The 72,089-nt window shown below is 44.8% G+C and overlaps 2 protein-coding genes and 1 non-coding gene across 3 annotated transcripts; 2 read left to right on the plus strand and 1 right to left on the minus strand.

The window, feature by feature from the left end:
• The first annotated feature begins 30,394 nt into the window (after nucleotides 1-30,394).
• Nucleotides 30,395-31,997, plus strand: LOC109750175 (uncharacterized). The gene is made up of 3 exons (XR_012188997.1): nucleotides 30,395-30,550; nucleotides 30,789-31,056; nucleotides 31,230-31,997. It is a non-coding gene; the product is annotated as an uncharacterized protein (transcript).
• Nucleotides 31,998-33,435: 1,438 nt separating this feature from the next.
• LOC120969396 (disease resistance protein RGA2-like) lies at nucleotides 33,436-37,688 on the plus strand. Its single transcript, XM_040396582.3, has 2 exons — nucleotides 33,436-33,811; nucleotides 34,321-37,688. Exons 1-2 carry the CDS (start codon nucleotides 33,515-33,517, stop codon nucleotides 36,847-36,849), a joined length of 2,826 nt encoding a protein of 941 aa, XP_040252516.1. The 5' UTR covers nucleotides 33,436-33,514; the 3' UTR covers nucleotides 36,850-37,688.
• A 12,502-nt stretch (nucleotides 37,689-50,190) lies between these two features.
• LOC141026363 (uncharacterized) lies at nucleotides 50,191-51,132 on the minus strand. The gene has a single exon (XM_073502782.1). It carries the CDS (start codon nucleotides 51,130-51,132, stop codon nucleotides 50,191-50,193), a length of 942 nt encoding a protein of 313 aa, XP_073358883.1.
• Nucleotides 51,133-72,089: the final 20,957 nt, after the last annotated feature.

Below are 72,089 nucleotides of genomic sequence, written 5' to 3' on the forward strand. Positions count from 1 at the left end.
AGCCCTGCCGGATAGCTGACACCGTATGTGTGCAACTCTGTAGAGAGGTCGTAGTTTCGATCTTAGTGCCCTGAGGGGCTGTTCGAGAGTGCCTCCCGAAGGGCTGTCCAAGTGACGGTCCGAGTTCTGTGGGTCCTCCCGGAGGGCTGTCCGAGTGACCGTTCGAGTTTCGAAGGTCCTCCCGAAGGGCTGTCCGCGACACCGTCCGGGGGACTGTTCGACCGCCTCCCGGAGGGCTGTCCGTATGGCGGATGAGGGTATTCATCCTCGCGGTTGGGAGGTTGTAAATCCTAGCTGCGGGGATCTGCACCGCCGATCGTCATCGACTCTACTTCCCGCTGCGCTACGAGTCGGTAACGAAAAAGATCAAACCTTGTATGCAGTCTCCATAGTGGTCCTGGGCTGGTGCGTAGGTCAGAAATTTTTTGTTTTCTGCTACGTTACCCTACAATCAAGCCCCCAGACTGCAAACGGCCAAGTGATTGGAATCATCCTCAACTCTTGAGCCGGCACGTGAGCCCGTCTTGAGAACTTCTGACAACCGTCACATTTACTGACCAAGTCCTCTGCATCAGCATGAGCCGTCAGCCAATAAAAACCATGACGAAAAGCTTTTGCCACAAGGGATTTTGAGCCGGCATGATGGCCACAATCCCCCTCGTGAATCTCACGTAAAATTTCTTGACCTTCCTCAGAGGAAACACAACGCTGAAAAGCTCCAGTGACACTGCGATGATGCAGCTCGCCATTGACAATTATCATTGACTTAGACCGCCGGGTTATTTGTCTGGCCAACGTTTCATCCTCAGGCAATTCTCCCCGGGTCATGTAAGCCAAATATGGCACTTTCCAATCTGGGATAACGTGAAGAGCCGCCACCAACTGTGCTTCTGGGTCAAGAACAGCCAAGTCTTCCTCTGTAGGCAACTTGACAGAAGGGTTATGCAGAATATCCAAGAAAGTATTAGGCGGCACCGTCTTACGCTGAAAGCCCAACCGGCTTAAGGCATCAGCTGCCTCGTTCTTTCTGCGGTCAATGTGCTCCACTTGACAACCCTGAAAATGCCCGGCGATGGCATCAACTTCACGGCGATAAGCCGCCATGAGGGGATCCTTAGAGTCCCACTTGCCGGATACCTGTTGAGCCACCAAATCTGAGTCGCCAAAGCACCTTACCCGGCTTAAACTCATCTCCTTAGCCATCCGAAGACCATGGAGCAAGGCCTCGTACTCAGCTGCATTGTTAGTACAGGGAAACATCAACCGTAGTACATAACGAAATTTGTCGCCTCGAGGGGAAGCTAACACAACTCCAGCCCCCGAGCCCTCCAACTGTCTGGACCCGTCGAAGTGAATAGTCCAGTATGTGTTATCCGGCCTCTCTTCAGGCATCTGCAGTTCTGTCCAATCGTTGATGAAATCTACCAATGCCTGAGATTTGATAGCAGTGCGTGGCACATACTTTAGACCATGAGGCCCAAGTTCTATGGCCCACATAGCAACTCTTCCTGTGGCTTCTCTGTTTTGGATGATATCTCCTAGGGGAGCAGAACTAACCACAGTGATAGGGTGGCCCTGGAAATAATGCTTAAGCTTCCGGCTTGCCATGAACACCCCATAAACAAGCTTCTCCCAATGTGGATACCGTTGTTTGGACTCAGTGAGTACTTCGCTGACGTAGTAAACCGGCCGCTGAACCGGATGTTCCTTACCCGCCTCCTTGCGCTCCACCACGACGGCCACACTGACGGCTCGTGTGTTAGCGGCTACATACAACAATAAGGGCTCTTTATCGACAGGAGTAGCAAGAACTGGCGGCTCAGCTAACTGTCTTTTCAAATCCTCAAAAGCAGCATTAGCGGCATCACTCCAGACAAAGTCATTTGTTTTCTTCATCATCTGATATAATGGTATGGCCTTTTCGCCCAACCGGCTTATAAACCGACTCAAAGCAGCGATGCGACCCGTGAGACGCTGCACGTCATTTACGCACGCCGTCTTAGCCAGAGAGGTGATTGCCTTGATCTTCTCTGGGTTAGCTTCAATGCCTCTATGAGAAACCAGAAAACCCAAGAGCTTGCCTGCAGGAACACCAAAAACACACTTGCCTGGATTAATTATCATCTTGTAGACCCGGAGATTATCAAAGGTCTCCTTCAGATCGTCTACCAAGGTTTCATTCTCTCTGGATTTTACCCCAATATCATCCACATAAGCATGAACGTTGCGCCCAATCTGATTATGAAGACAATTCTGCACACACCGCTGGTAAGTCGCCTGTGCACTCTTGAGCCCAAAAGGCATAGACACATAACAGAAGGCTCCAAAGGGAGTAATGAACACCGTCTTCTCTTGGTCCTTAACAGCCATTTTGATCTGATGATAACCAGAGTACGCATCCAAAAAACTCAAACGCTCACAACCCGCCGTAGCATCAATATTTTGATCAATACGAGGGAGAGCAAAAGGATCAGCCGGACAAGCCTTCTTTAAATCTGTATAATCCACACACATACGCCAGGTGCCGTTCTTCTTGAGCACGAGCACCGGGTTAGCTAGCCATTCTGGATGAAAGACTTCAACGATGAACCCGGCCGCGAAGAGCCGGGTCACTTCCTCACCAATGGCTTTCCGCCTCTCCTCATTAAACCGCCGGAGAAATTGCTTGATTGGCTTAAATTTTGGATCAATATTAAGAGTGTGCTCAGCGAGTTCTCTCGGTACACCCAGCATGTCAGAAGGTTTCCATGCAAAGATGTCCCGGTTCTCACGGATGAACTCGATGAGCGCGCTTTCCTATTTAGGATCCAGATTGGCACTGATGCTGAACTGCTTAGATGAGTCGCCTGGCACAAAGTCAATAAGCTTAGTCTCATCGGCCAACTTAAATTTCATTACCGGCTCATGCTCTGTGGTCGGCTTTTTCAAAGACGTCATATCTGCCGGGTCAACATTATCCTTGTAAAACTTTAATTCCTCTGTCACACAAACAGATTCGGCGTAAGCAGCGTCACCTTCCTCGCACTCCAAGGCTATCTTTTGGCTGCCATGAACCGTAATGGTCCCATTGTGACCCGGCATCTTGAGTTGCAAATATACGTAACACGGCCGTGCCATGAACTTGGCGTAAGCCGGCCGCCCAAATAAAGCATGGTACGAGCTTCTTATTTTAACCACCTCAAAAGTCAGTTTTTCCGCCCTGTAGTTGTACTCATCTCCAAAGGCTACTTCCAGCTCGATCTTACCAACTGGATACGCCGACTTACCGGGCACCACACCATGGAAAACAGTGTTGGACTGGTTGAGGTTTTTATCAGTTAATCCCATACGACGGAAGGTCTCATAATAGAGGATGTTGATGCTACTGCCTCCGTCCTTGAGTACCTTAGTGAATTTATACCCACCAACTTGAGGAGCCACCACCAAGGCCAGGTGACCTGGATTATCAACCCGGGGAGGGTGATCTTCCCTACTCCATACAATCGGCTGCTCAGACCATCGCAAGTAACGTGGAACTGCCGGCTCAACAGCGTTCACAACCCTCTTATGAAGCTTCTGGTCTCGCTTGCACAAACTGGTAGTAAACACATGATACTGTCCACTGTTGAGCTGCTTTGGATGGGCCTGGTAACCCCCCTGCTGCTGCTGCTGATTACCCTGGCCAGATTGCTGGTTAAAACCACCGTGATTACCTTGAGAATTCTGAAAATTGGAATTTGAGCCGCCGCTCGGGCCATGAAAGCCGCCGCCGCCTGAACCACCGCCCTGCCCATTGTTGCCATTGAAAGTGTTGAAATTTTTTAAGGCTTTCATGATTGCGCAGTCTTTCCATAGATGAGTGGTTGGCTTCTCCCTAGAGCCATGCCTTGGACAGGGCTCATTCAACAATTGCTCAAGCGTCGGGCCTGACCCGCCAGATCGGGGAGGTGGTCTCCCCTTACGTCAGTGGTTGTTACCCTACACATTGGTGTTGGCCACAAACTCCATACTGCCATCAGCCTTACGTTTGTTACCTCCCTGGTTCGCCGGGTTATGCTGAGGGCCCTTGCCGTTGCCATTCTTCTTTCCCTTCCCTGTCCTTTCATCATCAGACGCGGGATCCTTGGTACTATCAGAGTCAGCGTACTTGACCAGAGCCGCCATCAGCATACCCATATCATTGCAATCGCGCATGAGCCGCCCGAGCTTCATCTTCAGGGGCGCAAAACGACAATTTTGCTCCAACATTAAGACTGCAGAGCCGGCATCCATCTTATCAGACGAATGTATTATCTCTTTGACCCGGCGTACCCAATGGGTTGTAGACTCGCCCTCTTGCTGCTTGCAGTTAGTCAAATCCACAATTGACATAGATTGCCTACATGTATCTTTGAAGTTTTGGATGAACCGGGCCTTTAGCTCTGCCCATGACCCGATAGAATTATGTGGCAGTCCTTTCAACCAAGTGCGGGAAGTCCCATCCAACATCATGGTGAAGTATTTGGCCATAGCCGCTTCGCTGACCTCCAGCAACTCCATAGCCATCTCGTAGCTCTCAATCCATGCTCCGGGCTGTAAATCAGCCGTGTAATTAGGTACCTTCCTAGGTCCTTTGAAATCCTTGGGCCGACGTTCGTTACTGAGAGCCGGCACCAGACAAGGGACACCTCCGGTCCTCGTAGCTATGCCCGCCTCGATAGAAGCCATCGGATAAACCGGGAGGGGCTGGTAAGCTGTCAGCTGAGCCGCCTGCTCCGGCTCTTGACGTGCTCTGTCTTGGTCTACCGCGTTAAAGGCTTCATTATGTGCCGGGCCATGGCCAGCTGGCAAGTCACGGCGCCGGACGTTGCATGAGCTGGTCGCTGAAACCATGTGTCTGCTATAACTTGGGCTCCGGCTTGGACGAGGGGTTGAATGAATCCTGTCCTGGCTATATGAATATGCCTCCTGTTGTGCCAGAGCCGTCTGAAGAAGTTCTCTGATCCTGCGGGTTTGGACCGTCGTTGGAGAGTCACCCTCGACAGGGAGAGCCGCCAGTCGCGCCGCTGCAGTGATCATGTTTTCCAACGGATTAGAATAATGGCCCGGTGGTATTGGCACGTATTGAGGTAGGGCAGTATTCATACGGGGAGGCCCCATCACTTGCGGCTGAACCGGCGTTCCAGCCCCGGGTGCTGTGATTTCTGACAGGTTACTGGGCCCTGCACCAAGCGTGTTGAAGAGGTTTCGAGGATCATAAACCAGAGGGAGCCGACATTGAGCCTTCTGATGCCTCCTTCTCATGATCTCGTTGGATGCGTTCTGATCCATCATGAGCCGGAAAGACTGCGCCTGAATCAGTTGAGTCTGGGCATCCAGAGCCGCCCGTTCTGCAGCCATCCTGATTCCTTCCGCTGCCAGATCTTCATTGGCTCGTGCTATATCTAGCTTTAACTGTGCCACCTCCGCATCATGTTGAGCTTGATCCGCTAGGACGACCGTGGCGGTTAGCAGGGCAGTCATCTTATCCGTAAGATCCATCAGCACCTGAGCCGGCGAGTGCGCAGGGCCTCCTGCCCCAGCGGCGGAGTTTTGCACAGGTTGCGTGCTGGCCATGAAGATTCCAACCCGGCTTGGCGGCTCAAAAGGGTCCGGAATACTGTTGCCATCGGAACAACCCCCGAGCCTACCGTCTTGAAGTTGATACAACGAGTCCGTCTCACCTGTGGATGATTTCTCATCAGAGCAGATGGCCGTCTCATTGCTAGATCTAGATCCTTCAGAGAGTCCTCCGTGGATGCATCCCACAAAAGCACGTTTCAAGGTGGGCAGAGTCCGGGCGGGTCTCGCACGCTGAGCCGTCTCGATGAGGTCGGTGCCGATGTCCGGCTCAGGGCCCGGCTCATCGATCTTGCCAATGAACACGTGGATTCCGCCGAAGGGGACCCGGTACCCGTACTCGATTGAGCCGGCGTCGGGGCCCCAGCCTGCGTCGTTGATGTAGAGCTTGCCGCGACGACTCTTGGTCATCCGGCCCACAGCGTATCCCTTGAGCCCTTCGAAGCTGCCCTTCAAGAACTCAAATCCACCATGCGCTGGCCCCATGGTGGGCCCAACTGTCGTGGAATTGCCACGGCAGATGTCCTCGTGCAAGGACTTACTCGTGGAGCCATCGCAACTAGGAAGCTTAAAGGGGTTAAACGGGACAAAGGACACGAGGGTTATACTGGTTCGGCCCCTTACGGTGAAGGTAAAAGCCTACTCCAGTTGAGGTGGAATTACTTAGGGTTTCGATGACCAGGGAGCGAATCCGCTATGCCTGGCTACCGATTTGATGTTACTTGTCCTGAACCGCCGCCGGGTCGTCCCTTTATATAGAGAGGTTAACGCCCAGCGGCTCTCAGAGTCCCGGCCGGCTCATAAACAGTGTCCGGCTCGGACTCTTAAATATTCTTGCCTTATAATACAAGTCATGCCATAACGACGGTTTATCACTACGGGCCTCAAGTCACCTATGGGCCTTAGGCCCTTACTGAACCGCCATCTTCAACCCGTCCTTGGGCTTCTGGATGATGAATCGTCGCAACGTAACCCGGCCCATCCTGGGCGGGTTACACCAGTAGCTATATCCTCAACAGGTTTCGTTGGATTTGGACAAATGAGCGAAAAGTTGTGACCGATTAAAGTACAGGGACTAACCTGTGAAGAAAATATTCACAAACGGGTCCCTGGCGGAAAACTAAAATAAAAAGAAAAATCCTATCGAACGAACGTTCGCTACAAAGACTAAAGAATAAAAACGTTCACTAATAAAACGAATTGGGTGAACGCTCACTCTTTTAGCTAAACCTAAACATTAAACCGATCTAAACGAAACAGAAACCGAACTTTAAATAAATAAAAAAAACTGGGCGGTTTTTTCTCGAGTTATACCGGTTCGGGTGAGGGAAACCGGCGGCGGCGGCGTTCTCCGGCGAGGTGGGGCAGCGGCGACGGCGAACTCCAGCGTGGCGCGGCTTCGCGACGAGGGGCGAGGCGGTGAGGTGGCGGCGGCGGTGCGCGAGGTGGAGGCGCGGGCGGAGTGCGGCGGCGGTGGCGCAGAGCAGCGGCGGCGGCGGCGGCTACGGGCTCCGGCGGCTCGGCGAGATGCGGGGGAGAGAGAGGAGAGGAGGCGGGGCCGGGCGCGCTATTTAAGGGCGGCGGAGGCGAGGTGGTGGCGTGGGCGAGGGGCAGAGGAGGAAGCCGGAGGCGGCATGGCCTCCCATGGCGGCGCGGCGGCGTGCCCGAGCGGGACTCCCGCTCGGGAAGGAGAGGAGCGGCGCGCTGGGCTGGGCTTGGCCTGTTGGGCCGGCCCAGTTCGACGGCGGAGGAATTTTTTTTTAAATACAGACAACGAAAAAAATATATAAACCAAGTTAAATAAATAACTATAGGCATATAATATATCAAAAAATTAGAAAAAGATTTCCTACAAGCTGAACATTACTTTAGAGTCAAATAAAATCCACACAAATTGGAATAATTCAAACAGTGCTACTGCTCTAATAAAATCCAATAAAAATCATTTTAAAAATACCAAAATAATTTCAAATTTATTTCTCTCCAATTTTCTGATGTAGGGAATCATTTTACCCTATTTTCCATATATTTTATTTTTGGAGAAAAATAATTTGAATAAAACCCAAATAACTCCAAATTGAAAATAATTTCTAAAGGAGTTTAAATTTGATACTTTGAAACTCCCAACTCATATTTCGTATAATTTGAAGAAGTCATTTTATCTTCCCTCGTGAAAATCATTGAGTTGCTTAAAGTTTCTGAATTGGAAAATATTTCCAAATAAAATTCAAATCTTTTCAAAACCCTTTTCATTTAATTAAATGGAAGAAGTCATGTCATCTTCTCTCCAGGGTTTTGTGATGAAAAGAATTTGAATTCATGGAGATCATAAAAGCAAAACGAAAATTTGGGAAAGTCCTTTTATTCTCTCTCATTTAACTTTCATAAGTTTCGAATTTCACTCAATTGCACTCATCATAATCAAGCAAACAATCAAAACTATCTATTTAATATAACATTCCAAAATTTAGAATTTTAAGATGTTACAACGCCCATGTCATATTCCCCAATCGCCGCAGCCGCCAGTACAACTGGGCAGCGATGGAGGACGAGCACGCCGGTATGATTGTATACTCTTCCTTGTTACCCGCGGAAAAAAACTGTACTCACTATGAACAGTTTCTGCGCTTTGCATCTGAAAATTACCAGCCATGGTGTTGCAGTTTGATTACGAAAATTAGGAGCATGGGATGATCCGATGATGTCTACTAAAGTGTGATTAACCACTAAATTGTGACGAATTCTTCAACTCATTTTTTTGTCTGGATAATCCTTTTTTTGGTTTTCTACTGATGCTGCCAAAGCATTATCTCAAAGCCATTCATATGATTCTTCTCCATAGAAAAATCATCTTAGATCATGACGATAAAAGTGGACATGATGTTTTCCGATCTTCATATGATAACAACTGATATAGTATTGAATTTTCTATTCAATGATTTTCTCATACAGTTAATGAAATTTGACTCACGGTTCTCATTATAAATACGAGATGGTTCTAATGGTTCATCTCAAAAAGCCAAAGAACTTATCAAGAAGTACATGTATAAGGAGGCACAGGATGCGTTGATGATGGCGGAGGTATGTATTGTTGCCTTGATTATTTTTGTTATACCATAAAAAGCATATGCATCTTTAAGATATCTACATATTTGTGTAAACCGATGTGAGGCCTACAAATATATCAAGAGAAGTTTATATTAAGGGGTTCCGGGTTCTAGTTTCGCCCCGGGCCCTCGAAAACTACGGACCGTCCCTGGCCTTGTTGCTCTGTTTTCCCATTGTTCTTGTTCGCCTGCATGTCCATTTTGTCCAGCAACTGCGGCACTTACAAGGAGGTGCCCAAAAAATGGTTTTACTAAATCCGACCAAAAAGCGGCAGACTGGCAGTGCTAATAGTATTTCACCGAGGGAAGATAGCTTCATTGAAATGATAATATCATGCTCAAGATCATTTATGTTAGAATAAATCCGAGACATACCGTCGATCATCAAAGAACCAAGCAATCACACCAGCGCGACACCGAGATTTCTTAACGAGGTTCACTGATATGGCTACATCCACAGGGCTTGACTATGGGCGCTCCAACTCATGACACCGCTACAATACCGTATCCGGTCGCCTTGGACGCCGCTTGCTTCCTCTGCGTTCCTGTGCTATTATGTTGGCATAGGTTACATCGTGTCTACCCCCACTATATATGAGAGGCCTAGGATACAAGTGTCCTACTAGGACACGACTCCATATCCTATGTAGACACAATACTACTCATAGTCCAACTATAACCTGCCTTGTACACTACCTTCGACACAACTCAAAGAAACTCCACCTTGGTGAATATTCTCCACCACCTTGAATTCGTTAATGCGTCAAAATTCCATGTATTGGACTTGAGCTTATCCCATGAGCACTGCTGCTACTCCAAAGACTCCATATAACTCCACGTGCAACTTGTAGTCCCTTTTTTTAGAACACAGTCAATACTCGAGCAAAATTAAGTTCCTTTTTACTCTAGTTTGTGCTCCCAACTTTCAGAGTATCCGTTCATGGCCATCACACACTGATCATTGACCTGCGTGAAAGTGAACAATGCACATATTGGATGTCACATATAAGAGTTACCCGAACTCAACATCACCGCTCTTCCTTGACCATCTGTCTGAAACTTGAAAGAGTAGTCATGCCGAGTCAAATTCGCAGTTGTCTCACCACATGTTTGACCACCAAAGCCCTGGCCCGTCTCCATGTCCCTTGCATACCGCACGCCTCGACGCTATTACTGCGTCGAGGCTGTGCTGCCCTGGTCGAGTCTCAAGGGTCGCGAACCCACACCACTCAACCCCCACTGCAGAGTACCATCGGTCATTGCCGACAGATGACGAGTTTCACGCTTCCATCAGACCACTAGGCTCCAGTCCGAACTGCGTGCCTCTCGCTTTTTTCCCGCTGAATAAGCTTCGACTCTCTGTGCACTTACGCCGTAGCCCCTCAATCCAGCTCCACCTTCAACATGACTCCATGGTAGATGATCAATCCACCAACACGCCTCGTCAACTTCAAGCTCTCATCTGCGCACCGTCTTGAATCAACCATGCGTCATAGTCTTGTCGGAGTCACACAAGCACTCGGACCTGTGCCACGTGTTTCCATGCCCAGAAGTCGGTCACCATCAGCATCACGCTCCTATGTCGTCTTTACCGATGCCACCACTGTCTTCTGTTCCAACCGACTTGCGTCGATCCGTCAAACTATCTAGTCCGACCCGACCGAACTTGTCCGGCTGCAACCATGCTTCACCCTGCACCATGACTGCTCGTACATCCGTGCATATCTTGAACGCCATGTGTATGCATGATCCTGTATGGCGCACTTATCAGCGCGCCTCCACAGCCTGTCCACGTGTTCCAAGCCATCTCAGCAAACCGACCTAGAAAAAACTTTCATGAAAACTGCACAATTTATCTTTTTTCCTGTCACTATTTGTTGTTGCTTCTCCGTGCATCTTATAGCAGAAAATAGATCGTACTTGATCCAACCAAAACTGCTCTTGCACACACACGTGGCCCTGGCAATGATTTTTTTCAAAACTAATCCTTACGATCTCTTTACACCGGTTAAACCTGTAGCTTTGCTTTCCCGATCGATTAGCTCACAGCCTCCTGCTGGATGGGCCCTGTACGTTTCTGCTGGCTCGGGCCTTGCCTAGGACGGCCGTCTGCGCTGCTGCTACCTAGGCCGCCTCGGCCTGCAATGTCCACACGCTAGGCGGGCATACGCGAGTTCCGTGTAACAACGATCGAAAAACCCTACACGCCGCTCCCTGCCTCAAAATGTCGACAGAACGCACAGGGAATACCCCACATCGCTAGCAATGGGCCAGTCCATTAAACCAGAGCTAGCCATCTGGTTTTGGGAACCCTCTAGAAGGTTCCCTGAACCGTTTTTTCCTTTTCGACCGTATTTCCTGTTTCTTCTTCGGGGTTTTTCGGTTTTTGTTTTTCCCTTTTTCTGTTTCCTTTTCTTCTTTCTTTTCTGCTGTACATTTGTTTTTTTCGTTTTTTTGTTTCTTTCGAAAATTGTTCAGAAAGTTCAAATTTTGCTCGTGCTTCTAAACGTTCCATATTTCAAAAAATGTTTGTGTTTAAAAAAGTGTTCAAAAAATTTCCGAATTTTTTAAAAATTGTTCGGCATTTAAAAAAATGTTCTTGTTTTTACAAAATTTGTTCGGAATGTTTTTGTTCAAATTGTTTCACAATTTTTATAAAAAGTTCCGATTTTAATTTTTTTTTATATTTTCATTTTTTCAGGGGTTTCAAAAAATGTTCCAGTTTTAAAAATTGTTCACAAGTTTTTAAAAAGTCGTGGTTGGAAAATCTGTTCAGGAATTTCCAAATATGTTCACGTTTCCAATTTTTGTTTGCAATTTGTAAAAACGTTCTGGTTTCAAAACAATTGCTCGGGATTTTCAAAAAATGTTCTTGTTTTTCGAAAAAATTATAGTTTTTTAAAATTTGTTCACTAATTTGGTAAGTGTTTCCGTTTCACAGAACATTCCCTTTTTTGAAAAAATATTGCTTCCGAAATTTCTAAACTAATTCGGATCTGCACAGCTTCTTTGTTCTTTAAGTTTGATGTTAGCTATTAGATGGCTAGCTCAAGTTGGCAGTAACACGTCGTCATATATATTTTTTAGCTATAGTGCGTGTTTGATTTCTGTTGCTGTCTTCGTGGACCGGCCCTATCGAAGTCCCCCCTGCGTCAAACGGCAACAACTTGACGCAGAGAGCGTCACATAGAAGGTCCCACAATGATCCGCTGCATGAATTGTGAACATTTTTTTTCAGAACCATGAACATTTTTTTCTAAATCATGAACATTTTTTTCTGAAAGTTTAAGCATTCATGAGCATTTTGTTTTTGAAATTTTGACATAATTTCCAAATCATGGACATTTTATTGAAATATTGAAATTTTTATAAATTTGTTAACATTCTCTTAAATCATGAACAACTTTAAAAAATCGATGATTTTTTTTGAATTTGGTGAAAAAAAATTAAATCGATGAACATTTTTTGAATTTGATGAACAAATTTTGAATTTTGATTAAAAAATTCAATCCGATGAGCACAAAAGGAATTTGATGAACATTTTTTGAATTGTTGAGCATTTTTACACATTGATGAGCATTTTTTAAATTTGATACAAAAAAATGTTCAAGAATTTGGAACGGAGAGTAAAAAAGAAAAAGGAAAAGGAAAACAGAAAAGAAAAAGAAAAGAAAAAAGAGAACTAAAGACAATACGAAAAGAAAAATAAATGGGATATGAGCCGGCCCATACGAACTCCCAGCGCGCCAGGGGGGTACGTGCCAGGTTGCCCAGCGGCGCCCTATGCGCCATATAGGAACCCGCCTGCACGAAGTAGTCCTGCATCCACGATATGACTCAGCAATCCTTTTCTTTTTGCGAGGTGCTCCCTTGATCAACTATCCACAACCTTCAAAGAACCTAGCTCATGATACCACATGTCAGAATAAATTCGAAGCATACCGTCGATCATCCGAGGACTAAGCAATCACATCAGCACGGCACCGATATTTGTTAACGAGGTTCACCGATAAGGCTACATCCCCGGAGCCTGACTATGGGCGCTCCTCCCTATGACACTGCTACAATACTGCATCCGGTTGCCCTGGACGCGGCACATGCCGTCGGCTTCCCCTGCGTTCCTGTACTATTATGTTGGCATATGTTACATCGTGTGTCTACCTTCACTATATATGAGAGGCCTAGGATACAAGTGTCCTACTAGGACACGACTCCATATCCTATCTAAACACAATACTATTCAGAGTCCAACTGTAACCTACCCTGTACACTATATTCAACACAACTCTAACAATTTCCCTTCTCAAATTCCTATATTTGTTACCCTGAATCGTCGATTGCCAGTACCCTCTGCCTGACGACCAGTTATGGGCCATCGGCCGCACAAGTGCAGGGCCATCAACTGGTTAGGCACCATCAGTGATGAGTGGTTCTATAGCAATGACATTTATGAGATGAATTTGAACGTGGTTGTGTTTCTCTCATGTGTTAATCTATGAGAGATAATAGTTAACTGTTGTTAACCTTCATTTGCAGGGTTGGCTACAAATAGAAATTATATTAGCCACGAAACTAAGTATTCCAGGCAGTTTTGTATGAGGAACCAACAAGAATACTTGTGTAATCCAGGAGGTATTATCAGAAGAACGGACCAGTGAATGTTTTTCTTGCCAATCTCGGAACCACCTCCAGCAATACGAGGACTAGCTCCATTTACCCGGAAAGGGAGACAAAACCATCTTAGGACTTGGTCCTGAAATGACTCTAAAACCATTTCCTTTCCTAGTGACCGCATCTTATTAATTGGATTCAGGAACAATAATCACAATTGAACCTATGAACCAACAAACTTTGACACGAGCCTATATTAGTCAAATACTCGTTATGCAGTCACATGCCGTAAAATGTGTACTCAAGAGCATTTGGCCATGCTACAATTTTTGTGTCGCATAAACTATGTATTACTACCTGTCTCTAATTATTGGTCAAATTTAACTTTGAGATACGTGTGTGCCTTACAGTAGTACATTTTAAAACGGAGAAAATAGTAGCGAGGAATACTTTTGCATGGCATGATGGTATTGGGTGATTAACAATAGAGGGAAAGCTGCACGGGCATGAGGACAAAGACAAAGATGTGTGTAACAGCGCTTTGTCGTCAAGGGTGTTAACATCGAACTTAGTGCATGTTAACCAACTAGATTAGGGGGTGTTCATTAAAATAATCTAGTCCTATCCGTTTGTGTACCATGGCTGCTGTTTTGGGCTGTTTTTCTCTGCCATGGCAGGTTTTCCGTTAGGTTCGCTAATTTTCAAGGTTTAGTTGGAATCAGCCGTGAGACGCGGTCTGTGCCATCCATGAAGAAGTTGTAGGGCGCCTTGGGCATGTGCTCAGTGATGGGATGGCACAATCCGGTAGGAGCACGAGCATCACGGCAGGTCTTTTCAGAAAAATGAAGGAGAAAAGCTGCAGAACCTACGTAGCATGAACCCTTGTCTCTGTGTTCGTTGTGATCACCATTAGAGGCTATATGCTACTACACTCCCTCCGCCATGGTGCTAGAGCTGCTCTCCGTCGACATATGCCGAGCAGCCCTCCGGCGATACGAACGCCGGACTGAAGGAGACAAACTTGACACGAACTCGAACACACGAGTTTTTTCTAGTGACGAACTCCTCGCCGTGCACATGGCGCACGTTTTCCTTCAGCTCAAACTGGAACACATACATGGAGACCGTCATACGGTAAGCGCACATAAGCTTCCAGGGGCTACATCTCTCTCCCTGGCTATCATGCTTCACCCACAACTCTGGACCCTATCCTTTTAAGTAGACCCACGCACACATAAGCCAACCACCTCTCTGGGTAACTAACTAAGGTATGCACCCGTAGCTAGTCCACTAAACTAATTCCTGGATCCACTCAGCTAACTAACTAAACGGCTTGGCTAATATCTAGACCACTAACAACACGCGCACACATGGCTCGTCCACCAAGCTGCCGGAGCAACTAACTCATGCATGCCGCTATCTAAACACTAATTTTTTTAGTTGGAATTTGGGGTTTTTTATTCAATGAAAGCACACCTAGCACAGTCAGCCCTAAGGCTACTGACTAGGAAAGGAGCTACATCATCAGTCCAAGCCTCGGTCACTTGTAGCGAACAAGCTCGCTTTGCGCAAAGGTGAGCCAGGAGATTGGAAGATCTAGGAACATGTTGAATAACAAAAGAACTACAACTAGAAGATAAATCCCCAATTTCCAGAAGGATAGGTGCCACAACAGAACGAGAACTATGGTGATTGTTCTACAGGTCTACTACCTCCAGACAGTCCATCTCCATGACGACGTTGGTCCATCCTCTTAGTTTGCAAGAATAACACCATCGCGCAAAGATAGTGCTTTGGCAATCAGATGGTCTGTGACAACGTCGTGACGCTTACAGCAGGCCCCTAGAAACCCTGTCGAAGAATGAGCCACACCACCTGCCCCCCCCCCCCCTCCCTTCCCAGAATGCTATCAATACCAGCATTCGTGTTGATTGGACGGCAAGTGTCTCACGTATGATCCGTAACGAGTTTGCAGGATCTGTACGTTCCTCATCATGAGTCCATCTATTCCTTGAATGCCAAATAGACCACATGACTGACACAATTTGTGCTCTCAACTGATCAGTAAACATTCGGTCACAAAGTATGCCTCTTGCCCAAGTATCTGGGTGTAGCCGGGGTAGTTTAAACTCAAACCGCCTTTGAGTTTCCTCCCAAAAGCGTTTAGCGTGCGAACAATGGATTGAGGCATCCATCAAATCCTCTTCCGCAGCCAAACAAAGCTGCACTTACTTGTCAAACGGATATGTCGATGGTGCAAAGTACTCTCATCTGGTAGAATTCCACGGATGACCCTCCACCAGAAAACACGAATTTAAGCACTACCTTTAGTTTCCACACGCGATTCCACATCTGTTCATCTGAGTTTGAAGTTCCCATAGCCGACCATTCTCCTTGAGCATAACGATCTTTTTGGATCGCAAGAGCTCGGTATGCTAATTTGATAGTGTAGATGCTTGATTTTTCGTAAGTCCAGGCCAAGAGATCCTCCCCTCCACCCATTCGCAGCGGGATGTTGAGTATAGCAGCGGCGTCCAGTGGGAGGAATGTGTCACGAACTAGGTCTACCTTCCAAGACCAAAATTTTAGTATCAATCAACCATCTGCACCATAGTATTTGCTGGTTTGAAAGTCGGTCTCATAGTTAGTGTGCCCGGGATCCACTTATCTTCCCAAATCGCAATACTGGAACCATCGCCAACTCTATTGATTAAGCCCACGTTCAAAGCATCTCTTCCAGCACCGATAGCACGCCAAGTAGCGGAGGAATTCGAGGGGATATTTGCATGCATGAAATCACAATCAGTAAAATACCTGCCTTTTAGAACTCTGGCACATAGAGAAGTTGGATCATTTAGCAGTCTCCAGCCATGCTTCCCTAACATTGCCAAGTTAAAAAAATCTGAAGTCCCGGAAGCCCATTCCGCTAAACACTAGTCTAATCAAGATTACTACTAACACATGATGGTGGTTCGGGTGGACCATGGTCCTGAACCTCTCGTCTCTTTTCACATGTCTTTGTGGAATCTCGAGGTATTTACCACATTATTTATCCATGACAGGCCAGGCTTTGGACTAATAAATTTATTCACCCGTACTCGCGAATGCTAGCCAATAACCACGAAGATCGGGGTTCCAAGGCCAAGAGCAAAACATGGATTTATTGTGAACTTTTTATCAGCTAGGATGGTGGGTCGAGCTAGCATCATTTGAAATAACTGGTGAGGGACAGGCATCCATTTGAGACTATATCAGCCGAGATACTCGTTATGCTGCCACATGCCGTTATATCTGTATTCAAGAGCATTTGGCTATGCTATGATTTTTTTTTGTCGGATAAGCTATGTATTACTACTTGTCTCTCATTATTTGTCAAACCTAATTTGAGAAGCGTGTGTGTGTGTCTTGTAGAAGTACAGACGGAATGTAGAAAATAGTAGTATTATTGACGAATTCTTTTACATGGCATGATGGCATTGGGTGATTAAAAATTGATTGAAACCTGCACGGGCACGAGGACAAAGGCAATGACGTGTGGAACAGGGCTTTGTAGTCAAGGGTCTAACATCGAACTTAGTGCTAACATCGCTCACAAGGGCAAAGCTTTGAGAACTCGTGATTTCTGCAGCACTCTGCACTTTCGGCGGCATGTCTCACATATACCTTATTACTGTCTGCACTTTCCGAGCGACTGCCTATTCACATGATGCGTACCAGGCATGTTCTGCTCACAAGAGCACGTTGTTCCTACTTAGCTGCATGGTTTGCTATCTGATCAGTCAATATTTTTGCGAGGATGTTTGATCATTCAATTAATCAATGTTCACAAATTGGTGATGTTTTCCCCAAAACTTATGTGTTCCCCACACTGTACAAAAATGGTTTTTCCGGGCCTTATTTAAAATTGTGCAACGTAGTCCTAAGTATGGTGTCTTAGTCTTACATGCTTAGTTTACATGGTATCATGCCGAATAATTTCTTGAAGAAGTGTCAGGTGAATGATTTCATGCAGAAGTTGAATCAGTAAATGCATACCAAATCGTGGTTACATGGATTAAATGGGTCCAACTGCGGGCATCATGAGAAGTTGCCTGTCATAGTTTCCAGTAATCCTCTGAATTGGGGCAATCGGCATGGGATTCAGAGTTGCAGGTTAAAGTAGCACTTTTCAAAAAGTTCAAGGTTGATTTTGGCACCGAGGAAAGATTCAGTTGTTAATACTTTTTCTTAATTTCTTTAAAGTGAGTGGATTTGAAAGTATAGCCATGTATAACAAGCATGGAATAATGCTGATCCATCGAGTATGCATGTGTGTATGTCATTGCTAATTGCAATGATTTGGTTGTGTGTGCACTTTGGTACAAACCATGCTTAGGACATTGTTTTGCTTGTCCCCAACCGGGGCAAACCGTTACCTCGAGCTGCAGCGACGACCACGCAAGCTCACAATTTATTTAGTCAGTGCCGATGAAGGTGGTGAGCCAGCGGATGTTGTAATAGTTGTAGCTCATGACATGAAGAGGAGGTACCCGGTTGGCCGCCACCTCTCCAACTGAGACTAGCATCCGTGAACTTCGGAATTCATCTATGTCTCTTTTCCCCTTCGGTTATTCCACTGGGTGTTCTAAATGCTTAGTTGATTCTTGCACACCATTAGGAGCTTTGTTTTGATGTAGTTTAGCTCGGTGCCTTAAAAAGCAATGGTAAAAGCTTTGCTGGAGAAGTAGACCAGAATTCACAGCGTCATGAAATGGGTCTATTATCTCATGATACTTTAGAGTAGCCAAATATACGACTATTCTGACCACTTAGAAGAGGTATATATGGAGTTATTTATATCTTGGTTTTAAACCACTATGTTTTGCCGACATGAACAAAAGCAATTATACTGCTTCTCTAACCTCCCATATGGGTTTATTTGATGTTAGGTTGTTGTTGGAAATTGGCACTAAGATAATTGGAGTTGTACTTTACTGTAATGTGCTAACAAATCAAGTTTGTTGCTTTAAAAGAGAAGGCTTTGATTTATAAGATGCACCACCTCTAACAGAAAGGGTGGCTCACCAGGTAAATTTGCAAATTCGTATTTTTTGGGTGTTTGAATTAGTGTCACTTTGAATTGGAGGTAATAGGTACAACAATGTCAATTCATGCAACTATCTTAGATCGAAAGGATCAAACTTGAAGACACATGAGGAAAGACGAACAAAGACCGGATCCTAGCAGATCCACCAAAGACTACCACTGACCAAATCCCGCGAGATCCGCCGGAGACACACCTCCACACGCCTCCGATGATGCTAGACACACCATCGGGAAGGGGCTAGACATGGAGAATCTTATTCCATCTTCAAGAATCCGCCGCTGTCTCATCTTCTTGAGCAGGACACAAACCCTAACAAAACTTGAAGAAGCACCTGAAAATGGAGCCCTCCCACTAGCAAGGGCCTGGATCCATCGTGCACCCATGTCCCTAAGGCCACATGAGACATGGAAGATCGGCGGCACCGCCGACGGGAGGCAGAAACCCTAGTCGCCTTTCCTTGGAGGAGATACTCCATCTGCTGAGACTACGTCATCCCCGACGAGCTCATCGTCGGTGTCAAAACCGGCGGATCTCGGGTAGGGGGTCCCGAACTGTGCGTCTAAGGTCGATGGTAACAGGATACAGGGGACACGATGTTTACCCAGGTTCGGGCCCTCTCTATGGAGGTAATACCCTACTTCCTGCTTGATTGATCTTGATGAATATGAGTATTACAAGAGTTGATTTACCACGAGATCATAATGGCTAAAACCCTAGAAGTCTAGCATGTATGATTATGATTGTCTCTAGGGACTAAACCCTCCGGTTTATATAGACACCGGAGGGGACTAGGGTTGTATAAAGTCGGTTATAGAGAAAGGAATCTTCATATCCGAAAGCCAAGTTTGCCATCCACGCCAAGGAGAGTCCCATCCGGACACGGGTGAGAGTCTTCGGTCTTATATCTTCATAGCCCATCAGTCCATTCCATGTCCAACAGGCCGGACGCCCAAGGACCCCTTAGTCTAGGACTCCCTCAGTAGCCCCTGAACCAGGCTTCAATGACGAGGTGTCCGGCGCGCAGATTGTCTTCGGCATTGCAAGGCGGGTTCCTCCTCCGAATACTCCAAAACAACCTCGAACACAAAGAACGTGTCCGGCTCTGCAAAAAAAGTACCACACACAACCGCAGAGAGTATAATATTTCACGAGTCCAATCTACTAACAACTTTTTGTAGCGTGATGCCCCATCACCACCCGGTCATTATTTCGAACCGTTTTTCGGCCTGCCGCTCCACGTTTTGAGATGCGGTTCCATTGGCACTTCTTGTCAAAGCAGATATCGTGTCCCCTTATTGCGAGATTCTCATCAATACGTGCATGGGTAATCCAACCGTGCCGTCTGCGCGGCCCTTGGGAAACAGCCGAGTTTTAAGGCGAGTGGGGAGGCGCTGATATTCGCTGCCTTTATAAGGGGATAAGGACTCACACCCTTTCACCCACGCCTCTCTCTCTCTGCCCACCCATTCTCGAGCTCCAGCGCCCAAGTCCTCATCTCTTCCGCCTCAAGAAAGCACTCCGATCATGTCCGGATCCGGAGCGCAGGGCAAGTGGATGGTCTCCTCTGTCAAGGAGAAGGACATCACCAATCTCCGGGAGGCAGGATATTTGGCCAAGGAGGTCGCCCACCGGCTTCCGACCGAGGGACAGATCGTCCCCACCCCGGAGCCCCATGAGAGGATAGTGTTCATTCCCCACTTCGTCCGCGGGCTGGGATTTCCACTCCACCCATTCGTCCGCAGATTTATGTCCTACGATGGGGTGGATTTCCACGATCTGGCCCCAACTCCTTCCTCAACATCTCGGCATTTATTGTCATGTGCGAGGCCTTCCTCCGCATCTCTCCCCACTTCAGATTGTGGCTGAAGATCTTCAATGTGAAGCCGAAGGTGGTGGACGACCAACACGCAGAGTGTTGAGGCGCCATGGTGAGCAAGATGCCCAACGTCATATGGCCCAAAGGTACTTTCGTGGAGACCGTCAAAGGGTGGCAAAAGCAGTGGTTCTATGTCAAAGTCCCGCGACACCACCTGGGCCGAGTCTCCCGAGTTCAGGTCCGGGGCCCCGATGCGGCTCACCTCCTAGCTAGAGAAGGGCCTAGACTGGGCCTCGTCGGACGAGCTGACAGCGCTGCAGACGCGCATGAGGAGCATGGTCGACAGGAACATTAAGCTTGTAAATGTGATCCAGGTGATGCTCTTTCGCTGGATCCTTCCATGCCAAAGCCGGACCTGCAATTTGTGGGAGTTCGATCCGGCCAAGCACCAGACCCTGCAACACTTCTTCGGCATTACGCACGAAGGTATTTGGAAGGTGCTCTTCAAGGCCAACGAGACGTGGCTGAAGGAGACCGAAGACCGTGGGTACAACCTGACCCACCCCGCCAGTACAGTAAGTTTTTTTAGTGTTTTCAAGGTGTATCCTTTGCTTACATACTCAAGGAAAATGTCTGAGCCTCTCCATCTTACTTTTTTCAGGGCTGGACAAAGAAGGCGGAGCTGGTCAAGAGTCCGGCTCCGCTACCCGAAGACCCAGCAATTCCACTTCTAACGAAGATGCTGGTTCCAGCGCCTTACCAGGCGTCGGAGAAGAAGGCCAAAAAGAAGGGCAAGGGGACCCGAGGTGGTCTCCGCCACAAGGGCACTTCGGACGTGATGTCCGAAGACGCCGAGACCCAGTCCTCACCCGCCACCGACGACGAGGAGGAGGAGGAAGAAAGCAACTCCCCCCCTGAGGGGGGAAGGAAGAAAAGGGCGGCCTCCACGCGTCTGGGGGCCGAAGCGTCCAAGAGGGGGAGAGCCTCCCTTGCGGACGACACCGCACCGGATACTGACAGCAGCTCGGAGTGGCGCCCCAGGGATAAGCCCCGGCCGGATCGTAAGTATTCGAGGGCTCTAAAGCACTTATATGTACGACTCCTTTATCTCGTAATTCTAATGCGTTGAATCACGTGCTGCAGTCCGGCCCACGACAGCTCCCAGCGATCCTCATCGGGGGATTCGCTGCCAACAGCCACCTCTCCCAAGGCCACGGATGACGCCGAGGCGGTGTCCTGAAGGACCCTCACGGGCCAGGGAGAGACGCAGAGGGCCGTTAGGATGGCGCCGGAGGGCGAAACCTCAGCTGTCGGACACCGGGGGGGAGCAAATCCCCCTAGAAACTAGCGACGGGGGCCGTATTCAATGCGGGCCCCAGCCGAATACCATTCCGGAAGCCAGTGCGGCTCCGGATTCAGGCAAGCAGCCTCCTTCGAAAGAAGGAGGTGCGCCTGTTCCGCCGGTGACCTCTGTCCAACCAGAGGCACCGGATACTCTACTGGAAGCACTGCAAGGTGCTTCCATTGTTGAGGAACACCGTATCCTTATGGGTATGGTGGTTGAGAAGGTTCAGTCCGTTAAGAGCGGACTGACTGAAGCCTGCACCAGCCTGCTGACAGGCTTTGAGGTAAGCGGCATAATTGTGTAAGAAGAATGTCACAGTGTAGATAGTAGCCCTTGAGACTATGTCCGGTGTTCGGAATGCAAAGCCGGACAACGGATCAAATAACTTTCCCAGGAGACTAACTAGACATGTCTATGTGAATAAGCAGGCATCGTTGCTGGCTACGACTTCTCATGCTGCTGAGGTCTCCGGACTGAAGCAGAGTCTGGAGGGGACCGAGGAAGAGCTCGACCGTGTGAAAAAAAAGCTAGAAGACAATCAAGGTATGCAATGACCTTGTGTAAATTCAGAAAGGATAATGATTTGTGTTGACCAAAGTGCCATGACATTCGTTAGGAGCGGCGACCGAGGTAGAGATCCTCAAGAAGGCACCGGCCGAGGCCGAGGAGAGAGCGGCCAAGGAACAAGCAGCCTGCGAAAAGCAGGAGGCCAGGGTCGGTGAGGTCCAGCAGGAGCTCCAGGATGCCGTGAAGAAATGCGAATGCTTGGAGCGCAATATTGCGGATCAAGAGGCCGAACTCGCCAAGGCTCGCCAAAGTGCACAGGATGCCCGGGTTGAAGCCCAGGGTGCCCTCCAGGAAATCCAAGACGCCAGAAAATTTGCGGCGGGTAAGGCCTTCATTATGCAGAGCAAATATGTGAAGAAGAGGTATCTCTTACTAACCCGGATTTGGAGTTCTCCAAGAGCGTTTGCGGATTTACCGCGTAGTGTTGCCGATGCTGCGAAGTTCTTCCGAGCCGAAGAGGGGAGCTCGACGGAGAAGTTGTTCTGGTCGCAATACCTTGCGCCAGAACATCCGATGCCCTTTGGCGACTAGCTAAAACAGCTGGTCGAACTGCATAGGATGGCTGAACTAGCCATGAAGGATTTAATAATCCGGCTATGGCCTGCCGAAGCTATACCCAGCAGCTACTTCGGGCTCGTGAAGCGGCTAGTCAATGCATGCCCCCGGCTTGACGTCATCAAGCGGTGGGTCTGCATTGAGGGTGCGCGGAAGGCCTTCGCCCGCGTCAAGGTGCAGTGGGCGAAGATGAACGCCGTCAAGCTCGCGGCCGAGGGACCGCTCGCTGGCAAGGAGCACTGCACGCCCGAGCGGTATTTTGAAGATGTCCTGGAGGGGTCCCGCATTGTGGCGGCGCAATGTGCAAAAGACATTGTCTTCGAATGAATACATTCGTGTTATCTTTGCCTTGTATGATGAAACGAAGTAGTTATGTAATATAATGCTTGTTATTTTTAATATTTTACCTCCTGTGGGGCCGTTTTTATTAAATCTGAGAGTTGGCTAGTCGTCGGCTTCAGCCCCCACGTAGGTAGTATGGGGGTGTTCGGGATGGGATCTAAACACTCTTGATCCAAAAATTTGGTCCTTGAAGGAGGTGTTTAGCGCAACGAACCAGGCAATCGGACTATGTGGCTTTATTACCCTCACTTAGCCATAGGAGTTTGACAATAAAAATATAGGCGCAGCCCCTAGTTAGTATTTAATCCGGACTAGGGTGTTGTAAACACCTGATCGGACTGAGGCTGATCTGTCGCGTAATGCGGAAAAAATCGCAAAAGATTTGTAACCTCCGAACAGATGACCGACTCATGCCGCATCATGACAGTCAGTTTTCGGCTTTCTCTACTGAGGTGCTCATCTGGATAAATCAGGACACAATCGCAGTAGTTCTCCCTTTACTACCCTAGCCGATAGACCAGAACGTAAGGTAGTAAGCACAGGAGCCGGGCAACCCAACTATTGACTAAAGACATGACTCGGAGCCAATGCATATAATGCTGAAATTTGGGGCGCCGAACTATACTGTAAAAGTGTTCGGACTTTGTTGCCATAGTATGGAGCGTAGTGAAGCCCCTGGCCAATTAAAGCGTACCAAAGTGTACGTGTGCAGTCGATAAGAATAACAAAATAAAATGAAATTGTAAGCTAGTGCCACATAAATTGGGCCACAAACAGTTCTCGTTATAATTTGATTGATACGTCAAAACGTATCTGTACAAATAGTGCGATAAGCAACCTGGCTATTTAACATGCCAAGAGCAAGGGGGAGCTGCGTGCGGGTCCTGAACACAGGTAGGACGATCGTCGAAGAGAACGTCTAGAGATTCCCTCACACGTCTATGCCGCCTGCCACCTTGGTGTATCCGTCCTTCAAAAGGACCGATGATCAGGCCGCCACTAGGGGCCTGTGGAAAAGAAACCTGAAAAGGAAAAAATGAAAAATGAAAGTATATGTGTCCGGGGAAGGTTGAAGCCGTATTGTGGACCACAGTCTGGTTATGCCTCCGTCTCTGCCCATGGTATTTTGAGTGCGTAATTATGTACGCGCGGTACGTATGCCGCCATTTGGTCAGGACTGAGATGGAGGCCGAATTGCTAGTCTGACTCCTGACGAGCCGGACTGTCAAGCTGCGGAGTAGTCCGGACTCGTTTGACAGTGTTCGGGAGCTTGGCCGCTGAATTAAAATTCTGCCTTAAAAGGCCGCTCTTTACTTCCGCTGCCAGGGCCGCGGTGTGTTCTTCAGTACGGAGGGAGCGCTCCGTGTTTCCATTGACTGTTATGACCCCGCGTGGTCCGGACATCTTGAGCTTGAGATAAGCATAGTGTGGCACAGCATTAAATCGAGCGAATGCGGTTCGTCCGAGCAGTGCGTGATAGCCACTGCGGATGGGGACGATATCAAAGATCAACTCTTCGCTTCTGAAGTTGTCCGGGGACCCGAAGACAACTTCCAGTGTGATTGAGCCCGTACAACGAGCCTCTACACCTGGTATGACTCCTTTAAAGGTTGTTTTGATGGGCTTGATCCTTGATGGATCGATGCCCATTTTGCGCACTATATCCTGATAGAGCAGGTTAAGGCCAGTGCGGTTGAACTGCCATGGCGGATGCTAGTTGGATGGTCCCTGCGATCGAAAGTGATCGGGCAGGACGACCATGGGTTGAATTTTGGGGCGACTGGCTCTATCACATAGATGTCCCTGAGCGTGCGCTTGCGCTCCCTCTTGGGGATATGGATGGCATATCATGTTCACCGTTTTGACCTGAGGGGGAAACTTCTTCTGCCCCCCTGTGTTCGGTGGACGGGGCTCCTCGTCATCGTCCTCACCTTGCGACCCCTTCTCCTTGTTTTCGGTGTCTATTGTGTCAGGGCTTGCCGTTGCTATTTCTGGCTTCCGAAGTGCCAGGTTCGCTTGCATTGTTATTGCTACGGGCTAGCCAGCTATCTTCGCCCGCACAAAAGCGGGTCATAAGCGCCGTGAGGGCTACCATGGACTTCGGTTTTTCTTGGCTGAGGTGTCGGGCGAGCCATTCGTCTCGGATTCTATGTTTAAAGGCCGCTAGGGCTTCGGCATCCGAACAGTCGACGATCTGGTTCTTTTTGGTTAAGAACCTAGTCCAGAATTTCCTGGCTGACTCTCCGGGCTGTTGAATTATGTAACTTAAGTCGTCGGCATCCGGAGGTCGGACATATGTGCCTTGGAAGTTGTCGAGGAAGGCTTCTTCCAAGTCTTCCCAGCTGCCAATGGAGTTTTCGGGCAGGCTGTTCAACCAGTGCCGAGCTGGTCCTTTGAGTTTTAGTGGGGGTATTTGATGGCATGGAGATCATCACCGCGGGCCATATGAATATGGAGAAGAAAATCCTCGATCCATACCGCGGGGTCTGTTGTCCCATCATATGATTCGATGTTTATGGGTTTAAACCCTTCTGGGAATTCATACTCCATTACCTCGTCAGTGAAGCAAAGGGGGTGTGCGGCGCCTCTATATCGGGCCACATCGCGACGTAGCTCGGATGGAATCCGTCTGCGGTTCTCGGCCCGGGCGTGATTATGGTTGTTGCGTCCGGCTAGATAGCCGTTGTCGCGTGTCGGGGCACGCCCCCGCGATCCATAGATCAATCTATTCTGATCTGCGCTACTGTCCAAGTCCTGCCGGAGGTCATATGTATAACCCCGAGCAGTTATGTCTCTGCCTTTACGGCGGGGTAGTATGGGCTAGAGTTCGGCTTGGGTTGCCGCTTTGTCCCGGCCACGTGGTGGTCGGTCAGCCGCATTACGCGCTGACGGTACAGGCTCCAGTGCCTCGTCACCAAATTGAGGTAACAATTTGCGCTTCGGATAACTTTTGGTCGGGCGCTCGAGGCCGTATTCCTTGGTTGCCAGGACGTTGGTCCATCTGTCATTGAGCAGATCTTGATCAGCTTGAAGCTGTTGCTGCTTCTTTTTCAGGCTCCTTGCAGTGGCAATTAGCCGGCGTTTAAAGCGCTCCTGCTCGAGAGGTTCCTCAGGCACGATAAAGTCTTCGTCACCGAGGCTCACCTCATCCTCGGAGAGTGGGAGATAATTACTGTCCTCTGAGTCTTCGTTTGCGGCCTGTTCCTCAGGGCTGACTTGCCCATCTTCCCGATCGTCCTGTTCGTCAGTTGGCTCGTCGGGGTCTGCTCTGTCTTCGGCACCGTCCGGAGTGTTATTGTCTCGTGTGCCGGTATTGCTGTCTTTTCTACGGCGTGATTTAGAGCGGCGCCGCTGACATCGGTGCTTTGGCGGTATCTCAGGAGGTTTATCCTCAACTGGGTCTTCTTTGTCATCGTTGTTATTCTCTTTGGGTGTATCCACCATATACACGTCATACAAAGAGGTGGCCGACCAGCCTCCAGTAAACGGTGGGTTTTGGGCCTGCTCATCTCCGGCATCGTCGTCTATACCGTCGATGTCTTCGGAGCCGTAATCGAGCATATCGACTAAGTCCTAGATAGTGGCTATGAAGTGGGAGGTGGGTGGGAAGCGAAATTCCCCATCGTCAACCCCTAGTTCAAACCGGATATAATTCGCCTGTGAGTCCCCTGCTAAGGAGAGGGTTTTTAATGAGTTCAGCACATCGCCTAAAGGTGAGTGCCGGAAGATGTCCGCGGCGCTGAATTCGACGACCGACGCCTGATCGGGCTCGACGGACATGGACGCGCGTGGTTCAGAGCCTGTGGCCGGAGACGAATCCGAGGTTCCGGTGACGCAGGTCATGCTCGAGGTTGGGTCTGTGTGCGGCTCCAGCGCCGCTGAGTCTGCGGCTCCCGTGGCGGGGTTGAGCTTCCCGTCCTTGGGTGGCGCAATTTGCTCCGGATCTAGGGCCAGAGCACTTACAGGTGCTATCTCCTGGGTATGGTCCGATGACAAATTTAGGTCATGCTCATCGCGGTGGCAGGGAGCGGCTGCCGCGGGCTCGAATCCGTCAAAGATCAAGTCTCCGCGGGTATCAGCAAGGTAGTTCAAGCTTCCAAACCTGACTTGATGGCCAGGGGCGTAGCTGTCGATCTGCTCTAGATGGCCAAGCGAGTTGGCCCGCAGTGCGAAGCTGCCGAATACGAAGATCTGGCCGGGGAAAAAAACTTCCGCTAGACAACATTGTTGTAGGTGATTGACGGGGCCATCAAACCTCTTGAAGACGACGCAACGGAACTCTCAATGGAAGCACCAGTGTCGGTGTCAATACCGGCGGATCTCGGGTAGGGGGTCCCGAACTGTGCGTCTAAGGTCGATGGTAACAGGAGACAGGGGACACGATGTTTACCCAGGTTCGGGCCCTCTCTATGGAGGTAATACCCTACTTCCTGCTTGATTGATCTTGATGAATATGAGTATTACAAGAGTTGATCTACCACGAGATCGTAATGGCTAAAACCCTAGAAGTCTAGCCTATATGATTATGATTGTCTCTAGGGACTAAACCCTCCGGTTTATATAGACACCGGAGGGGACTAGGGTTGTACAAAAGTTGGTTACAGATAAAGGAATCTTCATATCCTAACGCCAAGCTTTCCATCCACGCCAAGGAGAGTCCCATCCGGACACGGGTGAGAGTCTTCGGTCTTGTATCTTCACAGCCCATCAGTCCAGCCCATGTCCAACAGGCCGGACGCCCGAGGACCCCTTAGTCCAGGACTCCCTCACTCATCACCAATGTTTTGTAGATGGATAGGTGAAAGACAACGGCGGTGGCCTCTGAGAGTGCGCGGGACCGGTGTGTGCCCCAGACCCGACATTGTGGCTTGGTTGGGGCCTCCGGCTTTAGATATTAGGCTTTGATGCGAAGTCTGTTTGGTATTCGGCTCGCATTTTTGGCATCCCTTCATCAAGTGGATAGGAGTAGCGACAGATGTTGTTGAGATGGTGGCTTCAGACTTACTGATGTATTACTTTGTAAGATCCTGGTGAATAATTGATAAAGTGGTTGTAGTATCGCCCAGATGCAGATGCCGGGGGTCATCCTCCTTTTCTGGATTTTTTTTTTGCACTAGTTCATGGTACGGGTTGGCTGGAGGACACCTCATCCCATGCTACCCCGCCACGCAGGGCACGGGTCGTAGAGAGAAGAGGAGAAAGAATGAAAACGGGTTGTAGAATAAGAGCCGGCTTCATGAGATTGTAAGGTGGGTCAACCATCAATAAAGTAGTACATAATTAAAATTACTATTATACATGCCGGCTATTAAATTGGCTCTAAATGACATGATAACAGCTTATAATTGTTTGTTGGCTATATTATTAGCCATGCTCTAATGCAAGAGCGAACCTTTACACGTGCTCCTAGGTAGTATGAGTAAATTAGAGGAAAGAGGAAGAGAGAAAGTGGGAAACCAACCAATAGACTAAGAGCATCTTCAATAAAAGATGTAGATGTAAAAGTAACTAACTTTTATATTTTTAAGGCCAAAAGACACACCTCCCACGGATGTAGATGCAAAAAATATTACATCACTTGATTCAAGTGTTATAAAATACAACACCTAAAGATGCAAATTTGCATCTCCACCTTTTGGGTGATGTAAAAAGCCAGTCGCGTTCCAACGGCCAACAGTCATTCATTTCTTTTCCCCACCCCGCGTATTCTTTCTCACTATGCCCACCGCCTGCTGCCTACCCACCGCACCATGCCGCCGTCGCCCCGCGCCAGATCTGGCCGCCAACCACCACCGCCGTTGGTTCCGCCGCTCCTCCGCCACCAACCGCCGCCGCACGCCTCAAATCAGGCATGTTTCCGCCAACCGCCGCCACCTCCTAATTTTCCACCACTGAGCATCCGCCCAGCCTCACCCCACCACTGCCCTCCACCAAACTGAATCATGTGGCGCCGCCCCCCCCCCCCCCCCCCCCCGATTCAAACGCCGCACAGCTGCCGCCTTGCCGCCAGAAGGTCTTGAAGAGCAAGACGAGGTTCTTCGGAGTGCGGGCAAAGCCGTCCGACAACTTCGGCGCCGAGTTCTCCGATGTACCCCACCGCCGATGAGGCCGTGCGGGTGTACAACGTGGCAGCGTGGCGTGTCGGGAGACTGAGGACGGAGCTAAACTTCCCAGAGACTGAGACCCGGGCGGATGCAGAGGTCCTCGTGCCGGATAATTTCCGGATGGAGGAGATGACGAAGGAGAAGAAGAAGAAGAAGAAGAAGCCGACCATTGTCATTGCTAGGTTGAGCATCCGGAGTATTTCTAGGCCAAGCGCGGGTTCTACTGGAAACGCGACGCCGAGCAGAAGAAGAAGAGGGTGAAGAAGGAGGACGAGGCCGGCCCCTCGACAGTGACCCCGTCGAGTCTGAGTCAGGGGAGTAGGGTGACTCGAAGGAGGAGGGTGAGGAGTGCTGACGACCCCAGCAAGGGTGAGCTGTAGGAACAGTTCAAGAGCTCCAATGAGGAGTAGTTTCATCTTCGATGTAGCCTACCTTACAACCAACCTATTGCATGAGTGAATGGTATGCTAGCTTTTGATGACATGGCAATCTTACATAGCTAGCTGCTGGCTCTATTATTAACCATGCTCTAATCGCTTCCAACTTACTAGGCGTCCTTGCCGCTCGGTTCAACACGGCGATTGACCTCACACCACCATCAGCTCTCTCCTTACTCCCTGCTGCCTCCGTGCAACGCCTCCGTCTCTCTCTCTGGGCCTAGCTAGGGGGACTCTACCTGCAATCCCTGTGCTTTTGCAATCAGCCTGGACGGTGGTGTGGTACCTAGGGCTGGCTTATGCAAGGTATGCCCGCCATCTCCCCTCCTCTCTGTTCCCCTTATCTCCTTCTTTGTCTAGTCTAGGATTAAATCTTGGATCTAGAGCGTCTTCATTACAACCAATTTGGTCGCAGTTGTCACAGGTGTGTTTCTGCTCTGCTCTCTGCAGGCATCGATTTCATTTGCTCTCTCTCTCTCCCTTACGCCCTCTCTCTCTCTCTCTCTCTATATATATATATATATATATATATATCCAAATGTCTGGTTTACGAGCTAGCGACCCTTATCTCTCTTATATTGTGCTTGAATGAATATTCTTTCTCTTTCTCGCCTCTCAGAGTCTACTACAGTACATCTGAAGAACCATCTTTGCATCTTCTTTAATCTGCTGAAATCAATCGTTTGGAGCAATTCCAGTTTGTGCTTCCTATCCTATACTACGTACAGTACAGGGCTAAATCTCCAGCAGGTACGCATTTACTTGCTATCAACATCAGCAGGCGGCCTCTTGGCCTCAAGCAAACTAACTTTTTCTTTTCATGCTCTAGATCTGAATATATAACACCATCTAGTTGAGAATGGGGGACGAAACTTTGCTGGAGCGTATACTCAATGGAGACGAGGAACCAAAGGATCTGCCATTAGGGCTGTTGCAAAGTATCACGAATGATTTCTCTGAAGAGAGAAAAATTGGTCAGGGTGGATTTGGAGCGGTTTACAAGGTACAATTTACCGTTGAGAACATACATAAAAGATCTCCCGTCCACTAAAATATACTAGTTTCATTAAAAGTACCCTCGATTAAGTTCGTATTAAAAACTTTATTTTATTAATAAAATCAGAGCAGGACACTCTCCTGTTGTTCTTGTATAAAAAATAGTACCACCAGTAGAGGCAGAACTTGGCCATCTATGTTTCAGTATTGTAAGGCTGAGCACCAATTTAAATGGTGACCAACAGGGTGTACTCCGAAATGGAATTATTGTTGCTGTGAAGAGGATTTATGTGACTGCACACACAATTGATGACAAGCTATTTCGCCGTGAGTTTAATAGCCTGAGGAAGATTAATCATCAAAATGTAGTCCGCTTTCTTGGCTTCTGTTCTAATACGTATCAGACACCGATACAAGAGGCTGGGTCAGAAGAAATTAACTTGGCCAATGTAAGAGAAAGATTGCTCTGTTTCGAGTACATCAGCAATGGAAGTCTTGATAAACATATTACTGGTATGATCTTATTGTATTTGATGCAGCTCTCTCTCTTTACTTCTTTACTGTATTGCCTTTACTGGTCTTCAATTTTCAAGTCAGGGTCAATGGTTAGGGACAGACTTGAATTTAAATATTCTATCATTTCCAAGTATGTAGTTTCACATAACTCCTCACCTTCTTATGTACAGATGAATTAAGGGGACTTGAATGGGAAACACGTTATGAAATAATCATTGGAATTTGCAAGGGTCTGCGCTATCTTCATGAGGAAACCAGTATTGTTCATATGGACCTTAAGCCAGAAAATATATTACTAGATGGCACATATTTGATTCCAAAATTCACAGATTTTGGTTTGTCAAGACCAAATAAAAACACGCATACTATGGGCCTACGTTTTGGAACACGGTAAACTATCCATCAGAATAAACACTAGTGGTTAATTGATATTTTTCTATCATGCAATCCTACATTTATTTTGTGTTGTATTTTCTTGCAGAGGATATATTGCACCGGAATACGAGAATTCTGGCAAAGCTTCAGTTAAATCTGACATATATAGTTTGGGTGCCATAATCTTCGAATTAGTAACAGGTTGTATGGGCATCCCCGATGAAAACAATGTAAGGGTGATTTATGTCACTTCTTAGAACAACGATGATGTTGTGCATGCATCTTTTAATTGTTTGCACTAAAATATGCATACTATCCTACAGAATGGCTTATCTAATTCAAACAACATATTTCGGGATATGTATCATGCATGGGTGGATAGTTTTTTTCTGGTGTTTTGAGGTGAAGTGATGCACTTCTGTTGATACATGGTGCGAGGCAAACTTATTACTTTCAACTAAAAAATTGTCATGCAAACCACATGACACATTGACATGGTTCCCACTATAAGATTCTGGGATCATCACACATACTTAAATTTGTTAAATGTAGGTACTTCGGAGGTGGAGGCACAGGTGGACTAAGCCACCGACGTTACTACAATACCAGCAAGTAACTAGATGCTTGAACATAGCAGTACGCTGCAGGGAACAAAATCCAGAAGCCAGACCTTCCATATTGAAGATAATTAGCTTTCTGAGTGAATCTGGAAGTACAGATATGCACACTAGCCAGGTAAGCTAACTAGTTCAAGACACCTTGTAATCAAACTGTGGAAAGGGATGCATTATTTGAAGTCAAAAGAGACACATTATTTGAACAATATTATTGAGATCAGAGAGCTAATAAAGTGTGGAATTTCAGTTATTCAACTCTAAGGCTGTGTTAATTTGGTTCCAGATTAAAATACATATCATAGGTAATCTTAAAATACATGGTAGCATGATCCCAGATTTGTCTTTTACAACAATCCTAGTTATCCTAAATTACTCGTTGTCCGGTTAGTTGAGCTAGCATTAGAATAAACAAACTTAGGAGACTTATGGGGTGTCCTGCCAGTAGTTATGTAGAGCTTTTGCCTTTGTACATATGCCACATATGCACCGTCGTCTAAACACAGATAACTCTTTTCTTGCAGATAAGACCTTGTTACATTGAAGATGACATGCTGGGGATTAAGCCCCTCGAGCTACTTGTTCCTTTTGAGCTTAAGAAGATATCATGCTTCACAATTGAGCTAATCAACGATACACATAGTTGCATTGCCTTCAACATCAAACCATCAAACCCACCATGGTACAGAGCACAGCCAGACAAAGGCATTGTGCGACAACAATGCAAGTATGGTGTGAAGATAACAGTGCCACCACAAGATATGCACCATGCTGACAAGTTTATCGTGAAGAGCATGAAAGTGAGCGAGGGTCTCACAGATGAGGATATCATAGAACACACGTTCGAAGAGGCTGGTAAAATTGCTGATGAGGTGAATTTGATGGTTGTATATGAGCCTCACGAAAACTCCAAGAGTAGAGAAGAGACCAACAAGCCAGTTGAGGAAGTCCCCAAGGTAATAAATTCAAGCAGTTTTAACATGGTCCCTCTTATTTCCTCTTTTCACATGAAAGATACGAGTATATAATAGATTTGAGCCATTGAATTCATTAATTAGTGGTCGGAATAGCACTTACCTTCTTACCTCTCATGTGAAAAGAGGAGGTAAGAGGGACCATGTTCAAATTAGCCAGGAAATTGTGAACTGTCTTATCTTTCCATTTCTTGTGGATTCTTTCTTGACGAATTAATTTCTATGCTCCTAGGTGGAAAGGAGAAAGATTGATGTATCTGCTTCCGGAAAGAGCAAACTTGGTAACGGTGGAAATGCAGAGGCAGCTTCCATGGTAAGCTTAGTCAAATAATCCGACAAGCGCTGCTGCTGCAATGAGTTTTTTTAATCTAAGCACATCATTGTTCTGCATACAAGGCTATCAAATCAAGGGTGCAAGGACAATGTATCAAGCAAAGAGAGCAGCGTCGTTTCTACCCACGGCAAAGCTCCTCACACCATTCTCTGGGTTACATGCTGATCCCGCTGCTGGACAGAGTAGCGGTCAAGGCTGGTGACGCGCAGGTGGCCAAGCTGCTGCGGGCGTGCGGTCTGGGCAAGGCTCGCCAGAAGCTAGAGTGCCACCTCGCGGACATCCAATGTATCCTGCTGGACGCCGACACCAAGAGCCGAACCAATGCTGCTGTCCACTCGTGGATGGAGGACCTCAAGACTGTCGCCTACCAAACTGACGACATCCTCGACGACTTCCGCTACGAGGCATTGCGCCGCCATGCTGCCAAGATCGGCCACGTTTCCACCGCACACAAGGTTCGTCCTCGTCCTACCTTTTCTTCCCACTCTGTCCGGCTCTGTTTTCAGTTCTGGCCCCGTTTGGGAGCTCAATCTTACCACTGTAAATTTCGTGTGCGCTACAAATACATTTCCTCTGGTAAGATGGTGTTTGGTTAGATGGTAAACTTGCTGATTTAGCTGGAGTGTAACTGCAGCTGGATGGTGGAACTTATTGCTAGGATAGTCTTAGTGTGCTAACTTGTTGCCCCATAGTGTGTTCGATTGTGAGCGCATGTGGTGGGTTATCTTATTGTGCCTTGAACTCACTTCTCCCCTTCCCAACCCCCTATTCTCTCTGGTTGTAGTTTGGTGTATTTCGTTATGAGTAATGGAAATGGGCTTATGCATGGTTAAAAAAAAAATCCGGCTAGCTCTATTCTCAGTTCAGGGATTTAATCTGAAAATAACGGCCTTTAAATTCAATTTAATATTTTAATTTGGGAACGCAAGCCTTTTAATTTCTGTTTTATTTGTTTTCTTTCCAGGTGCTGAGCTACACCACTTCCAATAACCCGGTTATTCTCCGTCACTCCATGAGCAAGAAGATGAAGGATACAGTTGACATGATAGATGAACTGGTCGAGAAGATGAATAGTTTTCACTTCCGACAGCATACCGAGGCTCCACGCATTGATCATCTGCAAACACACTCTCAAGTCGATAAATCACAGATTGTGGGCAGACAAGATGAGAAGGAACAACTGGTGAAGATATTGCTTGGCCACTGCTACAACAAAAATAACAGCAACCATGTCATGGTGCTCCCCATAATTGGTATGGGGGGAATTGGTAAGACCACCCTTGCCCAACTTGTGCACAATGACCAGAGGGTGAAGCATCATTTCGAGTTGGTCTTATGGGCATGTATCTCCGAAAAGTTCGTTATTGAGGAAATTGTCCGATCTGTAATAGAAGTGGCCACGATGAAGAAGTGTGATTTGACTCAGATGGAGGCACTGCAGAAGGAACTTTGTGGAGTTTTGGGCAAGAAAAGGTATCTCCTAGTGTTGGACGATGTTTGGAATGAAGACGGACATAAGTGGGATGCTATGAGATCATTACTAAACTCACATGCTGGCTCAGGTAGTGCTATAATTGTGACAAGCCGCAGCGATCAAGTTGCGTCTATCATGGGCACGCTTCCTCCACATCACATATCACTTCTAAATGAGGATCAATCATGGGAGCTTTTTCACAGAAATGCATTTGGGAGGGAAGCGGAAAAGCAAGATGAATTGATTACAGTCGCAAAGAAAATTGTCCACAAGTGTAAGGGATTGCCTCTTGCTATTAAGACTATAGCAGCTTTACTTCGTTCGAAGCATCACAGTCAGTGGTTTTCTGTTTTGGATAGCGATGTCTGGAAAGATGACATCCTCACATCTGCTATTGTACCTGCACTACAACTGAGCTATGATCACTTGTCATCCGAAGCAAAAATATGTTTCTCCTTCTGTGCTCTTTTCCCCAAGGATAGCCCGATGGATAAAGACACGCTAATCCAGTTATGGATAGCCAATGACTTTATTGCATCAGAAACAAGAGGCCAAGAAATTTTTGATATACTAGTTTGGAGATGTTTCCTTCAAGATGTGGAGAATCAACACTACACTAAGATCGGTGATTATGAGCATATCCACAGATCAATTATTTGCAGGATGCATGATCTCATGCATGACCTTGCTGAATCCGTAAGTGGAAATGATTGCTTCATTCTGCAAGAATCTTCATCATGTCAAGAAATTCTGCACGGACCCACTAACATCGGTTCATTACAGCATGAGGTTCAGTATTTATCACTTGATCATGTGAGTAACAATACTCTTGCAGCAATGAAGGAAATGCTAGCTCCCCGAGCCCGCACAATATTATGTGTCCAAAGGGAGTTGCAGTGGACCCAAGCATCTCTGGATAAGGGCAAGTCTTTGATTATGGCATTGTCAAAATTCATGTCATTGCGAGCATTGAGGACACTCTCATTCGAGACACAAATGGCAAACTTGAAGCATCTTCGCTATCTAGATCTCTCATATTCTGGTATAGCTACACTGCCAGGATCCACTACCATGTTGTATAACCTGCAAACGTTGAAGCTCATTGGTTGTGAAGATCTTAAGAAATTACCAGAGGGCATGAGGTATATGAGCAGTCTTCGACACATATTTCTTGCTGGGTGTCCTAATTTGGACTGCATGCCACAAGGTGTTGGTCAGCTTAATTCTCTGCAGACATTGACGAATTATATCATTGATAGTGATGCAGGCCGTGGAATTGATCAACTGAAAGATTTGAATCTAGGTGGTAGTCTTTCTTTGACACAGCTGAGAAAAGTGCATAGTGCAGAAAATGCTAAACAAGGCAATATATCCGCTAAGCATAATTTGAAAAGAATCTCACTGAGTTGGTATGGACTCTGTAGTAGAGCTGGATATGAAGTAGATACTAATGCAGAAGGAATACTAGAGGCCCTTTGTCCTCACAATGGTCTTGAAGTTTTACAGTTGTCTAATTATAGTGGTGCTAAATTGTCATCATGGATGCACAAGTCTACACTGTTAGAACATCTGAGAGAGCTTCATTTGCGTAGCTGCAGGAAGTGCAAGGATCTTCCACCATTATGGCAGCTGCCCTCCCTCTGGTACTTGAATTTGGATAATTTGGATAGTGTGACAAGTATGTGTGTTGGTAATGATGATACAGACAATGGGGAGTCCTGCATTCCTCCATCACCCATCTTTCCTAAACTGCGAGTCATGATTGTTTACAAGATGCCTAAGCTAGAGAGATGGCACCAGGTGGCAAGACAAGTATCGGCTGTATCATTCCCTCGGCTCAAAGTGCTACATATTTCTGGATGCCCAAGTTTAGAGACACTGCCGGAGGGACTCCTGCAGCAGGTCTCAGCCCTCACGGAACTAGATATGAGATATTGCGACAAGCTGAAGGGAGCCTTCTCAAGAGGTGGTGCTTACTGGAAATTGGTTGAAGCAATTCCCATGAGAACTGTTTTTTGATCCCATGCACTGAATGCTTAGGATGTCTGTGCCTGTGCTTGTGTATGCCGGCCTTGTGGAATTATTTATTCGGTCCAGGACTGATGCATTGTTGAGCCTGTTAATTATACGTATATGTTGAATGATAATTATATGTAAATATGTTATCATGCCATGCAAACCTTGCTGGCATTTTTGATTTTTTTTTTTAGAAAAGGAGGAAGACCCCCAGCCTCTGCATCTGGGCGATGCATACAGTCATTTTATTAATTATTCTCAAAAGACCTTATAAAGAAATATGCTGGCATTTTTGATATATGTTGAGCATGTCTTTCTTATTCATCAAGCTGATCTGCAAACGCGTGATCTGAGATTTTTGTGGCCAGTCCATTGTTCTCGTAAAACAGAAGTTGCCTCATTAAATATTGTCCTCCTCTGTTCCGTTGCTTACTTTAATATAGGGCACTGCTAGGTAGTTAGTGGCGAGTTAAAGCTTTCTTTATGGAACCTGAGTTAGTTACTGTCAGGGGCACCGCCAAAGCTTCACCGAAGAAAGGTAGTCCCAAGAACGATGAAGCTCGGCACGGTTCAGTTAAATTCAGTTAGCGGATGTAGGGGAACGCAGCAGAAAACAAAAATTTTCCGACCTACGCACCAGCCCAGGACCACTATGGAGACTGCATACATGGTTTGATCTTTTTCGTTACCGACTCGTAGTGCAGCGGGAAGTAGAGTCGATGACGATCGGCGGTGCAGATCCCCGCAGCTAGGATTTACAACCTCCCAACCGCGAGGATGTATACCCTCATCTGCTCCTCAGACAGCCCTCCAGGAGGCGGTCGAACAGCCCCCCGGACGGTGTCGCGGACAGCCCTTCGGGAGGACCTTCGAAACTCGAACGGTCACTCGGACAGCCCTTCGGGAGGACCTTCGAAACTCGGACGGTCACACGGACAGCCCTTCGGGAGGCACTCACGAACTAAGACCGAAACTACGATCTCTCTACAGAGTTGCACACATACGGTGTCATCTATCCGGCAGGGCTTCGCCGTCCAGAACTAGTTCCTGCCGGAACCCAGACAGCCTTACGGCTCTACGAAACTCTTTTCGTGGGAGGGAGAGAAGAAGCCAGATAATGCATGGCATGTGTATGAGAGCAAGGGATGAGTGTGGAGGGCTGCCCCTCCACCTCTATTTATAGGAAATCCCAAGGGGGTAGGGTAGTTTCACAAAAAACCCAAAATGCACATGAATGAAGTCCTTCCACAAGGACCTAGGAGTGAAACCAAGGAACAAGAGGGTCCCCAAGGGGGGATACCCCATGTGGCCGGCCACACCCTCATGAGGGGCCCAAAAAATGGCTCCTATCCATCCATGTCATCCCCAAGATCTTTTGGAGCAAAGCCCCAAAAAGGTGGCTTTCCATAAAGTAACCATAAAGCTGATTTTCACTATTCACGACGACATTTTTCAGCGTCTGATCGAACTGAAAATATTTATGTGGGCTAAGAACATTTCCAGTACCCACTAAAATGATTTTCAACGCGTTCCGAAACAATTCCGGTTTTAGTGATTTTCATCTGCGAAACGCATCTGATGTGGCTCCGGCAGCTCCAGAACATTTCCGGTTTTTATCTCAGAAAATTCCAAAAAGCTTCCAGAATGATTCTGGCATCCTCCAAGAATTATCAGGCATGTGCCGAAACCAATTTGACTTAATGGTGTATCCCGAAACAACTTTTCGGTATCATCGAAACTTATCCGATGACCTCTCTCTGCGGTACGATTTCGCTGTCCGAAACTTTTCGGTGTCCGAAACTTTTTCGGTGATTTTCTCTCAGACTCCCTGTCTAGTATTCAGCAGATAGATGACCCTTAAGTGTGTGACCCTATAGGTTCGGTGAAGTATAGACATGACCCGGAACCCCTTCCGATCAATGATCAACATCGGAGCCGTGGACACCCATATTGACCCCTATACCCACACGAATAAATATTCGAGTGAACCTCCAGTTGCCGTGTGCTATTCCTGTTGCTTCGCGATATGTTACAAATACCCGAGGTGAGACATGTTGGCATTCCCGTGGATCAACAACTTGTCCACTATGCTAGTTACCTCGTTACCGGTATTGTTCTCTTTTCTCGTTATCGTGTTCCGGCATCCCCGTGATCAAATCACAAAGTGTCTGGCCAGACGATGATGGATACCGTAACACCGAGAGGGCCCAGAGATATCTCTCCATCGTCGGAGGAGCAAATCCCAATCTTGAGCTATCAAGTTACTTGACACACTTTTCCATGAACCCGTAAGCCGCCGTAATAGCCACCCAATTACGGATGACGTTTAACAAACCCCAAAGTTCATGAAGCAAGCATGAAGAAACTCGATACTCTCATGGTCTAAGGAATCATGCAAACGTTAACCATCTCTGTGTTATGTACCAATAAACTTGTGACGAATGAATCTCATAGCATAACATCATGCCGGGTCGATTCAACACAAATGTTCTCTTAACATTATGCCCTCAAGGTTGCTGACATAGACATGCCCATGATCAGGAAAACATAACCATCATGCAACACTTGAGCTAGTCTTAGAGGCCAGACTAGGAATACATTTTACCGTTTATTATTCCACACGTGCATATGAGTCTTCCTCCGAGCCTCGTGGTTATTGCAGACTCGAGAACCATAGCAGTTATAGCATGGAACATAAACATAATTATGAACTTGGAGATAAATAATATCATTTATTATTGCCTCTAGGGCATATCTCCTACAGACTCCCACTTGCACTAGAGTCAATAATCTAGTTAATGCTAATGCACTTTACACCTGTGGCACACCGGTGTAAATATGCTTCGCTTGTGGTATAGCCTGATGTCCAACGGATCTGACGACTTCAGTTCCGTGTGTATCTTTGCATGTCCTCGCGTTTTCACGTTTTCACAAAAATTCATATTTTGTGTGGACTTGGCTTTGTATGTATGTGAATCACAGGTCGAACCTGGATTCCTCAGACTGAGTTATGGAGCAACTACCTGCAGTAGTGTCCCATTGTCAAAAGCCATCTTGGAACTATACTAAGTTCATGAATGAACTATATGATTCAACATCTTCTTTGTCGCTTCTAAAGCGTCAACATACTTAGCCCTTGTTATAGAATTCGCCACAGTAACTAGTTTGAACAAGTTCCAACTAACTGTGCCACCACATTGTGTGTTACACAAAACCCTTAACTTAAATCGAAAATCGCACGGTGAAAAGATGAAGACTATCGATGTAACATTTTACAACGAACTCTTCATGATCTCCGCTTGCAAGAAAACATATCATCAGTACTTACTCTAGTACTCAATGACATCTTTCACTGTTGTCCCACGATCAGTACTTTGATCACTTTAGTATCCATACTCGCAACACCTTGGGAGTATCGGACATATCTGGTTGTTCTACATACCATGGAATACATGATTAATCCAACCACAAAAGTGTGTGGAATCTGCATCATGTATTTTACTCATCAGTGTTTTGGGACACCGAGTCTTGCAAAAACTCCTTCCATGTGACTTTGGCAAGAATCACTCCTTGGCGTTTTAAATGCTAAAAGGTTTTAGCATCTTGTCAATATGTATTCATTGCTTAGCCCCATTAGGTAAATCTATCTCCATAGATCATCATGCCTAATATTGAGGCTATTTAGCCTAAGCACTTCATCGAAAAACTATTTTCAAATGAAGTCCTAATTCGTGTCAAGAAATTTATTACCAATTACCAATGTGCCAAGCACATAAGGTTTTTAGAAATATTATTACGCTCCCACTTACTTTCTTGAATTACAAGCATCTTCGTTACCCATTGATGAAGTCAAAACCCCTTTGACCATTTCATCAAAACACGAAGATTCCAACTCCATTTTGCTCTCTTCTGTCCATTGCTGGAACTCTGAAGTTTGCATACCTACTAGCATCCTCTGGATCGACAAGTTACTTTGGACTGTATCATATACAAGTCCTAGCTTTCATTTCCATCAGATGGAAATCCTTTTATCATCCATGTTTCATATCTCATGATTGAAATATGTATTAATTGCTAGTTCAACCCGAACCGACTTTAAGCATCGCTACGATGAAAACAACCTCATCGTAGTCAACTCTTGAACTTGTTATTTCAACAAGTCGAGCTTTATGGATAAAACATTTTTATCCATATCAGTTTTAAGTTCCATAAATATTCGTTAGACTCTAAGTCTTCCGAAAGGTGTATCAAGGTTTTAATCTTGAATCACTTATATGGAAACTAACTTGGGTTGTATTGGCATTTAGCCAATTCCGGAGTCAGGGCCCATCAACGCTTCCTTGTGTATCGTAGGTATAATGTTGTCTAACAACAATATCTCGTTTGCGCACCTGAGAGGTTTGCACGAGCCTTGCCTACGTGGTTCAGCTGCAAGTTCGACCGAAGTTCATACATTTTATTGTAGAGACTTCCGTATCAGTCGCAGTAGGAAACTCTGGAATTACTTCCAAGGTCTCTTTCCTTTGATCTGATGACTTAGATACTGTTTATCTCGTCGAGTTGCACTATTCTCCCACTCACCTTTTTGAAAGAACCATTCTCTTTAAAAGCACACCGTTTCGCGGCAAAACTATTTGCCTCGGTATAGTGAGGGAGGAATACCCAACATTTTGGTATAACCTACAAAGTAGCACTTGTCTGATTTGGAATAGGTTTGTAACCTTTTACACAAGCCCCATATTCCAAATGTTAAGAAAAGATATAACATGGTTGGGCGTACCATACCATGGCTTCATTTCAACAGACCCGATGTAACTCTTTTCAGTGTAAAAGCCGCAGTCTCTAAAGCATCACTTTAAAAGGGATAATGGCAAATTTATTTATGTCATCTTTGACCTTACCATGTCATAAATGGTTTGATTACATCTCCACGGACTTTCCACTTGCAGTGGTGTTCCGGGAGGTGCAAGTTATGAAACCCCTTTCACAACTCATCAGACATTCGCTAAACATGTAACTCAAATATTCCTTTGTGCAATCAAATTGCAGAAACATAATTTTCTTGTTACAATAACTTCTACTTCATTTTTGAGAACCTTTCGAATGATTTCAAAAGATCCAGACTTACGTCTCATCAAGTAAATATCCATATATCTACTTGAGTCATTTCTGAAGATAAATAAATCCACCACTAACAACACTTATCGGACTACACACATCAAATGTATGACCACTAATAAGTTTGTTGTTCGTTCCTTATGGCCTGTGAACGGTATTTTAGTCACTTCACTTTTCGGAGGAAAGTTGCAAGTGTCAGATGATTCAAAATCAAAAAGACTTCAAAATCCATCATAATGGAATTTTCCATGCGGGTTTCTCCAATGTGACCAAATGTAGTGCCACACTTGTGTGGTATTCTTTTAGTCTTGCGACATTTAGCGTCAGTGTTATGGATGTATCATATTACCCTCAATATTCATAACATACGTCCCATCGATGATGGAAGTATGGCCCTTATGTTATTCATAATACTTAACAACAATTGTTGTTTTTATGAACAACTCTTTTGCAACAAACATTGTGCAATGGGCTAGAGTGTATGAAACTCTAAAATGAATTATGAAAAGTAAACCCAGAGGTATTGTATTATTATCAATATTCATAACATACATCTCATTCATAATGAAAGTATGGCCCTTGTGTTATTCATAACATCGAACATAAAAAGTTCTCTTATGAACAACCTTCTTGCAAGATGCCTTATGCAATGGGATAGAGTTTGTAAAACTCTAAATGAATTATGAAAATAAATACAGACGGAAATACACCGATGGAAGGTATAGTAACATTTACTATGTTCCATGTGTATACCTTAACCTCATTTCTAGCTAGTCTTTCATGCCATAGTAGTTCTTACATCGAGTTGCAACAGACTGCAATCGAGCGGGCATTTTTGTGATGAACTCACAATACCCAAGAATTAGTGATTAACATGTTTAACCATAATTCGCAAGAACTATATCTTTGACCAGCCTTCTATACATCAAAAACTTGTATGACATTCATACATGAGCTAGATATTCCAGTATTCTTTCCTTTTGCCTTTATACTTCTAGCAGTTTAACTTTTAGTATTTCTCCTACTCTCAGAAGAAGCACCCAACTTAAGAGTGGCATTAGCCCCGGACTTCCTAGGCGTGTAAGTCATACTAACACCCTTTGGACACTTCCTTTATCTTTAAGTTGTTGTTTTATTCACCTTTCATTATATGACAGGCGTTCTTCTGGATCCCTTTCCCAACAGTCAAATGCATAGTAAACACTTTTACTAATACTTGCAAACAAACATTACTTTGTTTGTATCTGAAAATAATTTTCAGTTCCATGAATATCATATAACTATCCCAACTTTCGAAGTTTGGGTTTCATGGAAGCAAACATATTGCACTTGACTAAAACGGAATTATAGCTTTTGGATCAAAGGACGAGAGTCACATGATCCATAGCTTTAGCGGGAGGATACGGAAAGCATGCGATAGGACAAAATCCTTCTCGGCACTTTTGAGGACAATCCTCATATTACGTTACCAATCGTAAAGTTTTAACCAGATATTTAACAGTTATTCAATTTTAATAGGGAAGGTGGAAACGCGAACCATTATTCTACAACTATTTTGCAAGAAACACTTAGACAGTGTTCATAATTAATTGCACTGAGAATTAAACATGTTAATTCAACAGTGCGCTCCCACTCAAATCAATATCTCTCACAATTAATTTTGAGTGATACAAGATCCAGACTTCAATTCATCGCCATAGAATCATCATCTCATAACGGGAATTTTAATCGGTAGGCCAACTTGCCGATCACATCTCTATGTGACTCTTGCTCATCTTTCGATGCATGTGTTCCGAGCTCAGGACGATCCTGCCATGAACGTCAAGACAACCAAGTGATCTTGCTGCGAGGTCTGACCTCACCCGCCTCACACTTCTCTAGTCGTTCGTACCCATGCATCCATGGCGCACCCCGAAAAGATAGGTGCCGTGATGGTGCTACACTTGGGAGAACACTAACTACTTGATATTTTTAGTGAGAGATCACCCTAATAAAAGCGACTACCGCGCAATCAAGAAGGGTGCATCATAAGGGATAAACATCTCAGGCAATTCATAATAGCATGATATGGTATAGCCCTTTCTGACGGAGAAGTATTTCATTTCTTCGTCTTCGGCATTCGCGTCGGTGTTCACCTTCGCGAAGATTGCCACCACCTTGTTGATGCACCAGATAATATTGCTATCTCTATAGCTAACAAAATAATGCATTACAACAAGGTTGACACGCAGGTCATTAAAGTGCAATCATATGGCTCCAGCCATCATGCCGAATCATGACACGCAGGTCATGTTAATCAAATTACATCATATAGTCATCTCATACATAATCGAATTAGTATGAGCACTGCTATACCACATCACATGCACATCCTGCAAAACCAAGTTAGACGCCTCTAATAGGTTTATGCAAAATTTTATTTTACGTGGCTTCTAAGGTTTTGACTTAAACCGCAGCTACCAACGTTTTATCATCAAGTATGATTATTCAAGTTGCTACATTAACATCTCGGGGTGTATGAAACACGAGATAATTAAATCTCGAGCCCCATACTAAACTTCGTCATACGCATGACCCCCATGCAGATAATATCTGCAATGCCCTTTCATCTGCGAATTTCATCTTTCTTTTGACTACGGCAGAACCCAAAGAACTGATAGCACTTCCATGATCAATCAGGATCACGGATTGCCAGAACTTTGTCAAATTCCACCATGCTGTCTCGAGATTGAGCAAACGCAAATTCTAGGGAAGCAACAAAAACCTCGGGTAACAGATTTCATCTGTCACCCGCATAAATAATTTTCAGCAATAGATCTCATCTACTACCTAATTATATTATGCAATACGCATACATCTCCATGTATTCTAGATCGAAACCTGCATCTACGCATAGCACGGCTCTTGATGCCACTGTAGGGGAACGCAGCAGAAAACAAAAATTTTCCGACCTACGCACCAGCCCAGGACCACTATGGAGACTGCATACATGGTTTGATCTTTTTCGTTACCGACTCGTAGTGCAGCGGGAAGTAGAGTCGATGATGATCGGCGGTGCAGATCCCCGCAGCTAGGATTTACAACCTCCCAACCGCGAGGATGTATACCCTCATCTGCTCCTCAGACAGCCCTCCAGGAGGCGGTCGAACAGCCCCCCGGACGGTGTCGCGGACAGCCCTTCGGGAGGACCTTCGAAACTCGAATGGTCACTCGGACAGCCCTTCGGGAGGACCTTCGAAACTCGGACGGTCACACGGACAGCCCTTCGGGAGGCACTCACGAACTAAGACCGAAACTACGATCTCTCTACAGAGTTGCACACATACGGTGTCATCTATCCGGCAGGGCTTCGCCGTCCAGAACTAGTTCCTGCCGGAACCCAGACAGCCTTACGGCTCTACGAAACTCTTTTCGTGGGAGGGAGAGAAGAAGCCAGATAATGCATGGCATGTGTATGAGAGCAAGGGATGAGTGTGGAGGGCTGCCCCTCCACCTCTATTTATAGGAAATCCCAAGGGGGTAGGGTAGTTTCACAAAAAACCCAAAATGCACATGAATGAAGTCCTTCCACAAAGACCTAGGAGTGAAACCAAGGAACAAGAGGGTCCCCAAGGGGGGATACCCCATGTGGCCGGCCACACCCTCATGAGGGGCCCAAAAAATGGCTCCTATCCATCCATGTCATCCCCAAGATCTTTTGGAGCAAAGCCCCAAAAAGGTGGCTTTCCATAAAGTAACCATAAAGCTGATTTTCACTATTCACGACGACATTTTTCAGCGTCTGATCGAACTGAAAATATTTATGTGGGCTAAGAACATTTCCAGTACCCACTAAAATGATTTTCAACGCGTTCCGAAACAATTCCGGTTTTAGTGATTTTCATCTGCGAAACGCATCTGATGTGGCTCCGGCAGCTCCAGAACATTTCCGGTTTTTATCTCAGAAAATTCCAAAAAGCTTCCAGAATGATTCTGGCATCCTCCAAGAATTATCAGGCATGTGCCGAAACCAATTTGACTTAATGGTGTATCCCGAAACAACTTTTCGGTATCATCGAAACTTATCCGATGACCTCTCTCTGCGGTACGATTCCGCTGTCCGAAACTTTTCGGTGTCCGAAACTTTTTCGGTGATTTTCTCTCAGACTCCCTGTCTAGTATTCAGCAGATAGATGACCCTTAAGTGTGTGACCCTATAGGTTCGGTGAAGTATAGACATGACCCGGAACCCCTTCCGATCAATGATCAACATCGGAGCCGTGGACACCCATATTGACCCCTATACCCACACGAATAAATATTCGAGTGAACCTCCAGTTGCCGTGTGCTATTCCTGTTGCTTCGCGATATGTTACAAATACCCGAGGTGAGACATGTTGGCATTCCCGTGGATCAACAACTTGTCCACTATGCTAGTTACCTCGTTACCGGTATTGTTCTCTTTTCTCGTTATCGTGTTCCGGCATCCCCGTGATCAAATCACAAAGTGTCTGGCCAAACGATGATGGATACCGTAACACCGAGAGGGCCCAGAGATATCTCTCCATCGTCGGAGGAGCAAATCCCAATCTTGAGCTATCAAGTTACTTGACACACTTTTCCATGAACCCGTAAGCCGCCGTAATAGCCACCCAATTACGGATGACGTTTAACAAACCCCAAAGTTCATGAAGCAAGCATGAAGAAACTCGATACTCTCATGGTCTAAGGAATCATGCAAACGTTAACCATCTCTGTGTTATGTACCAATAAACTTGTGACGAATGAATCTCATAGCATAACATCATGCCGGGTCGATTCAACACAAATGTTCTCTTAACATTATGCCCTCAAGGTTGCTGACATAGACATGCCCATGATCAGGAAAACATAACCATCATGCAACACTTGAGCTAGTCTTAGAGGCCAGACTAGGAATACATTTTACCGTTTATTATTCCACACGTGCATATGAGTCTTCCTCCGAGCCTCGTGGTTATTGCAGACTCGAGAACCATAGCAGTTATAGCATGGAACATAAACATAATTATGAACTTGGAGATAAATAATATCATTTATTATTGCCTCTAGGGCATATCTCCTACAGCGGATGGTGCAGATGGTCCAAGGAACTGAGGATAAGTACATACCCAAAAAAACTGGAAGAATAAAGAATCAGTACCATTAGTTAGATCCTGCTGCCAAGCCTCTACTTCTTCTCAGTTCTCAGGCTGAATTAATAGATATACTTTTTTATTCAAAACTTCTGCTGTTATATCTCGTAGAAAGTTGTAGATCGAGTTTGAACATTCAGATGCTGCCATTGAAGAGAATTGATGAGCTAACTTTACGCAAACAACTGTATGTGATTTCACACATACCACGCGCTAAAAAACAGAGCATGCATACAGCGGTCCTACTACTTCCCACTTCCCGAGTAAAGTCTGTTTTAAACCTTGAATTCATAAAGGTTGTTGAAATCAAACCCTCATCTCTGAATCCCTGAAATTGCTACCCTAACCTCTGGGATCCCGGCCAATATTAACCTTACATCCACCAAGACCCATTTGTGAAATTAAAAAAGACAATCCCGGTCGGGATTACTATGTTCTCTCGCTCACTAAGTGGTCCTATGCGTCATATCCATTTTCTTCCCAGCTACTGTTGCGTCTAATTACCTGAGCGACTATATGCTCACTACGGCATGCCCCAACGTCTCCCATGTGTATCCTGCTGTCGGCCAGGTGTGCACGCAGATCCCAGCATGTACCGTGCCGCCGGCCTTGCGCGTAGTTCTGAGACATCGAAGTCGTGTCAGTGACCGTGCTCCGTGGCGGACACGGCTCGTCAACTAAACAGAAGTTCCCAGTCGCCGACCTTGCTCCGCGTGCCGCTCAACATGTCCATAGCGTGTGTTTTGCCGAGTTCCACCAGTACAGATCCCTCAAGCTAGCGGCGTGTAAGTTGCTATGTACTACGTGAGCTAGCTCCTGAAAAATCCATTCACCTGCTTGCCTGCAGGCCGTCCCCTTGCAGTTTCTGATCTTCCTCTCACGTCTCGCCGCCAGCACTGGCACCGGCCACGTCGTGCTTTGCGTGGAGCGGACCTCCATGGATACTCCCGCGCGAGTCATGTTGACTAAAAAACACCATATCCGGGCACCCTCCATGCGGTCTTCCATGGATTCCAGTGGTACGGCAGTCTCTAATTTCAGGAGAGAGGGGGGCAAGGGGATTGGGATAGACGATGGATATGACATGTGGGGCAGGGACGTCAGTGGGGGTAGACCGTGATCCCGGGCAGGATGGGTCTTTTCCCGGTGCGCCAAACTGGTCAGGGTTGATATTGACTGGGATTACAAAGGTCAGGGTATGAACTTCAAGGATTCGTACGTTCGGGTTTGATTTCGACGAAGTCTACGAGTTAAAGGTTTAAAACAGACTTTACTCCCCACTTCCCAGTAGATCAGTTTCACTGATATGATAATATATCATGCTGAAGGTCATTTTTCTTCTCAAGTTCTTGTATATATTTTCTCTAAATGTATTGACAGCTACTCCAGTGCTGCAGGAGTATATCATACACTAATAGCTAGAGTATTAAATTATTTGTCTAAAAAGGAAGTAAGGATGTCCAGGCAGCCATGGTTATTTCAGATTGGACTGACGGCCAGAACTTAGCCTGTTACGTGGATGCTCCTTGTTGCCCTTTTTAACTGACTGAACTTCAGACAAACTCTGTCAAGTCCAAGAGGGTCTTTATGCACTGAAATTATGTCAATATATATCACTCGGGCTTCAGGTACTCGCTGTTAATACATTTAGAGATCCTCTGAACAGTTATGGTAGAATCCAGTGACTTGTAGCTGACAAGTATGATTGAGTTCACAGTCAGGTCTGTTTTTCTCTGACAACCCAAGTTGCAACTCGACAGCTAGCGACCAGGGGACTAAACAGTTGCAAATTCACTTCGGGTCATGTTACTCTATTTTTCCTCTGTTCTGTGCATCCATTTGGTCAACCATCTTCAGCGCGTACCAAAATCCACCAAAACAGCAGAAATAAAGGAAAAAAACATGAATAAAGAGCATCTAACTTGACCGAAGTGTTTCTACCCGAAAAAAGGCAAATTTTGATCTTCTGCACATGGAAAACTAAAGACTCCGGGATATGACCAAAATACCAAGTTCATAGTCTAACCAAACTCTTTTGTGTTTATATCAACTAGATACATTTGTTGTTTGTTTTTTTAAAGGAGGATTTCCCCCGGCTCTGCATTCGAAAGATGCATCCAGCCATATTATTAAAAAAAGGTCGTCCAAAACAAAGTCTGGTATCTAAAGTATAGCTCACATTAGGAGCACAGAGAAAAGTAAGCTACAAAAATAAATAAAAGCCACAACCGGCTGGATGAAGTGGACATCAAGGACCTATCCTATTATGCGACCGCCATCCAAACTGGTTGAATATAGCCCGTGCTACCATCTCCCATCGGTTGCAACCAGTAGGCAAATACTCCCTGGACGTCATAGGAGTGAGTAACATTTGTTGTTTGTACTTCAAATAAATAAGCAGAGGAACCCCTACTGTCCAGTTTTCAACGGTATGGGGAAAATTGTTGTTGAACTCCCTTAAAGGCACTCGTGCTTCTTAACAATGTAAACTGAATGTAAATTTGTGGTTGGGCACGGACAATGGAACAAATGTTCAAGACATCATAATAAGCACGGCATCCTGAAAGCATAAGCGGTACCGTAATAACCATCCAAAATAACATGTTCTGCTAGGTGTAGTAATAGGTAGGAAGAGCTAAGAACACAAAGCATGACTAGCGTAGGATAGATGAGTATGTGCTCCAAAGCGCAAGAGAAACCAAGAGTCCGGAACCTTCATACACATCCTGCATCTCAATAAATGGAAGTGGTACAATACTATCTTTGAGGAAACGCGGAGTAAGCTCCATAAAATATTGTCCCTTTCAAAAACAAGAGCAGAAGAGAACAAGGGTCATGAACTTCCATACATACTCATCTTCTTACATCTTACATCTTGCTCGACGGAATTGGTACAATGCATTGTTTGAGGCGATGTTGAGTAAGTTCAATATTATAGTATCCATTTCGAATGTTCAGCATTCCTAATAACTTGCCATCAATGTTGCAGCGCAACACACTTTTATCATTAAAGCCAATCAGCAGCTCACGCTCAGTGAGCGCAGTCACCTCACCGAGAGATCTCGCCATTGGATCAATTCTGGCTTCGGTTTTCCTTTTCTTTTTTTTTATTTGGGGAAGCTAAATTAAGTGGTCGTGATGCCTCCATTGATGACACGTCGATCCTGTACTCGAGGTCCCAAATTTCGGCCACATAGTCATCCATCATCCAGACACCCATATATTGGAAGCAGCTATCAGGGCTGCACAATGCGAGCTTCCCTTCCACGTCAAACAACTTGTGCAAACAATTGTGTGAATCTGTTGTCGCACTGCGCATCAACCGGAATGACTCGGCAACGGTGTCGAAAACAATAATCTGGGCACGAAACATCCACATCCAATGCAGGTTGCCACAGAGGTGGGCCGGCGGATATTTTGCAGAATGACGATCTCGTGGCAAGGCCTCGAGTAACTCGTGTTGTAGTGAAGACGATGACACCGTGATGTTCCTGGACTGCCTGCCGCCCACTGTTAGAGCATGTAACGTTGTTTCGTGCCTGCCACAGTCCACCTCCACCAAGGATGACCAGAGCACCCTGTACTCCCCGGTCGGATTGTGCCGGTAGATGGCGAGCACGGCGTTGCTCGGCCGGATTTCAGGCTGTGGCAGGGAAGCATTCTGGTGGATGGCAGGATTGCACACCAAGAACCTGGACGACACCAGTTGGGAGACGACAAGGAAACCATCGCCGGCGGCATGGATGCGAACAAAAGGGTGAAAGGGTGAGAGCAGTTGACAAGGTGGTCTGGCGTCGGCGGAACCACGGAAGACGCCGAGGTGGTTTTCAAGTTCGATGACGGGGAGCGACGGCTGGTGGCGGTGGTGGTTGAGCATGAACTCGGGCGTGGAGGTGGCGCTGAGCCAGGACGCCCGGACGGCGCGGCAGCGGCCAACGTCCTTGGGCGGCAGCAGCACGAGTATGTTGCCCACGACGATCTCCTCCGGCAGGTCGTCAAGCACCGTCCCCGTCATCTGGAAGGAACGGGGCACGAACAGGATGCCCCGACGGCGGGGAGATGGAAGCACGTGAAAACACATGACAAGGCAGATAAACAGTACTACAGGAGATGGCGTTCAGCTCACCTGCTGCTTGGAGTTGGAAGAAGATGACGGTGCTCCGGTCCGGCGAGCACAATCCACCGGGAGAGATTGAAGCCGGGGAACAACAGCTAACCTGCCTGCGTCAATGGAAACAATACTGAGGCGGCGGCCGATGATGGTACGACAAGACACCGCCTCGTTGTTGGCTCGTGTCAGGGCAACCCAACCGGTGCGAGGTATCCTCCCGTTGGTTTCTGATCGTGGAGCTGTCGCTGGGCACCTTACCACGGGGACCCGCAAAAGACGCCAACGTGGCCGCGTCGAGATGCTGCCACCGAGGAAACATATATGCACCGTGAATCATCTATTTTTTGTTGTTGTTAGTTTTTTAGAGGATTGTTGTTGGTTGCATGCATGCTGGCAACTCGACAGCAGCTAGCTACCAGGAGACTACACCATGAACTGGCATGCAAATGCAGTGCATCATCCGAACATGGTATTAACTCCGACTAACCGTACAACGGGTTCTTTTTAAAAAGGTGGCAAAAGCTTTGCCTCATTCATTAATTAATTAAGAACTAGATAGTTGCCCGGTTAATTTACGGAATACCGGACGAAAACCATTACATGCTTGGTCCCGAAAAACAACCAAGCCACAACCCCATGTTACAAGCTAGCGGACTACTCCCAAACCGTAAGACCACGAGACCACAAACAAAGACACACAAACTCCTCACGACACCCCTATAATTCGCTTGCACATGAAATTCAACTTCACAAGTGAGCCCCCACATATCAAAGGTAACTAGAGGAACCAACATCGGCAAAGGCCACGGACCTAAGCTCACCCGTGATGACATGTCCAAACACTGAGAGCAATCCATCAAGCAACTGTGGACGCCTTTTCTATAGCGCCACTCTTCTTACTTTTACACTTGCTTGATTTCACCTTCAAGACGACAGGACGAGAGCTAGCACCACCACTTTTCTTATCCCTGATGACCGTCTCCTTGAGGAGACACCCAATCGTCTTACCGGATCCAGGGTTAGCAGCATCCAAGGTAGCGAGGAAATCGCAAATCTCTTTCGCTATGAGAGCCCCAGGCACACGAGCCATCGCTCTGGGTGCGACAAACACATCACCTGTAGGAACCATGTGCCCAATGTACTCGGAAGAGCAAGACATTGCAACCTCTGAATCTCCCTTCTCCTTGAAGTCAAGCATCTCGCTGGGCTTAAGGGGTGGTAATGGCGGTAATGCGACAACTGAGATCTCAAGGGGGTCCACCTTCAGTTGCTCGACGGACAGAGGCGGAGTCGATTCCGCACAAATCCCCAAAAGCTCGGGCATAATCTGTAGCACCAGAGCCACATCCACATCGATGCACGAACCCTCTGAGGCAGATAACAACGATCTGACCCCAGCACGAGGAGAGGAACATCCAAGAAGCCCATCTCCACTCTCGTCCTCAAGATTGACATCGGGCACAACTAGGGGGCGCGACGTAGGAGCGGTTTGCAACACATGTGACACATGAGACAGCCCGCTCAGAACAGACTTAGCTCGCTCTAGAAAGTTCCCCATCTGAAGCATCCAACCCTGCATGGAGTCAAGAACGTCGCGCAGAGGTTGTACCATTTCCTCGATTCGAAAGGAAGCCATGTCGAGGAGCTCAGAGCGCAGCAGCTCCGCTTGTGCCTCCATGGCGGACCGCAATGACATATCTGCCATGGCCACAGAGGCAACAGGAGCAGAAACAATGGATGCCCAAGAATCACGACCAAGCGTCTTGGGGAGGAGTGGGGCTTCTATCTGGGCTTGGCGAGGAGCGGGAGCTTCACGATGCTCGGCGACGAGGTAGGTCAAAGGCGATGTGGCAAGACTTACCAACAAGCTGAGCGGACGCCAGGCATTGCGACATCCGCGCGCGCGATGGCCATCAAACCCATTAAGCTACGCTACAAGGGGGGCTCCTCGCGTGTGCCATGTGAAACGAATAGGCTGGGCAGGAAAATAAAACGAATAAAAGGAAAAGGAAAATAGTGTAAAAGAGGTCGAACGAAACCCTCTCGTCCCCACACCCTCCGCCTCGAGCGCCTCCTCCTCCCTCTCCAGCGCCGCCACCCCTCCTCCCTCTGTCACCGCCGCCGCCGCCTCGCCCCTTCCCTGCGCTCGTGCCCTCTCCATCTCCCACCCCGAGCTCCACCTTCTCCAGCCCCTGCCGCAATCCATCCCTTCTTCCTTGTTGCGGCAGGCATCTCCGTGATAACCCACAAGTATAGGGGATCAATTGTAGCCTCTTTCGATAAGTAAGAGTGTCGAACCCAACGAGGAGCTAAAGGTAGAACAAATATTCCCTCAAGTTCTATCGACCACCGATACAACTCTACGCACGCTTAACGGTTGCTTTACCTAGAACAAGTATGAAACTAGAAGTACTTTGTAGGTGTTGTTGGATAGGTTTGCGAGAATATAAAGAGCACGTAAATAAAAAGTAGGGGCTGTTTAGATAAAGACACAACTAAATTAGTTTTAGTAAAGAGCTTTTTGTCACGAGAAATTTATTTGTCCCTAGGCAATCGATAACTATACCGGTAATCGTTAGTGCAATTTTATTTGAGGGAGAGGCATAAGCTAACATACTTTCTCTACTTGGATCATATGCACTTATGATTGGAACTCTAGCAAGCGTCCGCAACTACTAAAGATCATTAAGGTAAAGCCCAACCATAGCATTAAAGTACCAAGTCCTCTTTATTCCCATACGCAAACAACCTACTTACTCGGGTATGTGCTTCTGTCACTCACGCCACCCACCATAAGCAAATCATGAACATATTGCAAACCCTACAGAGGGGATCCCTCACGTTTGCGCAACACGGAGAGCACCATAGGACAGCACCAATAATAAAACATGCAACTCAAACCAATCACGATCATCAGTTAACCCATAGGACAAAATGGATCTACTCAAGCATCATAGGATAGCCATACATCATTGGGAAATAATATAGCATTGAGCACCATGTTTAAGTAGAGATTACAGCGGGTAAAAGAGGGGTTACACCGCTGCATAGAGGGGGGAAGAGTTGGTGATGATGGCAGTGAAGTTGTTGGTGAAGATTGCGGTGATGATGATGGCCCCCGGTGGCACTCCGGCGCCACCGGAAGCGAGGGGGAGAGGGCCCCCTTCTTCTTCTTCTTCTTCCTTGACCTTCTCCCTAGATGGGAGAAGGGTTTCCCCTCTGGTCCATGGTCTCCATTGCGTGGGAGGGGCGAGAGCCCCTCCGAGATTGGATTTGTCTCTCTGTCTCTCTCTATTTCTACGCTCTCAGATCTGGCCTTTCACCGTTTCTTTTATAACCGGAGATCCATAACTCCGATTGGGCTGAATTTTGGATACGATCTCTATCCGGAAATTAGCATTCTTGTGGCGAATGAAGGGCTCCAACCGCCTTACGGGGTGGCCACGAGGGTCCAGGGCGCGCCCCCTGCCTCGTGCCCCCCTCGGGCATCGTATCGCGTTGATTCTTCTTCCCAAAAATTACAAATATTCCGAAAAAAATCTCCGTCAGTTTTTATCCCGTTTGGACTCCGTTTGATATGGGTTTTCTATGAAACAAAAAATGCAACAGACAGAAACTGGCAGTGGGCACTGGATCAATATGTTAGTTCCAAAAATAGTATAAAAAGATGCCAAAAGTATATGAAAGCTATAGAATATTGGCATGGAACAATCAAAAATTATAGATACGACGGAGACATATCACGCCGCTGCTGCGGAGAGCTCCTCAACGCTGCCGCATCCGGGGAGGGCGCCCTACGAGACAGCCATAGATGTGGCAGGTGACTCCATCACCGGTCGCGTGCGGCGGAGGCCAGCCCAGATCCGCCTCCTCCAGCCCATCCTCTTCGTCACACACAATGGGAAAGGTTGGCCATGATGGTGCTGGTTCGAGCTCCGTCACCCCATCCCCTGCCGTTGTTCGTCGGTAGCAGACCGAGGTCCGCCTTCACACCCACCGTCCTTCCTTTTCGGCCCTTTTGTGTGTCGGGACCGGACCTCGGCAGCGTTTGCCTGGACAGGACCTCAACGACGACCTGCATGTCCCCACTGAGATGCCTGGATACTTATCTAAATATAAGGTGCCTGACATTATTGATTCCTTTGGATGATTCATAAGCTGATTATTAGCAGGTGTACGTGCTGATGATAAAAGGAGCACCACTCAACCAAATGGTTTGATTTTTTTAGTCTAATGAAGCACCGTAAGTTCACTTTCTTAGACTTGTTTAAACATGGTCAGTATCTTGAGTTCCAGGATTTCAAATTATCACACATATTAGAAGAGAAGTCGTCACTTTTCAGTTGTTTTCCCTAAATATAAATGTGTTTCTGTACTAATCCTTAGGAAACAATTCATACCATATTAGTAATTTCAGAATCGCTGAGTCTTCTTCATTCTCTGATCTAGAAAGTTTATGTTGTAAATTTTGCATTAGGACTATATAGCTAATGATTTGTGGATGGTAAGGTGCCATTATAACAGTGATTTTACTTTTATTTGTACCGCTTCGACTTCTGTAAATTCGTAGACTACTAATTGTTATAATGAAAGAAAATGAGTTAGTTCGAATATGAGAGCTATTTAGTGATGTGGTCTTTGGATTTTTCCATTCACATGTTAGAGCTCCTGTGGTACTCAGATATCGATGCATCATGGGGCTAGAGAAGGTCCTTTTATGCGTGATGTCATTTTAATACTGGTTTCAAATTTTCTTCATCTTGTTTTCTCTCATTCATTAAATTATAGGATTCTATTTGTTTTATAACTAAGGTCATGTTCTAGGTATAGAAATGATCAGCTAGATCATGCTCTTGCAATAACTGATTTTGCTATCAAGTCTACAATCCATTGTTGATCTAGAAGGTAGACTCTTTAAACTTCATTGATGCTTTCTTGGCCGTTTTGATCTAATATCTCTTTTATGTGGTTAGTATAAACATATGGTGGTATAATTACTTTTTGCTTTTTTTGTAGGATAATAACATTGCAGATAGATGAAGACTGAATTAGTTCACAGTTGATCTTGGTTCTGTACGATCTTCAATATTTAGGTCTCGTAGATCTATCTCCCAAGAGCAACGAGAAGAAATCTGTTAATACATTATTGCATTATATGTAACATATGTCCATTTTCACGGAATGAAAGGTGAGTGCTAATTACTTGTGCTGAACCATTATGGTGCCCCGAACTTTCTGCCCATTTGAGTTATACTCCAGAGTCTTGATGTTGACTGAATTGAAAATTTGGAGCTGTCGAGACTCGAGCTTCATTTTTTCGTGGATTAGTAGTTATTGAATTTTTATGCCGCTATCCCATGCTTGCAGGAACACAATTATTGAGTAGAACAATGGGTGTAAAAGAGTATGTGCAGAGTGAATTTGATAACGTAGAAGCTCAGATTAGAAGCACAAATAAGGTCCTTTTTTCCCTGGTACTATACCATTTGATGATTTCCTATGGGTATTCGGTGTGCTAAGATCAAGGTTTCCCTGAGCTCCATGGATATAAGCTTTCCCTCATACCATTTGTTGATCTGGTAAGGTCTTTGAACACAGAAGATGCCTACATTGTCTGATGTTACTTATCCAAAATACTCCAAGTCAATTTGCACTGTTCCAATGGGCATCTGTTTAATATTGGTGATTAGGTTGTCATGCTACCCATATTTCTTGTTATAGATTGCTTTCATGTGCTTTCCCCCTCAATGCATGATACATCTAGAGTAGGCATACATTCATTTATAATGATTTTGATACTTCGCCAAATCTGGTAAACCACTACAAAGATATTACCTCAAAATAATCCTACTGGTAGATAAAAGTAAAGAGATTTTGGGTAGGGATATGGTGTTCTCTTTGCAGGCGCTAATGGATGTTAAATCTGGAGAACAAGTACATATGAACTTGTATTTCTTTGTTATAAGTAATGCATATTTGCCACCAGATTTCATAACCAGCATGCTTAATGATCTCAATTGAGTAAGCTAGATATGTGTGCTACAGACAAAAGAAAGATAGATAAAATTTTCAAGAAAACCATTCAACCCCAGCTCCCTTATTTAGTTTCTGAAATGAAATAGCTATTTCTGGTATAGAATAAGGAGCTGGGTTATATACACTAATTGTGTGTATGGTAAATGATTGGGTGATCCTAAATTAAAAGGAGGATGAACTAGAGCAGCAATTCGTCCAATAACTAGATCGTTAACAAATATAACTCCTTTTAGTTAAGGTTGAAGCTGATATGAAATGCACATAGTAATTGCTTCTGAGTATGATATAAGGTCCTCAGTATATAGCAATGCATGAGATAATATGTCAACGAGCGACACCATTGATTGAAGGGAATAAATTCTTGAAAGGTCCTTTGCGTCTGTCGCAGTGTCTTTCATTATCTAAGCACACTCAGTCCATCTTCTTCAACGCAGCAGGGAGATCATAAATTTCAATTGTCATGCTGCAACATCGTCTACATAAATCCCCGAGCGCACTGGGTGAGGTTCTACAACCAATACACAAAAAAGAAAAAATTGGCGAGAAGAAATTTGATAATCCCCTAATGTAAAATCAAGTTCCATCTAATTCATTTTATGCAACAGACTGATACTTACACTACAGGAGTACAAAAAAGTTCTTGATTGACCAGTATATTCTGAAACTTGGTTGAGCAACATAGTTCATCCAAACAGAGCATTTTGCACCTATATGAAATATGTTCATTCTGGTGCTTGATAACCCACAAGTATAGGGGATCGCAACAGTTTTCGAGGGTAAAGTATTCAACCCAAATTTATTGATTCGACAGAAGGGGAGCCAAAGAATATTCTCAAGTATTAGCAGTTGAGTTGTCAATTCAACCACACTTGGATAACTTAGTATATGCAGCAAAGTATTTAGTAGCAAAGTAATATGGAAGTAACGGTAACGGTAGCAAAGTAATATTTTTGGGTTTTGTAGTGATTGTTACAGTAGCAACGGAAAAGTAAATAAGCGAAGAACAATATGTGAAAAGCTCGTAGGCATTGGATCGGTGATGGAGAATTATGCCGGATGCGGTTCATCATGTAACAATCATAACATAGGGTGACACAGAACTAGCTCCAATTCATCAATGTAATCTGACATGTATTCCAAATATAGTCATACGTGCTTATGGAAAAGAACTTGCATGACATCTTTGTCCTACCCTCCCGTGGCAGCGGGGTCCTAATGGAAACTAAGGGATATTAAGGCCTCCTTTTAATAGAGTACCGGACCAAAGAATTAACACATAGTGAATACATGAACTCCTCAAACTATGGTCATCACCGGGAGTGGTCCCGATTATTGTCACTTCGGGGTTGCCGGATCATAACACATAATAGGTGACTATAGACTTGCAAGATAGGATCAAGAACTCACATATATTCATGAAAACATAATAGGTTCAGATCTGACATCATGGCACTCGGGCCCTAGTGACAAGCATTAAGCATAGCAAAGTCATAGCAACATCAATCTCACAACATAGTGGATACGAGGGATCAAACCTAAAAAATCTAACTCGATTACATGATAAATATCATCCAACCCATCACCGTCCAGCAAGCCTACGATGGAATTACTCACGCACGGCGGTGAGCATCATGAAATTGGTGATGGAGGATGGTTGATGATGACGATGGCGACAGATTCCCCTCACCGGAGCCCCGAACGAACTCCAGACCAGCCCTCCCGAGAGAGTTTAGGGCTTGGCGGTGGCTCTGTATCGTAAAACGCGATGTATCCTTCTCTCTGATTTTTTCTCCCCGAACACGAATATATGGAGTTGGAGTTGAGGTCGGTGGAGCTCCAGGGGGCCCACGAGGCAGGGGGGCACGCCCCCACCCTCGTGGCAAGGTTATGGGCCCCCTGGCCTTGATTCTTTCGCCAGTATTTTTATTATTTCCAAAAATAATCTCCGTGGAGTTTCAGGTCATTCCAAGAACTTTTGTTTCTGCACATAAATAACACCATGGCAATTCTGCTGAAAACAACGTCAGTCCAGGTTAGTTCCATTCAAATCATGCAAGTTAGAGTCCAAAACAAGGGCAAAAGTGTTTGGAAAAGTAGATACGACGGAGACGTATCAACTCCCCCAAGCTTAAAACTTTGCTTGTCCTCAAGCAATTTAGTTGATAAACTAAAAGTGATAAAGAAAACTTTTACAAACTCTGTTTGCTCTTGTTGTTGTAAATATGTAAAGCCAGCATTCATGTTTTCAGCAAAGATTATGAACTAACCATATTCACAATAACATTTAGGTCTCATGTTTACTCATATCAATGGCATAATCAACTAGCGAGCAATAATAATAAATCTCGTATGACAACACTTTCTCAAAACAATCATAATATGATATAACAAGATGGTATCTCGCTAGCCCTTTCTGAGACCGCAAAACATAGATGCAGAACACCTTTAAAGATAAAGGACTGACTAGACATTGTAATTCATGGTAAAAGAGATCCAATCATAGTCATACCCAGTATAAACTAATAGTAATGGATGCAAATGACAGCGGTGCTCTCCAGCTGGTGCTTTTTAATAAGAGGGTGATGACTCAACATAAAAGTAAATAGATAGGCCCTTCGCAGAGGGAAGCAGGGATTTTGTAGAGGTGCCAGAGCTCGGGTTTGAAATAGAGATAAATAATATTTTGAGCGGCATACTTTCATTGTCAACATAACAACCAAGAGATGGCGATATCTTCCATGCTACACACATTATAGGCAGTTCCCAAACAGAATGGTAAAGTTTTTACTCCCCCTCCACCAACAAGCATCAATCCATGGCTTGCTCGAAACAACGAGTGCCTCCAACTAACAACAGTCCCGGGGGAGTTTTGTTTGCAATTATTTTGATTTGATTTGCATAAAGCATGGGACTGGGCATCCCGGTGACCAGCCTTTTTCTCGTGAGTGAGGAGCGGAGTCCACTCCTCTTGAGAATAACCCGCCTAGCATGGAAGATACGGACAGCCCTAGTTGATACATGAGCTATTCGAGCATACAAAACAGAATTTCATTTGAAGGTTTAGAGTTTGGCACATACAAATTTACTTGGAACGGCAGGTAGATACCGCATATAGGAAGGTATAGTGGACTCATTTGGCATAACTTTGGGGTTTAAGGAATTGGATGTACAAGCAGTATTCCCGCTTAGTACAAGTGAAGGCTAGCAAAAGACTGGGAAGCGACCAACTAGAGAGCGACAACAGTCATGAACATGCATTAAAATTAATAAACATTGAGTGCAAGCATGAGTAGGATATAATCCACCATGAACATAAATATCGTGAAGGCTATGTTGATTTTGTTGAAACTACATGTGTGAACATGTGCCAAGTCAAGTCACTCGAATCATTCAAAGGAGGATACCACCCTATCATACCACATCACAACCATTTTAATAGCATGTTGGCGCGCAAGGTAAACCATTATAAGCTCCTAGCTAATTAAGCATGTCATAAGTAACTATAATCTCTAATTGTTACTGTAGACATGTTTATTCATAATAGGCTGAATCAGGAACGATGAACTAATCATATTTACAAAAACAAGAGAGGTCGAGTTCATACCAGCTTCTCTCATCTCAGTCAGTCCATCATATATCGTCATAATTGCCTTTCACTTGCACGACCGAATGATGTGAATAATAATAATAGTGCACATGCATTGGACTAAGCTGGAATCTGCAAGCATTCAATAAACAGGAGAAGACAAGGCAATATGGGCTCTTGGTTAAATCAACAATAATGCATATAAGAGCCACTTCAACAATTTTATTATGGTCTTCTCCTATCGACCCCCAAAGAAAAGAAAATAAATAAAAACTATTTACACGGGAAAGCTCCCAACAAGCAAAAGAAGAATAAGAAATCTTTTTGGGTTTTCTTTTTAATTAATACTACTACAGCAAGAAAGTAAACTAGCTAAATGCTACTACTAATTTTTTTAATATTTCTTAAGGTTTATCAAACACACAAGAAGAAAACATAAAAAGAAAATAAACTAGCATGGATATTACAATGAAAAAGTATGAGCACCGACATCTAGCAGTGAGTTTGTGAACATGAATGTAATGTCGGTGAGAAATACGTACTCCCCAAGCTTAGGCTTTTGGCCTAAGTTGGTTTATTGCCACGGATGGCCTGGCGGATATCCAAAGTTGTAGTTGGGGTCGTACTGAGATGCAGCAGTTATTGCATCGTGGGCTGCAGCTTGGAGGCGAGCTATCTCAGCCCTCCTCTTATACTCTTCCGCCTCCTCTCTGGTTATAAAATATCTCCCTTTTGCTTGAAAGTCAAAGAAAGTAGAAGCAGGGAGAGCGAAGTGATAGGTGCGTCGTCTGTCAAAGATTAGTCGGTACTGGAGGAACTGATCGTTCCTCTCAACAAACTGATGACGAACCATAGCCTCATAATCTAAATAAACAGGAGGCAACTCAATATCTTCCTCACATATGGTTACACCCAGAAAATTAGCTAAACGGGTTGCATAAATTCCACCAAAGAAATCTCCATTAAATCTATTATTATGCAACCTACGTGCAACAATGGCTCCCAAATTATAATGTTTATCTCCTAACACAGCACTCCTGAGAACACTGAGGTCAGGGACACACATGTGACATGCTTCATCCTTACCATTTATGCACGTACCTATGAAGAGAGCAAAATAATGTATAGCACGAAAATGAATGCTCCCTATGATAGCTTGTGTTATATCTCTAGATTCCCCCACAGTTATACTAGCAAGAAAATCTCTAAATTCATATTTGCGAGGTTCACTAGTAGTACCCCATTGTGGAAGTTTGCAAGCAGTGGTAAAATCCTCCGAGTCCATAGTATAAGAATTTTCATAAAGATCAAACATGACAGTTTGAGAATTACGTGAAGCTGAAAATTCAAACCTCCTCACAAAGTAACTAGTGAGATAGTGGTACTGACGGCACTTATCTGCCTCGAAGCTCTCAAGATCAGCGTTACGCACATATGCGTTAAATTCTTCCTTGATTCCTGCTTGATCCATGAAGTCCTCTGAAGGCCATTCACAAGCCCGTACTGGAGCGTCTCTTGGTGGTTCATCATCAGCATCGCGCATTGCTAGCCTGGATCCTTGCTTCCTTGAAAGACCACCTTGGTACATTTTCCTACACATATTTCTTCCTCTGAAAAATTTCTGAAATTTTTAGTAGCTTCAAATAAAAGTGAACCAAGCTCAACAAAATTGATAGCAACTACTCCTACAAGTGCCTAGAGACTATATCATGCATTCGAACTACTTGGAACCATATAAATTTGACATGCAAGCTCAAGAACATGGTCACCTAGGCAGCACAAATTTGCAATGAATAAAGCACTAGAACAAAAACTAATTGGACCAATGGAGGAGTCACATACCAAGGAACAATCCCCCAAAAGCAGTTTTGTGAGAGGTGCTTTGAGCAAGGAGATCAAAAATCGCAGCAAAATGAGCTAGAACTCGTGCTTGAGCTGGATGGTGATTTTTTTGGGAGGAAGAAGAAGTGTGTGGGTGCAGGAATAAGTGGAGGGGAGCCACCATGGGCCCACGAGGCAGGGGGCACGCCTAGGGGGGTGGGCGCGCCCTGGACCCTCGTGGCCAGGTGCTTGGTCCCCCTGCTGTGTTCTCAGTGCCAGATATTCTCAAATATTCCAGAAAAATCATATTAAATTGGCAGGGCATTTGGAGAACTTTTATTTTCGGGGTATTTTTTATTGCACGGATAATTCAGAAAACAGACAGGAAAATACTATTTTTACTTTGTTTCAACTAAATAACAGAAAGTAGAGAGAGGGTATAGAAGGTTGTGCCTTCTAACTTCATCCATCTCATGCTCATCAAAAGGAATCCACTAACAAGGTTGATCAAGTCTTGTTAACAAATTCATTCCGAATAACATGGAACTGGAGAAATTTCGAATAACACTATGTTACCTCAACAGGGATATGCACATCCCCAATAATAAGAATATCATATTTCTTCTTGACAGTAGGTAGAGGAAACTCAAAACCTCCAATAATAATCGATGGAATTTTTCCAACAGAATTGATACTGTGGACTTGAGGTTGTTTCCTCGGAAAGTGTACCGTATGCTCATTACCATTAACATGAAAAGTGATATTGCCTTTGTTGCAATCAATAATAGCCCCTGCAGTATTCAAAAAGGGTCTTCCAAGAATAATAGACATACTATCGTCCTCGGGAATATCAAGAATGACAAAGTCCGTTAAAATAGTAACGTTTCCAACCACAACAGGCACATCCTCACAAATACCGACAGGAATAGCAGTTGATTTATCAGCCATTTGTAAAGATATTTCAGTGGTGTTAACTTATTCAAATCAAGTCTACGATATAAAGAGAGAGGCATCACACTAACACCGGCTCCAAGATCACATAAAGCAGTTCTAACATAATTTGTTTTAAGGGAGCATGGTATAGTTGGTACTCCTGGATCTCCAAGTTTCTTTGGTATTCCACCCTTCAAATTATAATTCGCAAGCATGGTGGAAATTTCAGCTTCCGGTATCTTTCTTCTATTTGTAACATTTTCTTTCATGTACTTGGCATAAGGATTCATTTTGAGCATATGAGTTAATCGCATACGCAAAAAGATAGGTCTAATCATTTCAGCAAAGCGCTCAAAATCCTCATCATTCTTTTTCTTGGATGGTTTGGGAGGAAAAGGCATGGGTTTCTGAACCCATGGCTCCCTTTCTTTACCGTGCTTCCTAGCAACAAAGTCTCTCTTATCATAACATTGATTCTTTTGTGGGTTATCAAGATCAACAACAGGTTCAATTTCTACATCATTATCATTGCTAGGTTGAGCATCAACATGAACATCATCATTAACATTATCACTAGGTTCATGTTCATCACCAGATTGTGTTTCAGCATCAGAAATATAAATATCATTAGGATTCTCAGGTGTGTCTACAATAGGTTCACTAGAAGCATGCAAAGTCCTATCAATTTTCTTTTTCTTCTTTTTAGAGGGACTAGATGCATCTAAATTATTTCTCTAAGAATCCTGCTCAATTCTCTTAGGATGGCCTTCAGGATACAAAGCTTCCTGAGTCATCTTACCAGTTCTAGTAGCCACTCTAACAGCATAGTCATTATTCTTATTATTCAATTCACTGAGCAAATCATTTTGAGCTTTAAGTACTTGTTCTACTTGAGTGGTGACCATAGAAGCATGTTTACTAATGAGTTTAAGTTCACCTTTAACTCTAGACATATAGTCACTCAAGTGTTCAAGCATATAAGAATTGTGTTTCAATTGTCTACCAACATAAGCATTGAAGTTTTCTTGTTTGATAATAGAATTATCAAACTCATCTAAGCATTGGCTAGCAGACTTATAACGAGGAATATCACCTTCATCAAATCTATAGAGAGAATTTACCTTTACTACCTGTGTCGGGTTATCAAGACCATGAGTTTCTTCAATAGGTAATGGATTAATATCATATATTTCTTCAACAGGCGGTAAATTAAGACCATGTATTTCGTCAACAGGAGGTAAATTCTTAACATCTTCAGCTTTTATACCCCTTTCTTTCATAGATTTCTTTGCCTCTTGCATATCTTCAGGACTGATAAATAGAACACCCCTTTTCTTCGGAGTCGGTTTAGGAATAGGCTCGGGAGTTGGTTCGGAAAGTGTCCAATTATTTTCATTAGTCAACATATTATTCAATAGAATCATATCCTGGGGACTACGCACACAACCAGGATCAAGAGAATTAAACCATATCTTAGCATCACCCTTTAATGAGAACGGAAATATTTTAAGGATATAAAGGTAGCGAGATTTCTCATCATTAGTGAACAGGGTGGCTATATCATTTAATTTAGTAAGATGTGCCACAACAGTTTCAGATTCATAGCCATAAAAAGGATCATATTCAACCAAAGTAATTATATCAGGATCACTAGAGAATTCATAATCCTTATCAGTAACACAGATAGGTGAAGTAGCAAAAGCAGGGTCAGGTTTCATTCTAGCATTAAGAGATTGCTGCTTCCATTTAGCTAATAACTTCTTTAGATCATATCTATCATTGCAAGATAAAATAGCTCTAGCAGCTTCTTCATCCATAACATAACCCTCAGGAACAACAGGCAATTCATATTTATTAGGGGGAGAGTCTTCATCATCACTATCATCAATATTATCAGTTTCAATAATTTCATTCTCTCTAGCCCTAGCAAGTTGTTCATCAAGAAATTCACCAAGTGGCACAGTAGTATCAAGCATAGAAGTAGTTTCATCATAAGTATCATGCATAGCAGAAGTGGCATCATCAATAACACGCGACATATCAGAATGAATAGCAGAAGCAGGTTTAGGTGTCGCAAGCTTACTCAAAACAGAAGGTGAATCAAGTGCAGAGCTATATGGCAGTTCCTTACCTCCCCTCGTAGTTGAGGGATAAAATTTTGTTTTCTCGTCTTTCAAGTTCCTCATAGTGACCAGCAGATATAAATCCCAAGTGACTAAAAGAATAGAGCTATGCTCCCCGGCAACGGCACCAGAAAATAGTCTTGATAACCCACAAGTATAGGGGATTGCAACAGTTTTTGAGGGTAGAGTATTCAACCCAAATTTATTGATTCGACACAAGGGGAGCCAAAGAATATTCTCAAGTATTAGCAGTTGAGATGTCAATTCAACCACACCTGGATAACTTAGTATCTGCAGCAAAGTATTTAGAAACAAAGTAGTATGATAGTAACGGTAACAGTAGCAAAAGTAATATTTTTGGGTTTTGTAGTGATTGTAACAGTAGCAACAGAAAAGTAAATAAGCGAAGAACAATATGTGAAAAGCTCGTAGGCATTGGATCGGTGATGGAGAATTATACCGGATGCGGTTCATCATGTAACAATCATAACATAGGGTGACACAGAACTAGCTCCAATTCATCAATGTAATGTAGGCATGTATTCCGAATATAGTCATGCGTGCTTATAGAAAAGAACTTGCATGACATCTTTTGTCCTACCCTCCCGTGGCAGCGGGGTCCTAGCGGAAACTAAGGGATATTAAGGCCTCCTTTTAATAGAGTACCGGGCCAAAGCATTAACACATAGTGAATACATGAACTCCTCAAACTACGGTCATCACCGGGAGTGGTCCCGATTATTGTCACTTCGGGGTTGCCGGATCATAACACATAGTAGGTGACTATAGACTTGCAAGATAGGATCAAGAACTCACATATATTGATGAAAACATAATAGGTTCAGATCTGAAATCATGGCACTCGGGCCCTAGTGACAAGCATTAAGCATAGCAAAGTCATAGCAACATCAATCTCAGAACATAGTGGATACTAGGGATCAAACCCTAACAAAACTAACTCGATTACATGATAAATCTCATCCAACCCATCACCGTCCAGCAAGCCAACGATGGAATTACTCACGCACGGCGGTGAGCATCATGAAATTGGTGATGGATGATGGTTGATGATGACGACGGCGACGGATTCCCCTCTCCGGAGCCCCGAACGGACTCCAGATCAGCCCTCCCGAGAGGTTTTAGGGCTTGGCGGCGGCTCGGTATCGTAAAACGCGATGAATCCTTCTCTCTGATTTTTTCTCCCCACACACGAATATATTGAGTTGGAGTTGAGGTCGGTGGAGCAACAGGGGGCCCACGAGGCAGGGGGCGTGCCCAGGGGGGCTAGCGTGCCCCCTACCCTCGTGGACAGGTGGAGGCCCCCCTGACGTGGATTCTTCTTCCAGTATTTTTAATATTTTCAAAAAATATGTTCCGTGGAGTTTCAGGTCATTCCGAGAACTTTTGTTTCTGCACATAAATAACACCATGGCAATTCTGCTGAAAACAGCGTCAGTCCGGGTTAGTTCCATTCAAATCATGCAACTAGAGTCCAAAACAAGGGCAAAAGTGTTTGGAAAAGAAGATATGACGGAGACATAGCACTATATATATAGGAGGGGCCTTTAGTACCGGTTGGAGTCACCAACCGATACTAAAGGCCAATTTTGGCGAGGTCAAGCGGCGGGAAGCGACCCCCTTTAGTACCGGGTGGTGGCTCCAACCGGTACTGAAGACACAACCTTTAGTACCGGTTGGAGCCACCACCCGGTACTAAAGGGGGTGCGCTGCCAGGCGAGGGGCGCAAAGTTTAGTCCCACCTCGCCAGGCGAAGGGCAACCGAACTGGTTTATAAACCCAGCTGCGGCTGCTCCTTCGAACTCCTCTATATAGCAGGCTTCTGGGCCTAACTATGGCGCGCTGCCCTGTGAGCCTGCTGGCCCTTCTGGGCCTGAATTTGCACACCCGATGTCTGGCAGGCCCACTGGGCAGCGCCCCAACAATTTTTTATATAGTTTTTTCTTTTCTGCATTATTTATTTTCTTCTATTTATGTTTGAGTAATTTTTTATATAGTTTTTTTCTTTTCTGCTTTATTTATTTTCTTCTATTTATTTTTGAGTAATTTTTTATATAGTTTTTTTCTTTTCTGCTTTATTTATTTTCTTCTATTTATTTCTGAGTAGTTTTTTTGCTGTATTTAGTTTCTTTGTGAATATTTTTGCTTTAGGTACAAAAAATAACAAACTTTCTGTTAGTGCCAGTAGTTTTCAATTTTCAGAGTTCATTTTGTAGTGATTTTCAATTTCACGGTCATTTAGCTCTCTAAACAAATCGTAAATGAATGAAAAACAGCAAATGATGTCAGAACGTGTTGGAAATTGATGACATCACTTTGAATGCTGCATACTGAACGCAAAAAAAGTCTGGAGTTCAAATAAGTTAAAAAAATGAAGTGCCCGTGGAACACATGAGTTCTCGTCCGAAACCCTGATACTCCGAAAGAGATTGTCCAGTTTGTACACGAAGTGCGTCCAGTTTTTGCCGTAACCCTCTCTACTCTCTTGCACATGCTATGTGGGTGAAATGATAATACCATGCCAAGTTTCAACATTTTCACAGTTCATTTTGTAGTGATTTTTAATCTCACGGTCATTTAGCTCTCTAAACAAATCGGTAAATGAATGAAAAACAGCAAATGATGTCAGAACGTGTTGGAAATTGATGACGTCGCTTTGAATGCTGCATACTGAACGCAAAAAAAGTCTGGAGTTCAAATAAGTTAAAAAAAATGAAGTGCAATCAGGATAAGAGACAGCATCAGCATGACAATAACAAAGTCCAATCTCTTGATAAAAAATATGAACAACTAATTTGTGAGCCCCCTTCACAAAAATCTGTGAGACCTTGTATCAAGCACTAACCATAACGGCATGTATTAAGCAATATCTCATAATTTGTTCTTGCGAAGTTGATGAAACTCAATTGAATTTTTCAGTTGCTCCTATGCAAATAAAGCATAAATTCACATCTTTTGATGTTGTTGGTGATTGTTAGAGAAAGCAGATGCATTGGAAAGTTTACAAAACTTATAGCTAGAGAGAGCAAGTATGCAGGTAAATGAAGCATTTCAATAGCCATAAATTTGATATCTCCATTCAGTGATCGCTACAAAGATATATATTATTGTATGTAGCCAATGACCAATTCCCAACATATTTTTGGGCCAAAACAGAGGTTTATTCTACATTACAAGGATGCTATTTGTTGGAACTCCATGATTGTTCTTAGCATAGTTGATACCAAAATTATCAGTTGTCAAATTAGGCTGACAAGTGTTAATATTCTCACTTCACATTATGTTTATGCATGTAACCAAACCTATTACATATAAGTAAACCTTAGTCTATTGTTTTGGATGGTACTCCCTAAAGAAATATAAGATCATTTAGGTCACTACTTTAGTAATCTAAACGATCTTACATTTTTTTACAGAGGGAGTAGAAGCTATGTAAATTCTAGTGCTTAATATAGTGCTAACCTGTGTTTTCCAGCAACTTCAGAGATGAGCATGAGCTATTAGATTGTTCAGCTGGATATGAAATATTGCCTGCAAAATGATAGTCTATACTCTCGCACCAAACCATCTAGCTGATACTATCTGGTACACATAGGGAAATAAATTTCAATGTCAGAAGAACTATGCCAATAATACAAATCGAGTTCGCAATGTTGTGCCCAACGATAACTTGGATCTTGCCATTCCAACATCTCGATTTTGTGCTCCTAAACCCGAAGCTTAATGTGAAATACTAAGTATCTCAAATATTTCTGTTGTCCAATTAGCCTATATATTTATGAGATTCCTCTCCAATTACTACTCCCTTTGTTGACAAATATAAAATGTTTTGGATATTTCAATATGAACTACATATGGACTGAAATGAGTAAACAAACACACTAAAACATGTCTATATACATCTGATTCACAAAAAAGTTAAAAACATCTTATATTATGAATAGAAGGAGTAACAAATATAATGGACGGGCGCGGCAATGCGTGCCTTGATGGTCTAGTTTGTAATGAAACCCTTCATGTTTATATGAAATCTGACTGTGTTTATGTGAAATCCCGAATAATTAAGAAATTTTTGCTGCATATTTATACAAATCAGACAATATTCATTCATGCTTGGATAATTTTTACATAAAACTAGATGCTTATATAAACCAGAGCAAATTCATTGCATTTCGACATATTTCAACCAAAACATACTCTAAACCTAGTCTAAATGTCTGTCGACACATGTTCCCAATGTCTGACCAGCCATGAGTGTCGCGATCTGAAACTCATCACCTCCATGAAGCCGGCAAGCGGTCAATTGGCCGACTCCCGACGATAATGAACCAACTGACAAGTTTTATTGTGGTACATGTCAAGTGCTACAAATTGGCTACCAAGGAAACTAACTAGCTTTATTAGAAGAGTTGTCTTATTTATCCAAACACTCGGTAAACATATTTTATTACAATTATAATATGAACAAATAATATGTTATATTATATTGATTATTGAACATATTAAGTTCATCATTGATTATAATAAACTTTCATACTTATTTATACACATTTTTATTAAACCACAATTTTGTTAATATCAGTTGATTACATCCTTTTCATGGTTAAGAATATCTCCACATTAATAAATATTCTAATTATGATTTTATGTTTTTGTAATATCTATCATTACAAAATATGAACTCATTGTGCTAAATTTGAACTATTTTCTTGTCAAAGCTACATTTTTTTGTCTTTGATACATTGGGCATTGAAGAGATATTTATACTCTATCTTATAATTATGTGGAAAATAAGAGACATCAAAATCACGCTCAAATTAATTTGTGATACTCACATGAAATAGTGTATGTATTTATCTCTGTATATTTAAATATCTTGGTAGATATGTCTAACCCTGGTGCCTTCAGAAATATCCGAATAGCAGTTTCTAATTTATGATCAAGGTATACATAAATTCTAGAGTACATTTTTTATGAGGATGTTGTCGTGGAATCATTAACATGTTACTTTATCCTTTCTATGTAAAATTTGTCTCGCATGTTACAATGTTCATATAACTATGTATTCGGATAGATCTTAATAGAATAAATACATTTTGAAAATAACGAACAATGATCGTGACAACTAACATACTACTACTACTAAGCCAAAGCGGAAGAAAAACCTGCCTGGGTATAGTGCATAATGCATATCCAACTCAGTGCGACTCCCAATCTGAGAATCCAACAAGCGGGTGCTACAGCCGGTGAACACGTTGACGGCGTGCTTCAACGACCACGTCAACGGCTGCGAGAATGCTTCGACGACCACGACTATTAGGCTTGCGGTGGCGTCATGGACGACCGTGCCCATGATGTAAGGCGAGCTTCAATGATCATGACAATGCTTTGTTGACCACGACGATGTCGACGGTTGCAGCAATGCACTACAAGGAGGCGTGTCATGATGGTGTCGACGACCTGGCCATGCCGCGAGGCATACTTCAATGATCATGACAATGCTTCGATGACCACGATGACGTCAACTGCCGGGGTAATGCACAACAAGGAGGCGTGTCGTGACAGTGTCGACACCATGGCCATGCGGTTAACATTTGAGAAAGCATAGGCTTTCCTACACCCCTTATCTAGCCACTCATTTTTGCGTCACGATTCGTGCGAGTACATTTGTCTTTTTTGTTTCTCCCATATAGAACAATATATGAACTTCAAACTTGGAAGCTCAACAAAACATTTTTACTAGAATGTGGGAAAAAACTTTTAGAATTTTTCGTGCAATATAAATACTAAAAAGTACATTTTTAATAAAAAAAATCTAATTTCGTATATTTATGTTTAACAAAAAAATCTGAAAGTTTTTTCTCACATTCTAGTTAGAACGTTTTGGTGTCTTCAAAGTTTGAAGTTCATATGTTGTTTTATTTTGAAGAAACAAAAAAGACAAAATCTGATGTACAAAGTGAGTTGTCTAGCACGGATCTTAAAGCAATGTTGGAGGGTAAGGATAAGGGATGTCTAGAAACCTGAGCTGTAAAAATCCGCGTCCGTGGCCATGCTGCGAGGCATGCTTCAGTCATTGCGGCAATGGTACGACGACCCCGACGACATCGATAGCCACACAATGTTTCAACAACCACGGCAACAGGGTGTGACATGATGGCGTCGACGACCGCAGCCATGCAACGAGGCGTGCTTCAGTGATCGTGGTGATGCTTCGATGACCACAACGATGTTGATGGGTGCTGTGGCCGGGCACGCCATTGAGGGTGCTCCTGGAATGACAATGATGTTGTCGCAACAACGTCAACGCCTCTACAACAGCAGGGCACTACTGTGACGACGAG

The sequence above is a fragment of the Aegilops tauschii genome, chromosome 7, assembly GCF_002575655.3.
Source record: "Aegilops tauschii subsp. strangulata cultivar AL8/78 chromosome 7, Aet v6.0, whole genome shotgun sequence".
NCBI classification, from domain to species: domain Eukaryota; kingdom Viridiplantae; phylum Streptophyta; class Magnoliopsida; order Poales; family Poaceae; genus Aegilops; species Aegilops tauschii.

Bases quoted from the DNA above. Each gene is read 5' to 3' on its own strand.
- LOC141026363 (XM_073502782.1), bottom strand. From the start codon at position 51,132: ATGACGGGGACGGTGCTTGACGACCTGCCGGAGGAGATCGTCGTGGGC.
- LOC120969396 (XM_040396582.3), top strand. From the start codon at position 33,515: ATGCTGATCCCGCTGCTGGACAGAGTAGCGGTCAAGGCTGGTGACGCG. The intron at 33,812-34,320 runs GTTCGTCCTCGT...TTTTCTTTCCAG, and splicing joins ACGTTTCCACCGCACACAAG to GTGCTGAGCTACACCACTTC.